The sequence below is a fragment of the Ctenopharyngodon idella genome, chromosome 6, assembly GCF_019924925.1.
Source record: "Ctenopharyngodon idella isolate HZGC_01 chromosome 6, HZGC01, whole genome shotgun sequence".
NCBI lineage: Eukaryota > Metazoa > Chordata > Actinopteri > Cypriniformes > Xenocyprididae > Ctenopharyngodon > Ctenopharyngodon idella.
The window spans coordinates 16,310,100-16,371,047 of NC_067225.1; the positions used below are offsets into that span (position 1 = coordinate 16,310,100).

A 60,948-nucleotide genomic window follows, 5' to 3' on the forward strand; every position below is an offset into this window, starting at 1 on the left:
ACAGCGGCAAGGAACCCAAACTCCAGCAGGTGACATCAGGTGGCAAACAGGTGTTAAAATGGAGAAAAAAACCTAGGGAGAAACCAGGCTCAGTCGGGGGCCAGTTCTCCTCTGGCCAACAGCGAACAGTGCATGATTATGATTCAGGCAGCTATCGACTACTACTAGAGAACTAGTCATTCACTATTCGTCTGAAGGGAATGTCCAGCAAGCAGCCCTGAAGCATGGCAAGGAGACGCAGTGTCTCGTTCCCTGTACTCAGGGAAACAGGTTTACAGTTGTAACCCAAGACTTTCTCTTTCGAAAGGGAACTTGCACTCTATCCTGAGACACTTTTGGGGAATGATATACCCACGCCACAATGCTGAAGGGAGTGCATGCCAAAAATGGCTGTGACAAATTGAATTTCAACTGAAATGCCAGAACCACTAGCCCTACAGGTCAAGAATTAGGATGTCAGTGACAGTATTCTCTACGGCCACTGCCCAAGCTATGAGCCTCAAAGAGGCCTCCACCACAATGAATGAAGGCCTACCAAGGTCACTCAAAGGCTTGGAACTAACAACTTCACATAGAAGGGGTATGGCAAGGGGGCCGAAAGGAGCCCCAGCCAGTCACTTCTGACTTCTGACTACCTGATAGCAAGTCTTTTACTGGCTGACACGTACTCAAATTGTTGGGGACTCGCCCTCAGAGAGGCCTGCTAAGGCCAGCTAACTGATAGAAATTCTTTTACTGGCTGACACGTATCCAAATTTTTGGGGACTCACCCTCAGGGAGGCCTGCTAAGGCCTGCTACCTGATAGAAAGTCTTTTACTGGCTGACACGTACCCAAATTGTTGGGAACTCGCCCTCAGGGAGGTCTGCTAAGGCCAGCTACCTGATAGCAAGTCTTTTACTGGCTGACACGTACCCAAATGACTCGCCCTCAGGGAGGCCTGCTAAGGCCAGCTACCTGATAGCAAGTCTTTTACTGGCTGACACATACCCAAATTGTTGGGGACTTGCCCTCAGGGAGTCCTGCTACCTGATAGCAAGTATTTTACTCAAAGGCTTGGAACTAACAACTTCACATAGAAGGGGTATGGCAAGGGGGCCGAAAGGAGCCCCAGCCAGTCACTTCTGACTTCTGACTACCTGATAGCAAGTCTTTTACTGGCTGACACGTACTCAAATTGTTGGGGACTCACCCTCAGGGAGGCCTGCTAAGGCCTGCTACCTGATAGAAAGTCTTTTACTGGCTGACACATACCCAAATTGTTGGGGATTTGCCCTCAGGGAGGCCTGCTAAGGCCAGCTACCTGATAGCAAGTCTTTTCCTGGCTGATACGTACTTAAATTGTTGGGGACTTGCCCTCAGGGAGCCCTGCTAAGGCCAGCTACCTGATAGCAAGTCTTTGCTAGCTGACAAGTACCCAAATTGTTGGGGACTCACCCTCAAGGAGGCCTGCTAAGGCCAGCTACCTGATAGCAAGTCTTTTAATGGCTGACACATACCTAAATTGTCTGGGACTCGCCCTCAGGGAGGCCTGCTAAGGCCAGCTACCTGATAGAAAGTCTTTTACTGGCTGACACATACCCAAATTGTTGGGGACTCACCCTCAGGGAGGCCTGCTAAGGCCAGCTACCTGATAGCAAATCTTTGCTAGCCACCAAGTACCCAAATTGCTGGGGACTTACCCTCAAGGATCCCTGCTAAGGCCAGCTACCTGATAGCAAGTCTTTTACTGGCTGACCAGTACCCAAATTATTGGGGACTCACCCTCAAGGAGGCCTGCTAAGGCCAGCTACCTGACAGCAAGTCTTTGCTGGCTGTCAAATACCCAAAAATGTTGGGGGACTCGCCCTCAGGGAGGCCTGCTAAGGCTAACTACCTGATAGCAAGTCTTTACTAGCAGAAACAGACTGTTTACACAGCGCCTACAGGGCCTGGAATACCTTATCACATCGCCAATAAGCAGTGAACTCAGTAAAAACACTTTTTACCCTTTAAGCAAGGGGAGTACAATCTTACACCACCGTGCGCTCTTGGAGAAGGACCAACCCAGGGCTTACTACTCAATACGATCAAGCCTACAAGATGGGACTCTCAACTTAGAACAGAAATGCTGTCCTAGCTAAGCTCTAGGGGAATAGAGGCCTTAATTAAAAGGCCAACAACACTCAACACATAACTTGAATGTTATTTCAAGGAGCTTAGAGGAGAGCACTACACTAGAGGCACACTGCTTCCTATTCACAACGTAAAAGGAGGCCTGACACTGCCCAGGGGACAACAGCACTGGGGAGGCCTGGTCTTATGGATAGCCTGCAACCCTAGCTGCTACCTACTCTGCACCTACACCAAAAGCATTAAAGCCTAATGCAGAAAAGCGGACCTTAGCCGGACAACTCTTGTAATAAGAGGAGGCTATAACCAGGGATACTAGATGTCAGCTTGGTTGTACTAAACCAGTGGCTCTAGTCAGAAGGCCTACACTCAAATAGTGAGGGGCTAGGGGCAAAAAAACTTAGCAGATTGCCTCCAGATATCCCTGGTCTTAGCCTAGGCCAGCTATTGAGGTGGCCCTCATGAGGGCCAACACGCAAGCATAGATCTACCTGGGGCTCCTAAATAGCGGCAGCCTCTGAAGAATGACTCTCAATTTTGAGAGGAGGCCGACTCACTTACTTTGTAACAACAACTAAGGTGGCCTTCAATCTTTTCGAGGGCCAGCACTCTGCTGCTATATAGGAGCTCAAAGGAGAGATGGCTCAACCCAGGCAAACAATGTCAGGTGGCCCCGGGGGCCAACACATCTGATCTATCTGAAGTTCAGAAGTGCTAGTCTCTCAGTATCTGCTCTGCCTCAGCATGAGCAGGACCCGAACCACTGGGCCCAGAGGCATGTCCCTCTTCCCAAACAAGAAGAGGGCCAAACAAGAGCAGAGCTTCTTCAAAGGGAAAAGCTAACTATCTGTCTGTGTTAACACACAGTTAACACTGCTGCACGTCCATGTGCCAGGTCTGTTCTTAGTCAAGTTTTGTTCATGGTTTGTTTCATGTTTTGGATTTTGTTTATACTTTATGTTTCATGTTTTGGATCTTCACTATTATAAATAAACTGAACTTAGGTTCTTTTCACCATCGTATTTGTCTGCTTCATGTCAGTTACGTTACAGAATACTCAAAAAGCTAATCCTGAACCCAGCAGTTGCCCTACTTCATTTTAATGTTGTGGAAATTAAGGGCATTTTCTGAAATGGTTTAAAGCAGTGGTTCCCAACCACATTAGGCCAACGTCAAGCCAAGTCAGAAGCCTCTGTTAGCCCGCTGGTTAGAAGCCTCGGGGGTGTCTTTTATCATGATTTTTACCATTCTGAAGGCCCGGTCTCTCTCACTTCCATTCTGCCCAAAAACCTTGTGGTTTCAATGGTGACTTGGGAGATCGAATCGAAGGTCTGCGCGGCCTTAAAAGGGGTACGGCCTCCATCGAGTTGCCCAATGGATTGTTTGTTTGTGCCTGAGAGTTTACAGTCCAACGTCATCAGGTGGGATCATTGTTCCAAGGTAGCTTGCCATTTAGGGCACTTGTTGGTCATATAGTTTTTCCTCATTAAACAGCGATTCTGGTGGCAATCCATGGCCTGTGTTGTGCGTCAGTTTGTCTTGGCCTGCTCTGTTTTTGCTAATTGTAAGTCCTCCAATCGATGCCAGGCTGGGCTCCTTTAACCACTGTAACTTCTTTTAAGACCCTGGGGGTGTATTACAGAAAATTTCTATCTTATGTCTTAACCTAAAATATGATAATTTAATTTAGGAGTTTTCACAAATTCGTATTACAGAAGCAAATCTTAACTTGATTTTGGACTCTTATCCTATCTTACAAAATCTCATCTGTAGTTAGGAAATCTTAAACCACTCCATCGAGTTCTGTAATCAACTGTCAGGTCTGTTACCAAGCAACCAACCAATGTGAGGTAAACCTAACATCAAAATGGAGAAACCACGGCATGCTTTTAATCTCAGTGCGGCAGATATTGAAAGTTCAGTTGAAAAGGTCTGTTTTATTCGGCAAGTTTTCATCTTCGCTCACTCACGAAGATAAGGAAATATTTTATCATCAAAGCGCAGCACATCCTCTGGGTCCTCCAAAAGTCCTCCCCACCATCAAACATCGCTGCTCTTTGTCTTGTATAATTAATTATACAAGACATGTATAATGTAACGGCATTCTCGAAAGGGCTTTTGTACTGTGATTTTTACCGTTGGATTTCCAAAAGGTTTGAAGTTAGGACACCAGTGGGGTTGTCCTAAAGTTAAGACAGCTTTTAGGATTTTTTGTCCAGTTAGGATGCTTCTGTAATACCCGTTTCCTATCCATAGTTAAGATAAGATTATTCACTTAAGAAATGTCATTCTGTAATAGCGTTTGTCCTAAATTAGGTCCTAACTGAAATTGCCATGGTTACCAAACAGATAAGATAGGGTTCTAAAGTTAAGATCTTTCTGTAATACGCCCCCTGGTCCCATGTCGTGCTAGACTTTCTCACTGCCCTCCCACCCTTCCAGGGCAACAGTTGTTTTGGCTGTGGTGGACCAGTCCTCGAAGGCTACTCACTTTATTCCTCTGTCCAATTTACCTTCTGCAGAGAGACAGCGGTTGCCATCATTGACCACATCTTTCACATTCATGACCTCAGTTTGTGTCCAAAGTTTGGAGAGAGAAGTTTGCGTTCTCACTTTGTGAAGAGCCAGACAGACTCTTCTTGAAGTGGGTTTGTGCACCAAGGCCCAGGCCGATTGTCACCGGTCCAAGTCTCCCGTATACTTTGTTGGTCAAAAAGTGTGGCTTTTTTTCCAAAGACATTCCACTCTGCTCCGTTTGTAGTAAGCTTGCTCCCAAATTCATTGGCCCATTTCCTGTCACCAAAATCCTTAGTCCAGTAGCAGTCCACCTAAAACTCCCTCTGGGGTACAGGAGAATTCATCCAGTTTTCCATGTGTCCAAATTCACGAGTTCACACTTACATATAATTAGATAGAGTAAAGGTTGTGCTTATTTGGCGTGCTGTCCGGGGGCAGGGCTCCGAATTTTGCCCGAACCCAGAGTACTCCCCCAAAAAGCAAACAAGCAAATTAAAGCTGCCAGACTAAAGACAAAAAAAAAAAAAAAATGAGCGCCGAGATTTTGGAGGCTGACGTTTCAAAAAGAAGCCTGGTTGTTTGACCAGGAGGGCCCACGCAACCTCCAAAGTGAACAGCTCGTGGCATCAGGTGGGTGGCAAATACTGGCTACCCATTATTGGAAATGACCGACCGAGAGGGCACGTTGCCTCTAACAGCTCAAGGCGTTGAGTGAGTGGGTCCTTTGAAACGCCCAGCCAGGGGCTCGTCCTGGAGGGCTCTTGCAGCGTCTGATGGGAGATCAAGACTCACGGCATTGGACGGGTAAGCCTCGCCTTGATGTGGGACCAGTTGGTCTTGATGTAGCTTTGGAAAGCGTCTAAAGACCATCTTCCGAGAGCTTGAATCTGCTGCTGGGAGAGGCCTTTTTGGGCTGCTGAGGTTACTGCCCCGATGCGGAAAGTGTAACTGGAGATTTTTTTTTTTTTTTTTTTTTTTGGCTGGGATGCCTGATTGTCGGAGAACAGATCTGAGGTGTTTTTGGAACCAAAAGCGTGTAACGGGTTTGTTGGAGTCATCTATGAATAGAGGTTCAAAAGGGGATTTAACCTGAGAGCTTCTAAATTGGTGGTATGCAAGAACGGATTGGTGTGATCGGGAGAGCTCACGCTGCTTTTTGATGGGAGCAGCTCGTCGGCACCTGATGGGTGAGCCCTACTGGCCAATGGACAGGGTACAGCATGATTTGAAATGACCAACCGGGAGAGCCCACATAGCCTCCAACGGGAGCAGCTCACGGCGTCGGGCAACTGGGCCCTATCAGCCGACGGCGGGGTGAACAAAATTTGAAGCGCTCGGGGCGAGAGAGCTCTCGCAGCATTCAACAGGAGTTCAGTACTCACAGCGTCAGATGGATAAGCATCACCGGTAGTTGACTGTTGCACTTGGGCACACTGAGCGGAGGAGATAGCGAGGATACACAAAGAAATGGAGCTCCTCCGGGAGAGGAGGTAATAAGACTGCTGTGGCTGTGAAAGCCAGCTAGACGGAGCTCCTGTGGTAGAGCTTCTGTGGGAGCGGAGGAAATAACACTGCTATGGCAGTGAAGGTAAGACAAAGAACTGAGCTCCTGCAGGAGCAGAGAGGACATCACTGCTGCGGCAGTGAAAGAATGAAGTGGGCTCCTGTGGGAGCGGGTGGTTGCTGCACCTATGTAAAACGAAAGACTGGAAAAGTTATCTGGTGGGATGCCGAGCTGGGGTGGAAGATAGGCAGTCTGGGCCTGTGCCTTTGATACTGTAATCATTGTTGATTTTGAATGATCATCAAACAGCAAAGTACCGTCTGATTTAGATGATTTTCCTTTATCTGATGCTGGTTTGAGTGGCACATGCACATTCATTTAGTGAAGTTCGAAAGAGACTCACTTATGGTAAAAGTAAAAGAGCTTTGCATAATAAAAATGTGCACCTTGAATTTATTCAATTGTGCTCGACAATCACTAAAGGATCACTAAACTTGCCATGAAACACTGCTTGTACACTGTAAACCCGAACAGTACTACTAACTTATAAAGATTGAGTACGCTGCAATTAAAGTCTGTTAAATCATTGATGCAACCTAAAACAATTACGTTTTATTACGTTTTATGTTTAGTTTTATTTTTGGGTAGCTCAACATTTTTGAGTAAACCCTTATACTTAAATTATTAGGGCCCAAGCCACTAAGGCGCAGGGCCTTATTGTTTTTCTAAGGAGAATTATTTTTTTTCCACCATCCTGGGCTTTTTGGTGGCCTTAACATGCTCAAAAACTCTTGAAAATTGGCACACACATTGGAATCTGCGGCCATTAGGATGCAGCAGAGGCTGGGACCCGGGCGTGGAACAGGGGCTCTACGGCGCCTCCTTGAATGGGGTCCGAAAACTTTGTCCGTATATCAAACATGCTTGCATGTATTAGTATGAAACTCGGTACACGTAGAGACCTCATCGGGCCAAAAAACTTTCGTGCTCTAAGTTATGCGCCATCCCAACAGGAAGTCAGCTATTATAGGTTGTTTGAAAAATCCCAGCATGCTTTGCGTCACACTCTGTAAGGGAGAATAAATGTTGAAATTGAGTGTTATTTTGTGTTTTTGCACAAGATTGATACAGGGGAAGATGTGTTCTTGTTTAATGTTCTGTTATTTTGGTATTAAAATGAGTTTCTGTGATGTTGAAGTTTTGTAGGGTTACCATCGTGGTGAAGAGTAGTGTCTGTGGTTAGGTTGAAAATGAGCTGTTAAACTTCAAGGCTATATATACTGCATGCTGATTAACAGTTCATGTAAGTAAATGGTGATAGTCTCTTTAATGGTCACATTAGTGCATGCTGGTGTGCTTTCGCTAACTAACACTTAACCGTAAAGATTAGGTGTTAGTTTATTCAATATTTCAATTAAATTGTAACTACCAAATTTGTGTAGTATAAAATAATATTTTTTACATTCTACTAAAATAATCTTTGAGTTGTTTACTTAAATGTTTTGAGTAGTCTGAACTTATTGGGTTTTACAAACACTGTATCAAAATAATTGAAAAATAAGAAACATTATGTATGGTAAACAATAGTTTTAAGTACAGTGGACTTAAACATTAATTTTTTTTAGTTTGATTTAATTGTTATTTATAATTATTATTTACTTTAAAAATTTAAGTTGCTTTACTTAAATTTTTTGAGGTAATCGGTGTCTACAATAATTTTGAGTATTCTGAACTTATTATTTGTAGGGGGTTTTTTTTATTTTTTTTATTTTTTTTTTACATTTTAGTTCTCTTTTTCCATACTTATCTAGACCTGTAAATTACTCGAATCAGATTCCATACTTTTCCAAACTGTGTCGGAACCCTCAACGGTTTATTTTCATCAGTTATCCGTCTGTGGGTCGTTACATTATTTACGGATTTCTGTTTGTTGTAATAGATGCAGATAAAGTGAAACTTTATAATTACATTTATTTTAATGCTTTAGTGAGAGAACGATTGTGTGTCAATTGTTCTACCAATTTGTGCGACATCTCTTTACCATTAATGAAGCTGTGGGTTTAAGTTACATCAAACAGAAATACATATATGCTATAACTTTCTAAGCGACTTTGTTGATAAAACGCAGGACGGTGATGACAGTAAGTTCTGCACTTCTTAATGATTCTGTGTGCAACTGTGCTTGTGAGCTATACGTGGTGTGCTGTACTTGTAGCTAAAATAAACTGTTTGTTTGTTTAAGCTACAAGGAAGCAGCGTGTTAGTTTAGAATGGTATATTACTTGTACACAGTATAAAATGGTTTAAAATGTGTATTCCCCCGATCAATATTGATCCCGATAGCATAAACTGTGAAGAAAAAAATCAACCAGGGACAGAAGACGAGAAGGATTTGAACTGTGCTCTTACGAGGTTGAGCCGACGTAGGTGGAGAGTGGGAGCTGGCCGGGACTGAATCTGGTGTTGTAATTAGAAAATTACATTTAAAAAAAATATTAAATTACTCATAATGAAATAAGATTTTGGTCATGTCACCCATCCCTATCCCAACCTGTTCAGAAAAAGTGATCTGGCTTCAGGGTTCACGCTTTGTCAGAGACGCCCCGGCTCGGCTCTCTGTATATCACTTGAATGTTCAAACTGGCAAGCTTTAAACACATTCAATTGACAAACTTTCATGAAGACGTAAGCGAAAGTGATCTCACTTCAGGGCTTGAGCGCTGTCTGTGTGTTTTGAGTCAGCATTTGAGGGTAAAGACTAGAAGGGATACAGCTACAGCCACTGGGCATGTGAACATCAATATTGCATCATTTAATTACTGTATTTGCATTATTGTATAGGTTTTGGGTTGGGGTAGGTGTAGACATTAATAAAACAATCTGATAAGCAGCAAATTAATTTATTGTTCTTTTATCATGATATTTCGCCTCACTTCTGGCCATTGCTGTGTCCCTCCGTGTTGCTCCGTCCTGCCTCCGATCGATTTTCTAATCACGATTATTATTACAGATGCCACAATTTTGTGAATGTGTTTAGAGCATGTGACGTTGTAAGAGGCGAATCACAACTACTTCTGAGTGTGAAAGGTCTAACCCAGGACAAAAGGAACTACCAGTGACGTAAATGTAAGCTGGTTGGTCGAACGCATGTGACACACCAGCACCCGCCATTTTTTAAAAAAGCCTATATATCTGCTCCACGAACTAATTATACAATAATGGAAAACAGTGATAGATGGACCTCTCAACCTTACACTAAGGAGAAAATCCAGCGCGACTTTGAGCGGACCAAGCGAAACATGATTATTTATTTCTGCTCAGCTAGCGAAATTGGGCATCAACCACACGGCAAAAGCTAATACTTTTTCACGTACTGTCTTTCTTTGTATAACAGTCCTATCTAATAATGTTTTAGACAGGACTGTTAAACAGACTGTAAACTAATGAAGACGGAGAATGCAAGCACTGTGTGCTCAGGATCTGGCTGAGCTGTTCATCAAAATAAAAGTCCGCTGCGCCGTCAAAATAAAACAACAACAAGCGCAGTTTACGTCACTACAGAGTTCCTACTTCCGGTGCGAATGCAACCAGGAAAATGGCCCTAGGGGAATATTAGTTCTCCGGGAATGACCCTGGTGGCTAGTTCCTAGAACAACATGGTGCGAAAGCCCCTATTATTATTACATGCATATGTTTACTTTTTAAAAAATTTAAAGAAGAAACCAAACCAATGTATAGTTGACATTTGATGCTTAAAGCTATAGAAAAGCAATAATATAATAAATAAAGAAATAATAAATAAAAAATAAAAAAAAATCAGGAAGAGTGTTTTCAGCTTGTTTTTTATTTTTACATAAAAAATCATGTGCGTTTTGAACCGTGGTGTATAAAGACCTTACACAATGAATGTTTTTATTACCTTAGAATGAGCCATTTCTATCTACATACCACGGGTCCCCTTACATGTTAAGTCGCTGTTTTGCGGCGGCATGTTTCTACAGCAAGGCTAAATGGACAAACTGCTCTACAGAGTGTGTTTCATCACTATGTTGTTCTTCTTCTTCTTTGTTGGTGTTTTTAGAGGCAGCTTGTATTGTCACTACATTGAATACACACAAAGAAGCAGTAGTAGTAGTAGTCGTCTGGTTTATTAGAAGCAGAGATGTCAGGCACTGTAGCTTCTCTATGTGCTTCGAAAGGGAGTGTTGGTCGTCGTTGGTTGCAATTCGCAACCTAGCCGCTATATGCCGCTATAATGTACACACTGCACCTTTAAGAAATGTTAACTATTTAAAAAATTAACAATAAAAAGTACAAATATTTTTAAAAAAAATAAAATAACTGATAAAATTTTCATTTTGGGGTTAACTACAATTTAAATCTAAAAAAAAAAGTTAAAGTACATTGGATTTACTATTCAGGCAGATAAACTTGTTAACTTCAAAGTGATTTGAGAATATGTGTGTCCAAAAGGAATGAATCTACTGCAGCATTCAGTAATGAACACAGAAGTCAGGCTGCTCTCCTACAGCTCACAATCAGGAGTCAATCGAGGCTTGATGAAGCAAGAGCTTTATACTTCATGCATGGCCATCAGTCAGTCAGAGATAACACTAACCAGAACACTCCTTCTTCTTTCCCTCTCTTCCTATCCTTCACCTCTTTGCTCTCTCTCATGTTCTGTCTGGCACTCAATCTTTTCACATCAGCAACACTTAGCTTCCAGGCCTCACTAAGGCATGAGACTCCTCGTATACTTGACTGATAATAAATTTATGAACCAAACCTTGGAGGGAGGAGTATTAAACGAGCGAACGAATCGCCGCAGTTCACTTTGCCAAGCCGGCATATCCTTTTCATCAACAAAAATAACTCTTCAAAGGCAGTAAAAGCATGCTTAGAAAGTAAAGGGCCATTTGAGTGAGTATAGAGAGAATTGTAGAGGTAGGGGTGGGACAGATATGATCCAGTATGAAACACCCCCACTCTCATCTAAAAGCTAAACCCAGCCTTTGAAAAACATACAGGGCCTTTAATAATTCAGTCTTTAGAGAGATTGAGTAGCTTCTTTAGCGTAAAAATCTGCAATCTCCTGACATAAGATCAGCCCCCACGGGGGCTTCTTGCTGAGTCTCATGCAGTCTCCTTGAGTTCTCACATCACAACTGAGCACTGCGTTCCAAGACAGAATTCTGTACTTACAGCATTCCCAATATCACCTTCCAGATCAATAATTATTGTTATAAACATTGACACATTTCACAAATAAATGAGTAACAATTAATTCAGTGAAAAAGTTTAATTTATTGACAATTATTGAAGTTGACTGCCAACTTAATTGCTGTGCCCCACCAATACTAGGCTGTAAATATTTTACAAATTTGCACCCTAAACACATTCATATTTTATCAGGTTTTTCAAGCAGTTTATTCTCAAAGCAAAGTGTTGGACTGCATAATTATTTCAGTTTAGCATGTTTTTCTTTTTTCTTTTTTTGACCTATTACTTACATAAATACAAGAATTTGAGTTATTGCTCCTCGGAGGGCTAATTTGAGCTAAGGCATGCATTAATTAATATAACCTAGATGGAAAAAGGATATCCCTAAATAAGCTCTTGGTGAAAATCCAGGATGATTGCCTTCTTCAAAGGAAATTGGGACAATTATTGCACAGAAAGGTTCATATTTTATGCTCTAGGAATCACTCCCTTCAATTTGGCAGGTAGCCTGCCTCCACACGAATCTCAGGAGAACATGTTTCACATCTATCAGTAACCACAAATAATTACATTTCATTGGTGAAGAAGGTCAGAAGATGCATGCAAAACACAGAAGACCACATTAAGTCAGATATCAATTCAAGGACACACTACAAACACACCATTTGTTATTGAAAAAGTCAAACATACAGTATGCTGATTAGGACACAAATATATTTGCAAATGAGATATATGAAATCTTAAATACCAATATAAAAATATTCAGTCTTTATTTTTAACCCTTTCTTTCCCATCATAGTCTTACATATTTTAATGCTAACTGCCAAGGTTTTTCTGCCAGACCTTGTTTTCTCCTTCTTTCTGTTTCTCTTTCTTTCTGTAACAAATGCATTGTCTGCTCATGCTAACCCAATCCATCACTCCTATTCTGGCCATGAAAAAAGCACTTTCCTGGGGTGTGTTTTTTATTTTTGCCAGCACTGCTGTTCCTACAGCACTCGAGAGACCATACTGATGGACACTCTGGTCAACGTAGGCAAGGTGCTGAGGGATGGAGGAATACACTACCTACGTGCATCTCCTCCAAACCCCCACACCAACACTCCCTCCCCCAGCCCATAGCTCTCTCTGTAGACCACTTCCATGTCCCTTGTGTCTCAGTAGACTGACTCATCCTTATGATAACCTGTGCACTATTAAATCCCCCAAAGGACCACAAGTCTGTCAATGTGCTGCTGTGACAAACAAGACAGATGCTTTCAAGAGAACAGAGGTGTTGAGGTGTTTATGAGTGAGCAATCAAGAAGCAAACAAAAAACACATTCTAACTGACCAGAATTTACCATGACAGCTTGGAATACAACTAAGGTCAATGACGTTAGAGTGTCCATGATCAAGAAAAAAAAAAAAAAAAAAAAATCTTGTTCACATGTGTAATGTAACCAAAACACGTATTCCTTATGCTTTGAACATGTGATCGTAATGGTTATTTATAATATATATACAGTGCTCAGCGTAAATGAGTACACCCCCTTTGAAAAGTAACATTTTAAACAATCTCAATGAACACAAAAACAATTTTCAAAATGTTGACAAGACTAAGTTTAATACAACATCTGTTTAACTTATAACATGAAATTAAGGTTAATAATATAACTTAGATTACACATTTTTCAGTTTTACTCAAATATTAGGGTGATGCAAAAATGAGTACACCCCACAACAAAAACTACTACATCTAGTACTCTGTATGGCCTCCATGATTTTTAATGACGGCACCAAGTCTTCTAGGCATGAAATAAACAAGTTGGCGACATTTTGCAACATCTATCTTTTTCCATTCTTCAAGAATGACCTCTTTTAGAGACTGGATGCTGGATGGAGAGTGATGCTTGTCTCTTCAGAATTCCCCATAGGTGTTCGATTAGGTTCAGATCAGGAGACATACTTGGTCACTGAATCACTTTCACCCTGTTCTTCTTCAGAAATGTGTTTAGGATCATTGGAAAAGTGCACGACGACCAAGGGCACAGAGTGATGGTAGCATCTTCTCTTTCAGTATAGAGCAGTACATCTGTGAATTCATGATGCCATCAATGAAATGCAGCTCCCCGACACCAGCAGCACTCATGCAGCCCCACATAAGGACACTGCCACCACCATGTTTCACTGTAGGCACCATGCATTTTTCTTTGTATTTCTCACCTTTGCGACGCCATACAGTTTTGAAGCCATCAGTTCCAAAAACATTTATCTTGGTCTCATCACTCCAGAGTATAGAGTCCAAGTAGTCTTCATCTTTGTCAGCATGGGCCCTGGCAAACTCTAGGCGGGCTTTTTTTTGTGCCTGAGCTTTAGGAAAGGCTTCTTTCATGGACAGCATCCATGCATGCCATACCTCTGCACTGTATGCCATATTGTGTCACAGGAAATAGTCACCCCACTTTGGCTTTCTACTTCTTTAGATAACTGCAGTGAACTTGCATGCCGATTTTCTTCAACCCTTCTCATCAGAAGACGCTCCTGTCGAGGTGTTAACTTCCGTGGACAACCTGGACGTCTCTGTGAGATGGCTGCAGTTCCATCTTTTTTAAATTTTTGTACCACTTTTGCTACAGTTTTATGACTGATAAGTAAAGCTTTGCTGACCTTCTTGTAGCTTTCACCTTTCTGGTGTAAAGAAATTATTTTCTTTCTCAGGTCTTGTGACATTTCTCTTCCATGTGGTGCCATTGCTGACAGCATGAAATGGGAAGGGGTTTTAACACCCTTTGATAGTCAACTGTCTGCTGGACACCTGTGTAATGAATAATTAGACTCACCTGTGGTTGAATTCTTGTTAAATTAGACATTTGTAGTCTAAAATTTAGCTTACTTTAACCTTACTTTCATGTTATAAGATAAAACTTAGTCTTGTCAACATTTTGGAAATTGTTTTTGTGTTCATTGAGATATTGTTTAAAATGTTACTTTTCAAAGGGGGTGTACTCATTTACGCTGAACATTGTGTATATATATATATATATATATATATATATATATATATATATATATAATATTTTTTTCTAAGAAATATTACTTAAAGACTAATAATAATTTTATTAATTATTAATTGATAAAGTTTTCTTTTCCAGATGAATGAGTTTTCCCCTTCATTATCATATCAATTGTGTCCCCCTCACATTTTAATTAAAATGCTCAATTGTATTAGTCACTATATATACAAACTGAATTTTTTTAAATAAAAATTATGAAAAAAAAAAAATGTCATTCAATGACCGCTGGGGATATGACTAGAGTAAATGGAGGCATGATCATAGGAGTAAAACCTATGATTTCTTCACATTTATGTAGGAAATTGCTAATAATTCTACAAAACACTATAATTCAAAACAATTGGAATTGTTTTAACAGATGCCATTTAGACGTTTTAAAGCTTGCTTTTGTGCAAGCTTTCAGTGATGTGGAGAGATGTGTGACTATGTATTTGCAGCAATTATGCTCTATTAAATCTATTCAAATTAGAGTCTGTTCCAGGTTCTCCCTGACAAAGTGAAATTTGATTTCTAAAACGTTCTCTCGTCTTTGCTGCACAAAGAAGCCATTGGGGATAGAGGGAGTGATCGCTGGAGAGGGAAGTGGGCTGGAAGGCAAATCTAGGTGATGTGTATGTTCTTAGAGTGCCCCTGGGTCTATCTTGGGTAGGCAGGATCTGACAAAAAGATCTGTAAGGAGGAAAAAAATCCTCCACTCTGCTCAAGCATGGGAAATTAAGCCCAGATAAAGATTCTTACTTAAAACACACCCTCAAATCTTTCTCTCCTCTCTTTTTCTACATCTTTTCTCCCAACAGTCGCAGGAGAAATTACCAATTGTTTCATTAGATAAACTCCCAGAAGTACCTGCCGTTAAGACCTGTAGGTTTTGGCGCTGTCCCAGGCTGGCCTCCCTCGGGTATTTGTTCAAAGGGAAACTCCACTGAGCCTCCCGGGGATGTTTAACTGATTGCAACAATGAGTATTTAGAGTATTAACTTCTGTGGGAATTCAACAAGTTTGGTTCTGTCAGAAGCTGAATTTAACTGTCAGGTAGCTTTACTTTCAAAGGGTCCTGACAGGAAGTAATGACTATTGGCAGGTGTTTTTTATTTCTTCTAACAAACATGCCATTGGTGTGGTGAGACAGAATTTTAAGTCAGGAATTCTCAGTTTATCTCAATCAATTTAGATGATAAAGCAATGATTGTCAGAGATTCCAGCAATGGAAATTTAATGCCTTGTTTGACTCAAAACCTAGATCGTAAGAAGGATGAGGGCTTTTTTTATGAGAGGGAGAATGAATTATTAAATGTTTTCAGGTGTGAAATACTAAGTTGAGGTACAGGGTTTCACATACAGATGCAATTCATATTGTACCTGGGGTTCAACGTCGTTAAATATAGCAATCTGAAAATGAAATAGATTAAATTGAATTGATTAAAAACACACTTTGTGATAGTTTGATGATTAGATTTAGTGATCATGTGGGTAAATGGAAAGAATTCCCTCCTGCTATGACAATGACATATGATGGAATATAACAAGAGCTTTACAAAAGAGAACAGTTATGTGTCAGTTGACATCAAATGACAAAAACCTGACTGACACTGAAATAAATCTTTGAATATGTTCAAAAACTCTTCTGCTGAATACTGCAAAGCTATACTATAGCGCCCTCTGTCTTTTGAAACTAGTACACAATATTTCCAGCTAATAGACCAAAGTATATTACAAGTCACATTTTTGAGACTAATAAAAATATTCTCTTTATAGCTACTCCAACTTTCTGACCTCACACAATCATCAAAGGATAGCAAACTCACCACTTTGTATCCTTGAGAGTGGAGCGCTGCATGCATGAAAACTGTTATTAGTTTGGAAGTTCCATAATTCAATAAGTTTACACTTTAAATAATTTATGATGAATAATGTAAAAGTTTAAGAAGCCATACTGCACAAATAAAAGTTATTGCTGGGAAAAAAGGCATGTCTGCATGGTGCCCTGCTGGTGTGTAATTTGTGGTGAGCTGTTCTGGCCTTTTCCAGCCCTGTTTGGGCCAATGATTTTCTCTTGTCTCTGTGTAGCACTGACCTTCTGAAAGGCAGCTGTGTGGTTAAAGCAGTCAATTTTCAAGGCCCTTGTAGCTTGAATCAAAACTCCATTATAGATTTTACCTCCAGGGGAACCGGAGGCCTTGCAAGGTTTTTCACAATTTTACCTGTGGAAAAAACCTAAAAGGACGGGCCACTCTCCAGAGGGCTGCTTAAGGTTTGATGGGGGATTGTGAGGGACTGAGAGTGCCAGGTGTGTACCCCAGGACACCAGCCTCATCTTCATGTGACAAGAAGGGGGGGCAGCGCAGAGCGAAAATGGAGCTTTAAAAACATTCGGATGGCACTGAACCCTTGACATGACAAGGCCAGCACCTGTGGGAGAGAACGAGAACAGAGCTCAGAATCTGAGAGCAGCTACGTGGAGTTTAAAACACCTCCTAGCAGGAGAAAAAGAAGAGAGAGACGGGAGAGAGAGAGAGACGGAAATGGATATATGGCGAAGAATGAGCAAGTAACAGAGGGTGGGAAAGATGGAGGCCTCCGAAGAATACAAGTAACAGTTATTAAAAAAACCAACAGTTCTCTTCCCTTGAACCATGTGTACTAACAAGCCAGGCGGGGGCCAAAGACTCAGCCAGATCCTATCAGGACATCTGTCACTTTGTGGTGACAACCTCCTTTAATAAGTGACAGGGCCTTAGTGCTCGTGGGTGTATGCTGGGGGAGGGTTCCTCCACTCTGAGCAATAGCGAGGCCACTGCATCCATCAAAGTCATGCAGAGGATGCCCTTTTTAAAACAACTTGTCCCAATTACAGCCAATAAGCACCAAATGGTGCCCGGAACACCCAGGCAGGGGCATCTGACATCAAAGATGCCAAGTGAAAATGCCCGCGTGAGGTTTGTGTGGCAATTAGAGGACGTAAGCTGCATTTCATCACCAAATGTTTTTGAAATAAGTCTTAATTTAGAGGTAGTGAGTAAGAAGAAAGACACTGAGAGAGAGTTAGTAAGGGAGGGAGGGGGAGATGCCCTAAAGAAATCATTAAAGCATAATTACTGCTCATCATCTGTGCAAGTGCTTACAAAGTGCCAGTTCTGGATTTGTGCTCTTTTCCCTTGGGCAACACACACACACATAAACATACACACAGACACAAATAAATTCAAGGCCATACCCTAGATAAAAGTTTCACAATCAATCTCTCACTGGGTTTAATGCCCAATTAAAATTGGAGCTTCGGCATCTAGAACAGACTTGCCCTCGTCTCAAAAGCAACACTTAACATCTTTATATACCAGAAGTAGTTCTTTTTGGTCTTTTCTAATTGAATATCAACATGCATTTATTGCACAGTCTGTCACTTGTCTGTATACAGTTAAAGCATGTGCTAATGTTAGCATAGTGATAGTTGTATTGTCATTTTATGTCTTTAAACACTTTATGTCTTTATTCTATAAAGATGACATCTATCTCCAGGAGACACACTGCATTTTAAACAGAGTTTTGCAGCATGATGCAAAGAAACAAATTATTCTTCTTATATAAAGTAACCTGTGAACTGAATATGATGGGATTGCCATAACAGGCGTCTGTCAGATCTGATAAGCGTCAGGCAAAGGCCCCTTAAAACAGTAGAGCAGACGAACAGATTTCAGACAACTAGTATCATGGCTTTCACAGTCAGACTATTACAAGTAGGGTCGTCAAGACTAAACTAGGCAATTTTAAACCAAGTGTACTGCAAAAGTAGCCCAAGAAACGGGCTAATTTTAAACTGCTGTCACAGGTTGATTTGTTGCTGCAGGTTAAAGTCTTTATATATTGCATTAATTATATTTGACTGAAATGCTTGTATTTAAATATTTACATTACCTGATTTACATTCAACAAATGATAAAACTGTAAAAGAGGATGAGATACTGTAGAGTAAGGAGATTTTTGTGAGGGAGGGGCACTGGTAAGGAGCCTCTGTGCAGATATACAGTATATGACAAGGACTCCAAGAAGGAGAAGAGTAGCATCAGAAAAAGCTACATTCATTGTCCCCTCTCCCTAAAATCCAGGCCCCTTCATCCCCCTTTGTCAACCCTCTGGAAACCAGGTTGACAGCAGAGGCAACACTGTTAAAGGGGCAGATGAGACTACCCTTAGGAATTCGACTACCACCACCTTTCAACTGAACTGTGGAATGGACTTCCCCTCGCACAGGAGCTTGGCAAATGCATAGATACCATTGGCGCCCCTCAGAGGTCAACACTGAGAGGATAGCAGCTTTCTCAACTAGAACAGTGGTATGGTCATCTGAGAAGGACTCGGTTCTAATCAGGCATGCCAACAACCACTGGAAACACAGCATGTGGAAGGAGGAGCACCTTTTATTGCAGTTGTTTATTGTCCGAATCGGTCAACAGAGTCACTCAAAAAGCGCCTGCAACATCTAAAATGGATACCTCCTTCTACAACTAAAGAAATGCCAGGGTCAGCACTTCTTCACCTGCATCCCCAACTGCACCCACTAGAGGATATTCCTCTCCAAATACATAGGGCTGGACGGTATATCAAATTTGTACAATATATCAATATATTTTTATAAACAATATAGGATGAGGCAATACCGTTTATATTGATATACAGTAATTTGCTTCTGAAAAATAGTGCAATATATAACTAAATATATAGCAAGCTTTATATTTAGGGCTTCAAAAATAACTTGTTACAGTTGTAAGATGTAGTTAATGCATATAGTTTAAAGCAGCTTGCCCAATCAGATGCTCTGACAGATACCTGTGCTGTTAAATGAGTATGTGTTTTCCTCAGTGCAAAATATACATTTTGCTAAAATATTTGTTGGACATTAAATGTGCCATATGTAGAATTTTAAACCTACAAGTAAGTGTATTTTTAAGATAGCAGCAAAGTTACTATTGTAATTGGGTAATCAAATATAGGCTAATTTAATTGCTAAGCTCAGATGAGTGAATATGTGTTTCTCTTACCAGTTAACATTTAGTCTGTGCTTTTGTTTTTAATTATTTGCATTTTTAGTGAATTTAAGTTCTGCTTTAAAAAGCATAAGTTTGTGATCGGTTCATTTTCTCTATAGCCCATTTTCACTAAAATCCACAAAATAACATCTACCACCCCCGGTTTCACAGACAAGGCTTAAGCTATAGTCCCAGACTAAAATGCATGTTTGAGCTGTTGTAACTGAAAGCAACTTGCACTGAAGTATCTTAACATATGTCAATGTCATTGTTTTGTCTCAAGATGCACACCAATAATGTGTTTTTTGTTTGTTTGTTTGTTTTTCTAGAGTATGTTAAAAGCTACTTAAATGCCCTAATTGAACTAAGGCCTAATCCTGGCTTAGTCTAAGATCTGTCTGTCAAACCAGGCCATAATAACATAGCAAATACTTCATAATGATTTATTGAATTAGAGGCTGGGAATAATGAGTGCAAGATTGGTATGACCACTTGGTATGTTTCATTGCATCATGACAAATGATACATTTGGAACGTAGAATGCGTACATTAGTTTTACACTCCAGGCAGAACTTCACAACATGCATACAAAATATCTAATAAATATTTAAAAAAATAATTGGGATGGGGTATGGGGACCTATGGTCTTGTGGACCCTGCCATGATTCTTAAGTTCACATCCAATAGACACTTAACTATCCATATGCCATGTAAGGCTGGGCAAAAAAAACAACAACAGATTTTTCGATTAATCGTTTTTTTAAAATGTGGTCGATTCGATATCAATTCTCAAAAGCCACGAATCAAATTTTCCATATATAGCTCTTCAAACACTGAACATAATATCTGATTGACGTTAATCTTATTACTAGTCTTCTCCACTAGATGTCAGCTTATTTTCCTTGCTTGATGTTACAGTGGGGACAGTGTCATTCATTACATGCTAAACATGGCGGATGCACGTGCGCCTTTCAGCGTGAAAGACTTTCCCATGGGAGAGGATTCATGAATGGCAGGGAGATTACACAACTCACTCTATAGCTCACATGATAAAGCTAACATGGTGGCGGATCTAATACATTCAGACTGCATTCATACTACACACATTCCTGCTTGACAATACTTATACTTTTCTTTAACCATAGAATGCATGAACCAAAAGTTACAAAAGTATGCATTCTAGGGTTAAAGAAAAGGCGAAGGAAGCCATAAAAATAATAAGGATTTTGGTATCTGCTAGTGTGCAGAAAAAAAGAAGAAGAAAAAAAAAAAAAAAAGACTTTAGTGGACTGAGCAATATAATTAAATAATAATAATCCTGTCATTTACTTACTCTCCAAACCGTAGGCTATGATGTTTTCTTCCGTAAAACAAAGAGGGTGATGACTGACTCCGTTCAGCACGCACTCCATAAGCATACAAATAGCAAAAAAGTAGCGATTCGTGCGTTATTCTTCATTCGAGAAAAAAATAGACCAAAATTCAAGTCGTTATTTACTTGAAATCTTTTCCTCCCGTTATGGTGCTCATCAGAATGTCCGTTTGTTGTTTACATAAGCGCAGTTCAAAAAGTGTCCTCGACACCATATAAGGAGAAAACGGCGGAAAACTGTTCATAAATCTCATTGGTTATTTCTCCATAGATTTGGATATGTGAAAGGAGGAGATTTGCTTTTGTGTACACACCATCTACACACTTTCCACTTCATTAGGCTATGGTACGTGAATATGTAGGCTACCAGTAATACAGAATAAAATAAGCTTGTGCATTTATGAACTTGGAGATACAAAGGATGAAAACTATTGAACTATTGCCCGGTATTGGTTTCTTCCCTGTAAATAGAACGCGGTCAAAAAGAGCTTGTCATAGCCTGCAACTAAAATAAACTTTTGTGTCTACAATATGTGGATACTGTACAATGATATGTTGTGCATTTTCGTTTATGTAGGAAAAAATATTTAAAAAATAAGAATTGAATTTTAATCAAATGGAATTGCTAATAATCTTATTTTGTCACTGCACGCACCACTTCTAAAAGTAAGCTTTAAAAAAAAAAAAAAAAAGCAGTTTCTCATTTGTCCTACTGATCCGTCTTCGCATTGCTAAGAGCTGTCATTACTTTTTTCCTCCAGTAGAGGGACCTTCAGTATAAGCAGTTGTAATGCTCCGCAAAAGTCTTGTGCTTGTAGCTGGTGCTATAGTATTCTTCCTATAGAACGGTAAAGTGTGTAATTACAGCTGTTAAATTATTTTCACAGCAAGTACATCTGGTGTAAAGTGAAAATTTAATGGTCAACAGATCATCTCAGAACAAACAGTGAAAAGGCAAAATTCCAATACCAAATATTATAGGAAGTAACAAAATGTAACACCTTCATTCATATTTAATACTGTAAAGTTTAATTGCATTCGGAACAGTGGCAAAATATTTTTACTACAAACATGCACATACTACAGAGACAGTTCAACTTGACTCAAGTAGACAGAATTAATCTCAGACTGCACTGTGAAGAGTACAATTTGAGAAAAAAAAAAAAAAAAAAAAGGAAAAGAAAAGAAAATGCCTACACTTTAAGAGGAAAACTAGCCTACACTTATAAGTGTGGATCAATGTAAACTGAATTATGAACTCAAAATTATGAAATTAATCTCAGGCATTTTACATTATAAGGTCATCTGAGCATTTGAAGTTATAGAACAAGAAACTACCGTAGAAAGAGCCTGGCCCTCTTTTCTCTTTTTCTCCATTCAATACTCCTTATATCCATTCTTATGAGTCACTGTTCTCTTCTTCATCTTCCTCCGCCTCATCAGATCTTTCGGGGTCCTGAGAATCAGAACTTGTGTCTTTGGCATCCGATGCAAATGGGTCTTCTCCCTGTCATATTAAAAGAGAAACATCTTTAAACATTCTTTTAAAAAATTAAAACCTTATTTTGTGTTTCAACATGCCACACATGTACCTTCATGTACTTCTCATAGCGCACTTTCACATTATCATTATTTATTATGGCTTTGGCTGTGACCACGCTGTCTCTTTTTAACTGCTCCTTGTAAGCCTTTTGAGAGGGAAAGAAAAAAAAAAAACATGATATACATTATATACATATACATCAGTGGCATTAGTAAATCTGCCAGTTACTGAGACTTCTGGCTAAGCTGATCTTCAGCAGCTTTTGTGCCTTCGCACTTTTGTTATGGAACGTCATCATTGGCGTGTTCTCATTGGTTTGCCTGTCTATGGAGGATTTGATAGGCAGGATAAGCTGAGAACAGATCGCTCGCCCAAGAGGAAAAATTAGCTTTGCTGACAGATCTCGATCACTGAAAGTCACATTGTATTTGATACAAAACTAGACTAAATCAAATGGGGAAAATAATCACGACAAACTATTTTCATAGTATTTCATTTTCATTTTCAAATCAAGGATTTTTTTTTTTTTTTTCTAAAACTTATAAAATTTTTAGGACTGTTTAAGACAGTCCTATACTGTAACTATCATAGGATGTTAATCGATAGTCTGTGTGTTTGGTAAAGTCATCAGTTTGCATAATATGGAAGTAAATTAATGCCATATGTTTTTGAAATAAAAAGCTTGTTGAATTGCACTAATTGAAAAAAAATATATATGCATTACATTAACTGTGCTTGCATTTTGATGCATTGTATTTTTAGGCAACATGGTCGTATATTTAAGCTGTGAATATTTCAATTCAAAATATTTCACACACATTTTCATTATTAAAAATCAATAATTTATATTCACCTTTCAGATTTCACTTCCAAAATATTCATTCTGTTTAAAAATACAACATATAAAATTCAACTAGCAATTTTCGGTCCATATTATTTCGCTATAACGCTAAATGTTTTTTGTCTCTTCATATTCAGTTATGAATTACATTAATCATACCATAATAATCAAATAATAGCATGTTTTCAATTCATACAAATGTTGTGAAATAGGCTGCTAATACTATATTATACTTACTTTTTAATTATTAATTTAAAAAGATCTTCTGGCATACATTTAAACTGACGCCATGGTGTTTCTTTTTTGTTGTGTTTGATTTAGATCTGTGTCCTAAACTGATGCGTTTAAAGGTGAAGTATGTGAAGTTTCTGCGACACTAGCGGCACCTGGCAGACTTACACAAATACAGAATATTTTGAAAACGCAACTTTCACATGTTGCGCCACTGTCAACTCAAACATCACAAAAGCTCTTACGGTTGCTTGTGAAGGCACGTCTCAACAGGTAACTGTAGGCCACTCTCAATAAAAGGTCCAACATATTAGAAATACTTTTCGCTGTGTTGCTGTTTCATAAGTAAGCAACTGAGTAAACTAACACTGTCTAGAGAGAACGTGAGCGTGTCGCTTATTACCTATAAAGGCCAATTCACACCGCACAGACAAACAGTGTGTTATCCCTGTTGGCGTCTGTTGGTGTTGGTCGGAGTTTGTTTTCACCTGGCTGACCATAGTCAATCAGTGTTTGTTGGTGTCTGTTGGGGCAGTGTGAACATGGCAGTTATTGCCATGTTCACAACTGTCAACTTGTTTGTTGGTGTTCGTTGGCATTTGTCTGTGAGGTGTGAATTGGCCTTAAACCCATTCAACATAACTGCATCGGCCACATTTACATGAACCACCACCCAGCATACCCCGTTAAAAAACATACATAATATATATAATATATAAGTGCTACACAATTCATCATTAAAAGATGACAATCTCGATTCAAACACCTATGCAATCTTATTCCTAACTGACAACAATTCAGCTATGTCTATTAAAGGGTGCAGTAAGTGATTTTTGAGAAAGACTGTTGATATTTCAAAAATCAATTCAAACACACCCCTCACTTCATTGCTCCGCCCTAAAATGCACTAGCATGCAATGCAAGAATGGATGTCTCTTTATCATAGCTGAAGCAAAGCAAAATAATGCTTTGCAAAACAAAGCGAAGACGACGAACGAACAACAAGGAGCACAAAAAAAGAACATAGTACACAAGAGTACATACAAGCAAAAGTTCATTGTTAGTCACCAGCAGAACACCAGCTCCAGACAAACAATGACACTGTCCTGTTACTACAGCTAACACTAAAACAACAGTATATCTTGGTTCTGTTAAACATAGCAAAACCAATTTTACTCGCATATGGAGCAGAAACAATACACCTTTAAACCTTTGGCAAGCCTTCAAACATTCAAATCTGCATTGGCACTGCTGCTTCACAAACTTCAAGCTTCACAAACAGTCTTTTCAACCACACAGGATCATTATTTCTGTTACAATAATTCAAATTATCACAGACGTACTGGGATAAAAGTTTATAGTATGTAGTTCCAAACGTAGGTTCGGGAGGAGCCTAAACATTCAGTCCTGTCAATCATCATTACGAGCGTTTATAAGCAGCAGTCACTGCGTCATCCCAGCGACAGTTCTTCCAGCATCCCTCCTCCTTCTCATCTCCTCCTCTATTTCTCTTATTCTCCCTCTACGCAGTACTGTCATAGGGGGGTTTAACTCGGAGCTCAAGCCGAGCCTCGGGTTCGAGCCTCCTTCGAGGACAGCAAGCCAAGTTTGTTTTACCATTAACCATTCAGACTGAATGGGCAGGCGAACTTCTGAATTGGGTATAAACACTGATGTCTACGGTAGCGATCAAAATAGAGTAAATCACCTTTTGAAAATAACTTGATGCTTCAAATAAAGACTATCAATTATATCGTTACACCAGTAGGTGGCGACAAGTTACAGTTAAATTTTTTTTGTCATTTTACTGATTGATTCAGTAATATATGTGCGAGTCATTGAATCATTCATTCAAATGATTATTTTTAAAAAATATTTTCTAAATAGACTGCAGCGATTACCATTTTGTCAGAACCTTTAGTAAATTTAGTATACATATGAGAATGAATGAATGAACATGAATGTTCAGGATATTTAGAGGAGACAGAACAGAGACGCTTTACCATTTTGCTCTTGAGGTGAGTGAGTGAATGAAGATGTTGCTGTACAGAGCTGAAAACCACAGGAATGTAACTGTCACACGCAACACAGTAAACCACCTCCATCCTTCTCATGTAATCATCTTCTGTCACCCCTGTAAGATGAAGTTTGAATAAAGTGTTAATAATCATCTTTGTAGTATGTAGGCTGATAAAGCCTATTTTCATCAAGTGGCAAAAAAAAAAAAAAAAAAAAAAAAATGTATGCATTACAATATATCAATTTATTTATTCATTTCATTATACGAACATGATTTCATACCTTCCATTATTTTAGCCCACTCATCTTTGCTTCGTCCACAGGAAAACTTTAGTTTGTGTAGAGTAGAGACAGTTTTACGAAATTTGTGAACCATGCAATCCTGTGCAATATTAGAACAGGATAAAAGTACATCAACAACTATAATACAAATCCATACAAAAACATCAAATAATTAAAAAAAAAAAAAAATCTAAAGTCTTACATGCAAAAAACTGATGACCTTGTCATCAAATTTGGCTTGCCGTCTTATATAGTCAAGAGTCTCTCTGTGATATGTGCTTCCAAAGTGTTTCTCAATGTCTTTGTCTTCAAACGTGTGGAATTTACAAAAAGCACATGTAAAAGCCCACCTAAAAAGACACATTGTGAATACCAAGGTGACATAAATTTACCTTGACATTTAATGATAAATGTGTGTATCTAATGTAAATGTATAATTTTAAATATTATGTAGTAGCAAGTGAATTTAAATTCTTTAGCCTTTCTACAGATGTCACAATTCAACATTTCACTGCCTCTAAAAAGGAATACAGAATAATTCCTCAAGTTCTACCTCATAATACATTTTTATAATATATATATATATATATATATATATATATATATATATATATATATATATATATATATATATATATATATATATATATATATATATATATTTTTTTTTTTTTTTTTTAATATTAATATTAATATCCAGCCAATGAATGTAGTTGTGGTTTAAAAACACAAGTGAAATGTCAGTGTTTACCTGTGCTTATCTCCATATTTTTCATGATTCTTCTCTCGTCGTCTTCTGCGCTTCTCTCGGGCTCCAACTTTTTTTTTAAGCTCTGCACTCAAATATTAAACCATGCTTGCATCAAATTATGGTCCGAGACCTTTTTTTCCAATATAATAAACAATGAAAATATAAACGCTGTTACATACCATGCTCTCCATTTGATTCCTTGGTATTGGAATAAATACAACTGTCCTGTGGAAAATAAAAACTGTACAATCACAGGACTGATTCTATGAGGCAGCTTTGATTGAGGATTCTTACCTTTGAAATGTGTGGTCCTAAGAGAAGTAAACAAAGTAAAGCATCATAAGCATCAATGCAAAGCATCATTTTTGAAAATTACAGTAAAAAAAGGGCAACAATTAAGCAGTGGAAACTTAGTATTGCCACTGTTAAACCATGTTTGGTCTATCAAAGCAGCGCACCACATACCCACAATGCTGCTTATATTGGGAGCTGCTTTGACGATCCTCTTTTTTTTAACCAACTTGCGAGGAGGTACTGGTTCCATCATCTTCCTCTTGGTCCCTCGAAACACTAGAGCAGCTGATGTTGAGTAGTATCTCTCTATGCGAATAGATGGGTTCTGACTTGAGCACTGCAGAAGAGAAGAGACTGAGAAAATTCAACACTAAAAGTCATTGCTTTTGTTCATAAGATAAACTACACAGACGTACCCTTACACCTTGTCCTTCGGCCTCAGCTCCTCTTCCCCGGTAGTTTCTGTGCACGTATGGGTGCATGTTTCTGCCCCGTGAGCCAATCGGCACAGGCCGAGAGTGTGAAGAAGAATACAAGCTGGAGGAATCAGAGAGATTAGATGCTGAGTATTGACTCTCTCTGCCACTGTCTGAAAATGGAGACCTGGACCTCTGAGAAGACATGACGTAGGACCTGTCCCAGTTTGACAAGATGTCTGCAGCCCAGGTGGATGAACAGGAGTCACTGAACCCTTCATTAGAATGATCAAAAACACTATCTGCATCTTCAGTGCTCAAGGCCCCATGTCCAAAAGATTCAAAGGCACCATATCTGAGGACAAAATAAATGGTAGCACTTTACAATAAGACTCTTTTTTATATATATACTTTAATTATATATTTAAATAAATGTAATACATTTAAAATGTTTAATTTACATTTTCAACTTCAATTGAATTTGTTTAAGTTTTTTTCCAAACCTTAAATAAATTGTAAATACATTTTTTAAAATAAAAAAAAAAAATTACAGATCTTCAACAGTTTATATAAGAAAGCCATTTCTATTGCCTTCTAAGAAAAGCACAAGGCAGATCTTCTAACGATATTTACCTGTCAGAGCCATTGGTCTCAAAAGACTCGGAGGATGCAAACGATCCAAATAATGGCTGACTGTAGCATTTCCCTGGACATTTGACAAGTGAAAGTGGTTATTCAGGGAGTGCTGTGGGAATTTACCTCATTCAGAAACAATAAATACAAGACTGCTGTATATAACATTATAGCAAAATAAAAGTGAGAGATTTATGTAATTACCTGAATTTTCAGCTGATGATGGGAACATTTCATCTTTATTGTTAGTCCTTTAAAACAGGTTGTACAATGTCATAATTAAAGCCCTGATTAAATATAGATTATTACCAGCAGGAAGACACAAGATGTAGCTGACTGCTATAATCAATTAAGCAGGGGAGTGTGTTACCTCCAAAATGTAAGCTTTTCTATAGTGCTTTACAGAGAATTGAATTTAGGAGTCATTCAATATGCGCTTTTTCTACGGGCCATAAATAATGATTGAACAGGGTAAACTTCTATAAAAAGGTAAATGAGACACCTTTTTAAATTATTTAATGCCAGGATAATACAAAAAAAAAAAAAAAAAAAAAAACACACATACATAAGAGAAGAAAAATAAAACACTTTGCAAGATTTACAATGTTAACTGTTCCGGAAATGGATTATCACAATCTGTGAAAAAAAGGTCCATGTTGTTGTTTGTGGTCACAAAGCAATTAAAATCTGTTTAATTATGATACTGTTTATGTAAGAAAATACAAAATAATATGTGTGAGCATTTATGCCTAAAACACATTTGGTGGAAGCTGTTCAGGTTTGTCATAAACAAAGCTATATAGACCACACAAGCAATGCCACATACAAGCTACTCCAGACATGTTGTCATTTGAAACTTTTTGAATAATTGCTTCTTTGGCAAAACTTTCTCAAACATGTAAGTATTAATGCATACTTATGGAAACCATAGGCATCATATTTAGTAATTAAAAATACAAATACCACAGTTAAAGGTCTAAATACCTTTGCAAGGCACCATAAATACTGAACCCGGCTACAATTTTAAAACGTACGAATCCATTCAATTATTTTTATTTATTTTTAAACAAAAGCAACGTTATTTCCAAATGCAATATAAAGGCCGCGCCACTTACCACAAACGAGAGTCAGTCAGTCCTACCGCGCTAAATTAAAGCAGGTGTCACTGAAATCATTTCCCCCTGGAAACAATCTAAACAAGTGTCAGGCAAGTTTTTTTTTTTTTGCTACAAAGCGGCTACTTCATAGCCATATCCTATTGAAAGTTGTCTTCCTCTAGAGGGCGCTTTTTCGAAACTGAGACGGCCCCATTCATTCAAATCGTTCATGCTTTTGGTCTCATTGAAGACATTTGTACTATAAAACATATACTTATTTTAACCTACCAAATGCACAGACTGATACAGACCTACAATGTAATTAATGTAAAACCGCCAGAGAAATCTCTATAAAATGATTAAATACAAGACTTTTTCAGTAATAACACCAGATCAGCGCTGTGAAAGGTTACTGGTACCACGTGACAAGATTGTGTCCTTTTTAGAGCATCAGCAGCTTCAGCTGGACAATAATTTACACCTATCACAGTGTAACAAACGCCATTCAGTACACTGCACAGATCAATATGAGAATTACTAGGTTAATAGGTATATAACCAATAAGATACAACTTCAGGCCCACCAAATTGTTAGGCTATTAGTCTTTGCTTCATTAGTTATAGGCCTATCATTGTAAAATATTATTCAACTTATCAAATTGTTTATTTTTTCATAATATTCGTAACAATTCGTTATTGTTCTTCACCACTAGAGGGAGCTAAACGACTGTGCAAGATTTCGGCTGAACGGATGTGTGTGCAAAACTACCAGCCAGGACCTTTCATCCTGTGTGTTTCTGTATGTCTTGATAGCGAGGTCCTGTATTTATTTATTTTTTTTAGAAAGTTTTAATTTTACCTTGACTTTGGGTCTTGGCTTTACCTCCTAATGGGGTTTTGCTTTCCTTATGCTGTAATTTAAATTTAAACGATTTAAACAGCACAGACACCAAGGTATTTATTTTCAATGTATTTATTGTATTAAAAATAGCAAGTTGCAAATTGAACGTCCTTTCAAACAAAACATATCTGATTAGAAGCAAAGCAGACTAACTTCATTCTCCTTTCCATCAAAAACAGAAAGGCTAAACCATGAAGGGATGCAGTATCAGGCTACATTCAAGGCTGAAGAGCAATACACCTTAAAGTAGTTGCTGAAAAGTAAAACACAAAATTGCCTTCATTCTGAAAATAAGTACTCAGTTGGAATGAACAGTAAGTGTTTTGTGTACCTGAATGGACACAATGTATATTTCTGGTGGAATCATTTGAAATTGTGTATTTCAAAGTCAAACTTTTAGTAGGCTATAAAAATGGAACACATTAATAAATCTCTACATAAATGAAAACAAATTTTCATTCATAACATCAAACAGAACCATTTTAGGAGTGCAACATAAAAGTTACATTTACAAAACCTACATAGTAATCTAATTTCAATTCACGCAAAACATTGAAACTCTAGATTCACATGTGGTTATGATTATAGTTAGTCACACATGTATCAAAAATGATTTTCAAGCCTCATCTGGCAAGACACCAATTACAGATCAGACCCTGCAGCATTTCAGAGGGACAAATATAACACAGTGTGGGAAGAATAATTTCATAAAATTAGACTTCACAAGTCTTCTTTCAAATATGAATAGGACAAAAATAAAACCGTGAAGTTTGTGTCCTCTCGAACTGCTTTTGGTTTGGTTTGAAATGTCATTAGTTTTAAAATAATGAAAAAGCAATGGACGTTATCCAAATTATTCGATTACTATTATACCACTGCAGTCCATGTATGTTAAAGTTAAAATGTTAATGTTAAAATCAACTGAAATCTTTCATAAACAACTGAATGGTTTGAAGCAAATACCACTTCATAAGAATGACACATCCTCTTCATACAAATCAATGTCTTAAAAATAGAAAATGATTAAGGAATATTGGGGTGCAATAGTGAAACCATTATTATAGCTTGTGAAAAAAAAAAAGTTCCTTTCATCATTTACTCACCCTCATGTCGGTTCAAACCTGTCCAAACAACTCAAAAGGGTCCAAACAACTTTCAACTACTTTTGTGTTCCACAGAATAAATAGTCATATAGGTTGTCTGAAATGACATTAAGGTGAATAAATGATGACCATATTTATTTTTGATTGGACTATCCCTTTATATCTTGACCATGTTATAATCATTTCTATTTGTCAAGAAAAATAAAACAACAGAGGCTCAGGTTGGGATTATCAAACACATAATCCAATTATTTGACTGAATATCGGAACCTAACATCTGGCAAGTCACCTTTTTGTGCATTTGCCTCAAAAGCTGACTGCATGGGCATGCACAGCGCAGAGTATGTCAATAACAAGGTAACATAAAACACTGATTCACACAATGCAAGCATTTCCATTACTTTTACTAGCCAGTAAAGTCTAACAGTTAAGCAGATGGTAGTCATACACATTTACAGACTAAGATATGACATTAGAATATATATCAGGGCAAGTTTACAATACATGTCTATTGGAGATTTTGAGCAGCAAGGACCATGCAGTGTATACAGGTCTGTCCCATCATAATATGGTGTTATATACAAAACGTGCACAAGTCAAATGAGGTCACCCTAACTTATGCATTACTTCTGTAAGCCACATAAAAAGATTATGTTAGAAGGAAAAGACTATTTTATTGCCAAGACTTGCAGTGCAATGCACATTATTACCTTTAGTTTGTGCATTATCAAATCCAAATTACACTTGCTGCAAAAGCATTGGTATATTTTCAATGCAGAACATTGTTATTCCAGTTCAAAATATTTTGTTTAATAGAAAGTGAATAGGTGGACACGATCTTAAACAGAGAGATGGAACAGACTGTAAATGAAGTATAAAATATACAGCTTGATTGAGCCAGATGGATATGGTTAGTCTGTATCAACGCAAACATTCAGTTCTCATCTTAAATTACTTTAACGCACTCTTCCCTAAACCCAAATGAGAATTCCTTTTTGAGGAATTCCAGGTACTCTTTTACCACTTATAGTCAAATACAGTAGTTGTGATTAACTTTGTAATAAATGTCAGTTGTTCTGGGTTCTTTCAAACAATGAATACAATCATTAATGGCACCACACTGCACAATGCATGTGATGCAGACTGTGCGGATAACAGCAGGTGAAAACAATTAACAGAAATGCTACTGGAAAGTAACAGAAAAAAATTATGAATTATATCTACACTGTAACATGGGCAAATAAAAATAAAAAAGAACAAAACCCATGCAAACAGGCAAATAATCTCAAACATTTGAATAATTCTAAAGAATTCTATGCACTAAGCATAGTTGAAGTCCACAAAGTTTTATATTGGCTTAATGGCAACTTGTTTTGGCCTGCGCAGAAAATGATATAGGATGTTAACATAAGCTTTGATACTGGACTCATTCTTTACACCTGGAACATCCATTCATGCCAGCAGTCCTGGATAAAATTTAGTTTAAAAAAAAAAAAAAAAACAGAATTATTGAAACACTGGAGCTCTCTAATTCTGTTCTGCTTATAAAACTATGACTGGGCTTTAGATTTAACCATTCTTCCCTGATTCATAATCACACTCCATTAGCAAAAGTAGCAGTGATTTCCTGACTTATGCTCTCTTTAACATCTAGAGGCAGTGAATCAAAAAGGTGGTCCTCCACAATGAGACCATTTCGGCGCAAGAGTCGGCACTGGCCAAGCTGTGCGGGTAGGCGATCCAGGCAGTTCCCCTTCAGCTCAAGATGAGTCAGCTGCAGCAACTGCCCAATTTTCTCTGGCAGCGACGAGATGCAGTTGTGTCCAAGGAATAGGGTACGCAACTTTGTGCATTTGAACAGCTGCTTGGGCACCACTTCCACCTTGTTTCCTGTGATGGCAAAGTGCTGTAGATTTTGGAGAAACCTCACCTCTGGAGGAATCACTATGATGGAGTTGTTACTAACATCCAGGTATCTCAGTTTAAGAAGGTTGAATAGAGTGGTAGGCAAGGTCTCAAGTTTGTTATGTGACAGATAGAGGAACTCTAGGTTTTTTACGTGACTTATGGATAATGGAATGGAAATTATTTTATTGTGCCACAGTTTGAGGCAGTTAAGCCTTTTGAGGTGCTGGAAGCTGATGACCTCTTCAATGGTACGGATATTGTTCGATTTCAAGTCCAACTCCTGCAGGTTGGTCAAACTAAAAATTGCATGAGGAATCCTCTCCAGCTCACAATTGTGCAGCTCCAACTCAGCAAGGTTCATCATCTTTTTCAAGCTATTTAACACCAAGAGTTTAGTACCATCATTGTGAACCACAAGTTTAATCAGGTGGGGTGATAAGTCTGTAATGTTAGTTGGGATCTTGGTAAGGTTGCTCTTCAGATGTAGGATCTTCAGATGCCTCAAGTCCCTGAGGGACTCTAATCCTATCATTTTGTTATTCTCTGAGTTCAAGTTTCCCACCAAGTAGAGCTCTCTCAGGTTCTTCAGCATGTAAACCCAAGTGGGAATCTCTGCTACGTCCGTAAACTTGACGTGAAGGCACCGGAGGTGATCGCGGAGGAAACTGAATGCAGTCTGTTCGACTTTGGCGGGGCAGTGGTAAAAGTGCAACTCGTGGAGGTTGATCATCTGGGAAATTTTTGCTGTGATACGTGCCTCTGGGATGAGTTCTAGTTTCAGGACCTCTAAATCAGTGAGGTCAAAGACCGCATCAGGAACACCTGAGAGCATGAAAAGATGCAGCTCAAGCTTATCCTGTGCATTCCGAGTCACATGTTGCCGTAGTTTCTCAAAGGTCCACTCATGGTTTAGGCTTATTTCCCGCAGTTTGTTCTCGCTTACCTCTGAGAGAAAGACACCAAAACGTTTTGAGTACAACTGGTCATACTGGTCCACCATGTGAAGGAGGAAAGCAAAGTCATTCTTTACGTCTGGGATATCACTAAAACTGCTTTCTTCTCGAACTTTTTCAAAGGAATACTCCTTAAGAGGCCGTCTAAACAGCCAAAAAAGAGTGTAAATGCAAACCAAGCCATAAACAAAAATGAGAACAATGTAGCTAACGAGAAGCTTTTTCAACATGAAAGCCATGTTGTGGGTGCACTTAAATTTGGCGTATCCAGTTAAATGCTTAATTTCTGGCTCACAATCATGATCGAATTTAATGGAGGTGACAAATGTCATGGTGTAACACAGAATCAGAATGAATTTGACAGTTTTTATTATTGTCTGAGCTACATAAAGTTTGTAGATCAAGTCGCTGTCTTCGACATGTGTGCGGAACTTCCTTACTTTCTCAAAAAGAGCTTTAGCTTGCTCTCCATCTTTCTTATCAAGTATAGTCATGCTTGGAACTTCAATGACTGGCTTCTCTGCAGAAAACTTAATGCCTGATTTTGCAAGCATGGGTGTGGACTGATTTGGACTTCCCTCTTCACTGCTGGTTGAAAGATGCTTTGGTAATGTGGAGGCTCCAGTCAATCTCTGCTTATTCTCTTCTGAGTCTTCACAGGCTGTCTCAGACAATGCCTTGGTTGTCCAAGGGGACTCAAAACACTTACCCAAAATAGACACAAAATGCTCAATTTTGGAACTGGTCTTTGGATACTTGAACCAAAAGTTACTGCTAACCATAAGAACAATAGTGTGAATGAGAGCTAGATATGGAAAGTACTTTGAATACCATGGGAGGGCAACATGGTAGCACATCTGATTAACAAAGACATACTGCTGAAAATCCAGATTTGTTCGTAAACCTGTAGGCTGAGGTTGCCTGACAGCAGACGACTGTGGGAAGTGTTGGACAACACTGTCGGTTTGTTCTTTGCTTGTGAAAGGTGCAGCTGCCGATGTCACATGGCCTCCTCCTGTCCCTGAGCCAAGAGCTTTCTCTGGTGGCCTTTCCGTGGGCACAGGGGTTCGGTCCTCCAACGATTCCAGAACAGGAAGGCAAACCACCTGATCTTTGGTTAACTGCATGGTCCCAGCAAATATGGCCAGCATAAGCATGACCACACCCAGGTAATCCATAAAGACGTCCCACCATGGTTTCAGTATCCGATAAGTTGGCTGGATATCATTTAGAGAGGCAACTTCTGTGAGGGTAAACATTCCTACAAGAAGACATACAAACAAGTATTTAGTATACAGTATTATCAATGACCATTGTCATTCATGAAAATAAAAAATGTCCATGAATGACAAATCTTTAAAAAAAAAAAAAAAAAAAAACCTAGTTGAAAATACATTTACCAGTTAGAGTTGTCAAAAGTACCGAGTTCGGTACCAAGTCGGTACTGAAATTTTAAAAATGTGACACTTTGAGCGCTGTTGAGTTCACACTCTTATCGGATATGTCTGTGATTGGCTTCAATGATCAACACTTGAAAAACATATTGTAAATAGTCATCAATGACGCTCTTCACCGAGCGCTTCCGCAAGGTGAAGGTGCGTGCATCGCTAGTGAACCAAACCCAGCTCACAAGACGATAGAATTATTCCGCTTCCACGGTATACAGAGCTGAAGTGTGGACTCATTTTGGCTTCAGCTATACAGAAGCCACTAAGGAAATTGACAAGAGTCATTTTGTTTGCATAAAAGGCCATGCTAAAATCTAAATACTCGGGAAACGCATTGAATCTGAGAGCTCGCTTAACATCCCGACGTCATCCGCGCTACTGAGAAGCGTTTCGATAGAATATGTGATATGTACTGCACGTTTTCCTCTCAGTAACAAAATAAACACACAACAAAATTGACAGCGGTGGCAGCAGAAAGAAAGCATCTGATCATGGCGATGTGGATATGGTTGCACCAGCTCTGCAGTTCAGTACTTTAAAATAGCACTTTATACAATAGACTGCTTTAAAGCAAACAGCTTCACAGTATTAAATATAAAACAAACAGTCATTCAGTCATGAAATGGACTATGCACTTTCTGTTGTTAAATAGTTTAGAAATTAAAAACTGCTATACTGTTAACCTTTTAAACATATACACAAAGAATCCTGCAGTCACTTTACTATTTTCCCTTTACTTAGATTGCACAAAATAGTAATTAGTGATATAAATGCAAAAGATACTGTATTGATTAAATAAAATAAAGTTGCTTGTCAGGTTTTATGCATATGGTTGTGTGTTCTTTATGACCGTTTCTTCTAAAATTAGATCTTTCTAAAAATAAAAAAATAAAAAATAAAAATAAAAAAAACAAGAAATATCGCAATATATCACAATATATCGTATCGTAACCCCTGTATCGTGATACATATTTTATCGCCAGATTCTTGGCAATACACAGCCCTACTTGACGCAACATAAGTCTCACTCTCAAATTCTATTAAATCAATGTACAAATGCAAGGAGTGGCCTAATACAACACTAAAGATAACAAATGGTTCCACTGCTTGGGGAGACACCCTAGTGTCTCTGGCCTGTATCACTTTCCACAGCACAGAGCTTGATCAGTGCTCAGGCACTAAAGCACTGCATTAGACTTCCTTATTAGATTATTAGCCTTAGTGGGACCATACTGTACTGCATAAAAACAATAGTACTGCAGTGGTGAGTCTAGCCAAAGACAATGTTGTCTTTAATATCATGTTGCAAGACTATGCTCTAATATTCAGGCATTTTGCAGGGGTAGTATTGATGTGTGGAGCTCGACTTTCACATTGCTAAGACTTAACCATAAACATCCAATAGGCAAAACTGAGTGACCTTCTCACTGTCAAGGAACAATTGACTGAATGTCATAATGATTAATTAACTAGCATTTCACTTGGCTAATCAAGCTGTTATTTATATAAATCATAAATGTCAATGTTTTGAGAAAGATTAATTCATTGCTGGATGATTGAGTTATTCTCTGCTTGAAACAGTGTGTTATCAGATTATATGTAGTATTACTTAATGCTTTTAATTTTTCTACCATGAGGCCTCAAGCACATCATTTACAGCCTCTATGGTCTACTAATAAAACAAAGTCTAGACTTGCTTCACAAGACAATCACATTCCTTCTATTCATCACACCAACTATTCAAGTCACAAGCACTTTGTTCTTGTGCTTTGCCTGTCCTACAGATCTTTCGTTCAAGCCTTACACTGGCTTTGATGTCAACATGCCAACTGTAAGGAAGATGTAAGAATCTAAGAAGGATAAGCAAACAGTTTAAGTTTAAAATACATTATATTTTGTATTTCAGTTAATAAACATAAAAGTACAGTGTATGTGTCACAGATGAACATCTTTAAAGGGGTGCAATCCAATCCAGCTGTAGTAGCTGTGAATGCTTAAGTCCTAACCATGTGTTTTCCTCTGGATTAATTAGTCTCTAATTTAGTGCAATTACACAATAGCTTATTTTGTCAAGTCAGATTGCCGTAAACAATTATTACTTTCTTTCGCATGTTGCCTTGGGTTAAAAAAGCATTCGTGATTTCTCAAAAAGGCACAAAATAATTATGTACTGATGCATATTACATGACAGCATAGAGATGCATTCAAATCAAAACCCCAAGTTCTGGCTGGATATTCCAACATGTTGATCTATTTTGGCAGATCTGTCATTTTATAAGTGTAAACATCTGTAGAGTCAATCCATATAAGTCTATCAAATAAAGTAGAAATTGAGAGCAGAGCCACCAGCGAGACTGTGGATAATGTTAAGTCACCTAATAAATGTAATGCTCAAAGACTGGCAAAGCAGGGCTCAAGAAGACTTCAGAGAACATCTGAGAATTGCTTTTCCCACTGCTTACTCAAAATAATTTGTTATACATCAGTTCCCAAGATCTACAGCTGGAAGGTTACACACACTAACTCTATGAGCTGAGAAGTGTTTGCGATTTTTTTTTATTAATAGGCCTATTTTGTTCCACAGCAGAAATGCAGTAATATATTATATATAGCCTCTCAGACTAATGTAGCCACTATACATGCATTCATACAGGAAACAAAAATTGACATGTTTGTCAATTTCCTTAACTACTCTCATCATTCACGCTCCACACACCAGTGAACTTTACCAAAGAATATACACTGACAAGAAGCGAAACTCAATAGAACGTTCCATTGCAACACCGGCGCCCAGCAGCAGCCCTACGCTTCCGCCATTTTGGGGTGAAAGCGACTCGCAGTCCACTAGTTTCTATGGCAAGATCAGCTGCTTTGTTAAAAAAAAAAAAAAAAAAAAAGTACATTAAAGCTGACATCCAACCTGAATGATGACAACACAGAATAAAATACTATTACTGGTGATCATCAAATCCTTTTTTTTTTAACAGTTTATTTTACAGACTTTGTGTTTAAGTCTTTCATTTTTTTCACAAAGCATTTGCTCTCTAAAAAAATTTAACCTCTAGGGTTAAAATTCTTTTAAGTTCCAAGTATTAGCATTATAAACACTGAATTAATACCAACATATGAAATTAAATTAAGGACATGCAAAAATTGGGAATGTAGGACAATAAATAACAGAATATAACAGCTTGACAGTAAACTGTTTTTGCAGTGTTGTCCTATATTAATGTCCGTTAAAGCAAGACTATGTAAACAAAAAAAACACAGCCACTGTGTCCAAAAGTGGGAATTATGGGATAACAGACACAGCAATGCATCATGTTCTATAAGATCATGTTTGTAGCTTAATCCAGGGGATTAAAATGTATATATTTCAGACCTAGTGGACTTTAATCCCCTGGATCACGCTACAAACATCATGATCTTAACTTTATTAATTATTAATTTACTATTAATAGTAAAAATGTAAAGTTGCATAAAATGGAAATACTCAAAGTAGGCTAACTACGTTACCTCAGATGTGTAATGGTTGGATTCCACAACTGATAATAATAAAACATATATAGGCTAAGACAATACAACATTTACTGTAGGTGTCATAAAATTTACTGAATTTGAGACATTTTCTATTGCGTTCCTGATTTGGCTGTGAGATTCGCCGATTTTGAGTGCGTAAGATGTGATGGATTCTATTGTCCAGTTGGCATTTTCACCCCAAAATGGCTGCCGCACTACCGAAGCAACACCTAGTGGCTGTTACCCAAAAAGCATCAGAGTTTCGCCTACTGGGTTCTATGCTCTTTGACTTTACACCCTAACCCCTACAATTAAATAGAAATTACCTATTATAAGTTGAATTCCCAAAGACTTAAAGGGATAGTTCGCCCAAAAATGAAAATTCTGCCATAATTATTTACTAAACCTAATGTTGTTCCAAAACCATAAGACTTTTGTTTATCTTCAGAACACAAATTAAGATCTTTTTAATGAAATCTGAGAGATTTCGGTCCCTCCATTGACAGCTACTCAACTACTACTTTGACGCTTCAAAAGTAAGTCCATAAACAGATCGTAAAACTAATCCATATGAATTGAGCGGTTTAGTCCAAATTTTCTGAAGAGGCAGGATCACTTTATATGATGAATAAATTGAATTTAGACTTTTATTCACATATAAACATTGATCAACAAACATAAACAAAAGCTCAACCGAACCTGCTTGATGCGCGAGAACAAACCTCTTGCGGAAGCTCAAACGTACTGCGTAACACACAAGAATGAACCTCATTGGTTCTTGCACGTCAAGCGAACATGCTTTAGCTTTTGTTTACCATAACTCATGTGTGCGTTGATGAATGTTTATGACAGAATTTTCATTTTCTGGTGAACTAACCCTTTAAGGTTAAAGGCTTTATGGCACTTACAATACGTAGCTGTGACTGCATTGTTTTAGTAGTCTGATATAATCACCAGTATTCTGAGTTCAGGATGAGACAACCTGTTTGTCCAAACAATGATGTGTTGGAGTGTTTAGAAAACCTATTTGAATGATTTGCCATTTCGCTTCGTGCTGATAGTTACACAGAAATTTCCTTTTTAAAGACAAATTTAAGATAAACGTTTTCGTCTGAATGAATTTTTTCCTAACGCCAAAAAATATTTAATTTGCTAATTTGAAAATACAGCAGGTAGTCTTAATAATTCCTTATTTCAGAACATTTTTTTGAAAATAATACATTACTCTTTAATTCAATCAGTATGGATCAGTTTGGATGAGCAAATAGATTCGGACTAATAAATCATAAATGCATAATTAATTGTGGGCTTTCACTAATTTTTACCAGTCTATTGTGATAAAAAGCCTCAGTTTTAACCTCACCTGCGTAACACAACCCTAACCCACCAAAAACACTATTACCATCACGGCTAGCCTTATTTAACCTCAGTCTGAGCATTTATCCCGTAACTAGGTCATGGCTGCAGCTGTTATTCTCATTTGCTGTGTCTTGAACAGAAATTTTAAATGACAATGCTACTAACCAATCATGTCTCTTCATGTTATCCTGCAGATTTCAGTGTTGGGGAAACCATTTTTGACCCATATGTGCAGGATGCTGTAGGTCAATGAGTTAAAAATTGTGTTGTGGATATTTAGTGTTAAATACATACACTATTATTGCACACCAAAAAGGTTTATGTGGCAAATAAATAGAAGCAAACATAGTTTCTATGTGTAGAAAAAAAGGATGAAAGGCTGAAACTTAAATTGAACATCTGTTCATATCTGCCAAGAAATTAAAATCAAGAAGTCGAATCTTGAATCTTGAATATCAAATCTAGAATAGTATTAAAGTCAGCCAAAAATGTTGAATATCTTCTGCCCATAATCCGATATCAACAAATCTGTCTCAAAAACACAGCAAAAGAAACTGGTAAATCTAAACCAAACTGGATAAATTCACACTTTTTTTTTTTTTTTTTTTTTAATTAATTAACACTTTGACTTTTCCACATTTGTTGTGTCAAGTACTAACTATAGTACTGTTGGATAAACTTTTGGCAATTAACATCAGTAAGTGTTCAGCATAATAAAACAAATTATGTAATATGTATTATGTAGAATTTGTAACTTATCAGAGACCTGAAATTCATGTAATGTGTTATATATTAGCCTGTGCAACTGTTTGTATAGTCAATACAATTTGTCCAGTCTCATTCAAAAACTGGCCAAAATATCTTGCTTTGTGCTCTGAACTACTCTGACCACCTTCACTAACATAACCTTAAGACACGATACTCGACTAATTGTAAAATTTCAGAAATGTATGCTTAACATAACGTATATACTTACTGTCTCATATAAACGTCATCAAACGTCATCCATGCCCACTTTAATTCCTGAGAATCTGAGACACATTTCATCCACTTGTCCTTGCAGTAATGGGGACACTGTTGTAGACAAATATACTGTCCGTTCGCGTAGGAGACGTCATTTTGAGCACATTTACGCCATTGTGTTTCTATGCCGGGTCACGATATGTAAACGACAAAGATTTATTTTCCAATGACAGGTAAACTGCGAGCAGAACGCGATTTACAGGAATGGACTGGAATATTCCCTATGAACGCAATCCGGTGTCTTGTCATGTCTTCGTGGTTCTGTGCAGATTAAAGCGGCTCAGGCAGGAAACCATTGGAGGTCTGATGATACCGTTGTGTAAAAGCGGCAAAAGTATCGGTACAAAAGGACAACTTACTAATCATTTACCCGAGAGGGCTTAATGCACATGTAAGGGTCCCCGCTCATCTCATTATTATGGTACATTCAGTGCCGCGCGCACAGCAGCAGAGTCAACCAGTCTGCACCAGTTCCCTACACTGCATATCCGCCACATTTAAACCCCACACAAACAAACATTTACAGGCTGATACATACCTCAAACCGAAGCTGTCATTTTAAAAATGTCAAAGCTTCCACTATGTCCATGCGTGTTATGTGAATAATGAGAAATGTCTGTAATAAACAGAAATGTACTGACAAATAGAGGAAGTGTGTGGAGGCGGAGCTAAAGTTTACGGGAGGATTTACGCGCGAAACACCTGACCGGTATTCTGAAGTTACTAGGCAACCAAACCCCGTTTGTTACACTTGAACTGTTACAAGGTTGAAGTCACTTACCATGAATAGAGTACAAAATTGGGTCTAAACCATCAGAACAATGTACAGTTCTGTGAATTATATTATGTAGGTTTTATTATAAGCTTGTATTTTTTCATGTATCTTCAAGGCTTTTATAGGTTATAAAATAAGTAGAGACTTTATTAAATTAAAAAAAAAAAGTGTCAAAATTGGTACCATGGTTGCATATTTATTCTAAAATAAGCTGTCATTCAGAAAGGCTTACTTCAAATGTTGGTTTGTAATTAATTATAGCCTATTTATTATTTGGTAAAGTGGCATGGGTAATGGGTTTGAACAATTGAGACTGATGAATGCAGTCAGTAGCCTACTAAAATGTGTAAAAAAAAAAAAAAAGATAATACAATTATTCTCTTTTCTCCCTTAATAATTTTGTTTATTATTAAGGGGAATCTATCTTTGTGTGTGTGTGTGTGTGTGTGTGTGTGTGTGTGTGTGTGTGTGTGTGTGTGTGCCAAATTCAAAACGTTTACACTTTAAAAAAAATAAATAAATAAAATTAGCATAAGAGATTGTTACAGATTAAGCATTGTTTTAAAATAAAGGTGGCTGAAAATGTTTATGGTATATCAGCTAAATGTTTAACTCTGTACTTGTCACCTTATGCATGCATAGAACTATAGGTGAATAATTTTTAAAATATACAATTATATTTTTATAAAAATGTAAACAAGAGGCAAATACCTGAATAGAATAATAGGGGGAAAACTCACCCTATATGTCAGGTAAATACAGTACATGCCTTTGCATGCATTCTGTCTTGTTTATATGTAAATGAAATCCTTTATGTTTTACAAGTGAACCATATGGTTCCAAATAAGATTAAGGAGACTTTGCCTTCCCCACCCCACTGGGCAGCCAGATCCTGTGGGGTTGTATTTAATTGCCACATGAACCTTTTGGTGTGGGTCATATTTAGCCTTAAAGTGCAGGTGGTTTTAGATGTTTTGTTTGACTAAGCACCTGCGTATACACAGACGGAGACAAAAGACAGATATCAAAAAACCTCACAGATCTAAGTCTCAGAGTTTGATTGAAACAGAGGGTGACAAGGTGAATCCCACATTCCAATTTTTGCTGCAGGCAGATTCTGGCTAAGGTTTCTTGGCACTCAAGCTCTTGCCTCTTAAGCTCTAATAGATTGTTCTAAAGAAAATACTGTGAAAGACTGACTTAGCTTTAACTTTGATGACTCATCTTTAAAATGACATTTTAATGCCCGGGTTCACAGACAAGGCTTAAGCCTAGTCCCAGACAAAAATGCATGTTTGAGCCATCTTTACTGAAAGCAACTTGCACTGTATCTTAAAATATGTCAGTGCCATTGTTTTGTCTCAAGATGCAAACCTGTAATTTTTATAAGGCACTTTTATAAAAGCTACTTAAATGTCCTAATTGAACTAAGGCCTGGGCCTGGTTTAGTCTAAGCCCTGTCTGTGAAACCAGGCCTACATTTTTATAAAGAATAAATGGGAAAGACTGTGGAACAGCAATAAATATTTTAGTTATGCTTATAGATTTTGAATCTATACCTATTTATTTTGCATCATTTATTTTTCAAATCAGTTTTCCTCTAATCACAACCTTGCAAGTGTCCTTGTGCTTCTAGCTCCACTTTGACAGCTGCTGCACCTTGCCTTTTCATGGTTGAACAGAGAGCCATCTTCTCTTCAGTGTAATTTTTCAAGATCATACTGTCCAGGGTCATCAGCAAGTTTATAAAGGCCTGAGGTCCGCTGCAGAACCTTCTCACTCTTGAATGCAACACGAATCACAGACCTGCAAAAATTCTCCACAGACAACAGATTAATGAGCTTACTCATCACTATTACAACATGCTCTATTTTGCAGTAAAACACTTGCTAATCTAAATATTAATAGTTAATAATAATAATAAAATTGATTCACTCCCTGCGGTACCGATGCGGTCCCCCCAGGGGTCACGGCCCCTGGTTGAAATCCCTTAAAGGGTTAGTTCACCCAAAAATGAAAATAATATCATTTATTACTCACCCTCATGTCGTTCCACACCCATTCATTCATCTTTGGAACACAATTTAAGATATTTTTTTCTGTAGAAATCCAATGGCTCAGTGAGGCCTGCAATGACATTTCCTCTCTCAAGATCCATAAAGGTACTAAAAACATATTTAAAACAGTTCATGCGAGTTCAGTAGTTCTACCTTAATATTATAAAGCGACGAGAATACTTTTGTGCGCCAAAAAAAACAAAATAATAATATTCAATACCTTTATGGATCTTGAGAGAGGAAATGTCATTGCTTTGAATGCAGGCCTCACTGAGCCATCGGATTTAATCAAAAATATCTTAATTTGTGTTCCGAAGATGAATGAAGGCCTTACGGGTGTAGAACGACATGAGGGTGAGTAATAAATGACATTATTTTCATTTTTGGGTGAACTAACCCTTTAAAGATCTACATTTGGGCTGCATTTGAAATAGCATACTTCCCTCTATAGTAGGCGAAGAGCAGTATGTGATAAAATAAGTATGTCTGAATTCACAGTACTCATAAAAGAGTAGACCAAAAGTACCCGGATGACCTACTTCTTCTGCCGTGATTCTTAAGTGTGCCTATGATGGACACTTAACTATCCCATGAGGCCACGCAAGAGGATTTGCAAATGGCGGTGACACAACGCAACTGATGCTGGTAAGTCACATGATAAGGGCAACATGGTGAATGTATTCATACCATGTAGAACACAATTCTTTAGTGATCGTAAAGAAATTACTTATTCAAAATAAGTACATACTCAAGAGAGTATGTGATTTCGGATGAAGCCTTGGTCCATGGAATCCTGCAGTGACAAGGGATCAGGCAAGAGTTAAACATCTCCATCTTGTTGACAACATAGTTTAGTTGTACTCTCTATTTTAGGGTGCAAGTACTTATGTGCCTGCCTTAGATCTTTACATGGTGTTGTGTTTCAGGATGGGAATTAAACAAGATATGTTACATGCCACAAAACACAGAAAGCTGTATGCTTATTGTTGTAGCTATTGTTATTAAGCTGACCTCTGCTGATGCATAAAGAACTTGGTCTAATTTGGAGAACATATTGTACAGAAAATAGAGATTTTCTCCTTCCCTGATACAAAATCTAACTTTTACCTTTAAATTTACCATTATTTGTATCAAATAACCACATGCAAAGGAGAGGTAATGCCTTTGAAAGTGGCTGAAGATATAGTATGTACCCTCTTGTGTTTTTTCACTGTATATACCAGGTCATGATACATCTATCAATAGCCATATCCATCACAGCTGATCATGTGACTGAAACATGAGATATGATCGGAGACAACACCCACATACAAATTGTTGATTTCAAGTGATTATTTAAATTATGTACTTGCATGTGAATTTGTGTCCATTTTACATTTAATTTTCAGTGTTTTAACAGAGATGGCCCAGACATATTCAAATAATTTCCTCCTCATCACACTGTCCTCTCTCCAAAAACCTAAATTCTAAAATTGCCATCTTGTTTGCAATTGTATTTTTAATGTCAGCAACTTGTCAGACTTTGTGGTGTGGGCATGCATTTAGGAGGTCAGCAAATTATCCTTAAACACTGCATAGACTCAAATCCCCGTTGCATTTACTGCACAATACTGCCACCTGGATGACAACTCTCCCTTGAGAATTACAAAACAAAACTGAACTCAACACAAGGGACAAAAAAAAAAAAATGCATTTTATTTATACTGTTTTACAAATTATAAACACTTTGGTAGAATGCAAAGATACAAAACAGAAAAAAAATAAGGCATATGGGTAGCACTACATTATGTTAGCACCTATATCTAATGGCAAGAATCAACATCCTTCATTTTATGCATAGATTTGCAATTTGGCACTCACGCCATTATAACCTTTAACATGCAGACACAAGACCAAAACAGCAACTAACCTTCCAAACCCAAGACAGGTCTTGTTTAAAAAAAATTCATATAGATAACATTACTGAAATACAACACGAAAAACACACAAAAAGGCCTGGTGATCTACATAGCTCAAGTATTCAGTCTTAACTTCTTATAGCGCCTAAAGGTGTATGAATTCCAAGACAATACACGTGAAACACTGATTCAATACTTGTTTGTTATGATAGCAATGTAACTGTCAGTCTGTAGAAAAGGCCACATGCTGATCTCAGTACATCAGATGAGTCACCTCTCTCAAGGCAAGATCAGATCAGAGACAATGTAATTACCATGTACATGACCTAAAGACACTCCTCTGAGATGTCTGAGTAGCTGAGAGAAAATACTTAGGAAACTTAAATTCTACCTGATTTGTCTTGGTGCACCTTGCGAGATTTGACTATTTTTTTATTTTTTGCATAAAGGACAATATAAAAGAATACATTTCTTAAAATGCATTTGTTTGTATATAATCCTAGAGGTTTGTTTCGGACAAATGTTTTCCTTAAGTTTGCATGAAATAGAAACAATTACAGCGTACAATACAAGATTGACAAATACTCTTTAATATTATGATTAAAATGTCTATTATAGTACATTGTTGGTTAACGAGAAAACATTTTGTACAATAAAGGGCTAATTTAATGTAAGAGAAATCCCTTCTCCATCTGGATGCTGTCTTGCACTGGAGAAGTCAAATCAGAGTAATTGTTTAAAATAAGCAAATCACAGCAGGATAAAGAACCCTTTAAAATAGCTATATGACAGTTGACACTGGTACCACTAGTTTATAAGACATATACAGCAATGCGGTTATCTTTATCTGCCCAGGATCTACTACCAACAGCTGTAAAACTTGTTTAACCTTAAAACAGTGATGCAAGGAAAAACATAAGTCTACCTGAGAAACACATGCATAAGGATTCTGCTCTCCAAAAGTTTTATAATTAGAGTAAACATGCAGGGGGGGGAGGGGGGTGGGGACACTACTAATATAAAATGATTACATGAACTGTAGGCCTTTCCTATCATATATACTTCAAATCCTTGCAAAGTCCTATATACACACATAAAAAAAAAAAAAAAAAAAAAAAGTAAAATAAAAGGAATGTTAAAGTTTCCAGTGCAAATTCTAATCTCGTTATTTCCAGTGCAAAACATGTTGGACAGTACTTGACCTGTAAAAGCTTAATGGATTATGAAAGCAAATATCAGTCATATGCAGCGAAAGCATTCATTGGAACTGCATCCTACTGTCTGTAAATGAATCCCTGTCGTAAGTTGTCTATTTTTATGACTTACAGATTTTTAAAAAAAATTATCTTAGAAAATTAAGATAAGATAAGAGTCTTATAATATACAATATAAGGCATTAGAAGGTGTTTATCCCTAGATATTTCGATTTTTTGCATTAAAAGGCCATTTAGCACAAGTCCAGCTTTAAACATGAAATTGCAGGTACTCACCCATATGGATCACAATACATACTACAGGACGGAACACCTGAAGTCTCTTAAGAAATCAGATTACAACATTTGGCATTAAAGCAAAGCAGTCACTCTGCTTGCATTTGCTCCCTGATGTCTGAAGGCAGCGTCTCAAACAGCACGTCTTCTACAACAAGTCCACTGCGCTTTAAGGCGCGACAAGAGCCAAGTTCAGCTGGTAAGAACTCAAAATGATTACCCTTTAACTCCAAGTGAGTCAGTACACCTAGGAAAGATATCTTTGGTGAAAGGACAGACAGCATGTTTCTGCCAAGCTTCAAAGTCTTGAGCTTCTTACAAAAGAAGAGCTCATCAGGAATATTTTCGATTTTGTTACAACTGACAGAGAAGTATTGAAGGCTCTGGAGAACACCTATCTCCGGTGGGATAAAACGGATGTCGTTGTTGGAAAGATCGAGGTAGCGCAGTTTGTTGCAGAGGAACAAGTGTGAAGGTAGGATCTCGATCTTGTTATGGCTAAAGTAGAGGCGCTCCAAGCTCCCGAGTTTTTTTATGTGTTCAGGTATAAAAGTGATGGCGTTGTGCCAAAGCTTCAGACTGGTCAGCTTACGTAGGTGCTGGAAGCTGAGGATCTCTTCAATGGAGCGTAGATTGTTCTCCTTCAGATCCAACGTCTGCAGATTAGTCAGGCTGAAAATAGCATGTGGTATGCGTTCGAGGTCGCAGTGCACCAACTCAAGTTCTATTAGATTCACCATCTTTTTCAGGTTGTTAAGCATGACCAGCTTGGTGCCATCATTGCAAATACAGAGGCGTTGTAGATGGCTGGCCACATCCACGATGGACTGAGGGATCTTGGTGAAGTTGCTCTTGAGTGCCAGGGTCTTCAGCGCTTTGAGCTCTCGTAAAGAGTCCAAGGTTACGTTCTTTGACGCATCAGAACTCAAAGAACCAATCAGATGGAGCTCTTCCAAGTTCCGCAACACATACAACCACTGTGGAAGTTCACGGCCATCATCAAACTTCACTCGCAACACCTTCAAGTTCTCCTTGAGGAATGAGGTGGCTGCACTGTGGATCTTGAGTGAGCACTGGTAAAGCGAAAGCTCCTGGAGATCCTCTAGTTGGGCAATGGCTGCTGGTATGGTAACATTATTAATGATCTCAAGCTTCAAAGACTGCAGCTCTGTCACCTCAAAGATGGTATCTGGGAGACCAGACAGCATGAAGAGTTGAAGTTCTAGCCTGTTATTGCTGTTGGTTTGCAGCTTCTGCCGAAGCTTGTCAGCAGTCCATTCATGGTTAAGGTTGAGCTGTTTCAGCTTGTTTTCACTCACCTCTGACAGAAACACTGCAAATCTCTTGGAATATAGGGGATCATACTGATCGATCATGTGCAACATGAAAGCAAAGTCGTTCTTTACATCTGGGATGTCATCAATTCCAGTCTCTTGCCTAACATATTCAAAGGAGTACTCCTTGAGAGAAATATAGAACAGCCAGTAGGATGTATAAAGGCATGTGAGTCCATAAATACCAACAAAACACAAATAACAGTAGGAGAGCTTAGAGAACAAGTGGGCCATAGTATGATTGCAACAGAAGTACCGGTAACCCGTCATGTCTTGCATGTTCTCAGTACAGGTAACATTAAACCTAACCTCTGACACCAGAGCACTGTTGTACGCAATTATAAGGATAAACTTGAGCACTTTTACAACAGTCTGACGGACATACATCATATATAATATATCACCCTCCTCCACATGCAGGCGGAATTTTTTGACCTTCTCAAACAAGGCCTTGGCTTGCTCTCCTTCCTTCTTGTCAAGGACACTTGCTGCTGGCTTGTCAACAACAATCTTTTCAGGAATTGATCTTAAAGACTGAGTCTTCTCCAGGTTGCCCTCTCCAACTGGAATATCAAGGTTTGACCTACTGGCACTGTTCTTCTTGTTGTCCTTCTCCTCAGGATTCTCCCCAGACACTTCTGACAGTGCTCTCGTAGTCCATGGAGAGTCAAAACACTTTCCCAGGATGGATATAAAGTGCTCAATTTTAGAGCTGGAGCCAGGAAACTTGAACCAGAAATTGCTGCACACCATGAAAATTAGGGTATGTATGAGAACCAGGTAAGGAAAGTACTTGGCATACCAATGCAGTGCCTTTTCATAGCACATTTGGTTTATGTAGTTATACTGCTGAATATCCAAGTTGGTCTTCAGTCCTTTCAACTCATGGACAGACACTAGCGCTACATGATTTGTGGAAGGAGGTGGGCACATCAGCTCTGTCTGGTTTAGTGAGAACGTCCTTTGAGGAAGGCATATGATTTTGTCTTGCATCACCTAAAAGGATAAAAGAATGCAGCTATTAGAATCAACACAATGCAATCAAGACATACTGAGACTATTGCTGAGTTTCCATCCAAATGTTTTGCATTTTTGTATAGCACATTTCTGAAATCTGACTAAAGAAAAGGCAAACATTGCCACCAAATGCATTATGCACATTATCTTGAGGGAGCCCGTCTGTATTATGTTTCATGGACCTGCTGAATGAACTTGCATCAGGGAGAATTACATTTGCCATTCTGAAGCAATAATTCATAGTGTTATTAAATGCTGCCAGGAGATATGCAGAATCACACGAGTGCATTAGCTCATATTTAATGAACACCATCAGACATCAGAATTTATGTGGATACTAAGGGTATAATGGTACACATATATTCGTACTGAACATTTTTTGTACAGGTCTTTAAGTTTAGGACGCATGTGTACCAAATAAATGCAGTGTTGTTTTAAAGGGTTAGTTCACCAAAAATGAAAATTCTGTCATTAATTACTCACCCTCATGTCGTTCCACACTCGTAAGACCTTCGTTCATCTTCGAAACACAAATTAAGATATTTTTGATAAAATCCGATGGCTCAGTGAGGCCTGCATCGCCACCAATAACACTCCCTTTTTCAATGCCCAGAAATCTACTAAAAACATATTTAAAACAGTTCATCTGACTACAGTGGTTCAACTTTAATATTATAAAGCGACGAGAATACTTTTTGAATACTACTCAATAGTTCACGTGACTTTGGCAGTTTAATTCATGCTCCAAACCACTGATTTGAAACAAAAGATTTGTTAAGCTTCGAAACGTCATTAAGCAGTGTTTTGAAATCGTCCATCACTAGATATTGTTGAATAAAGTTGCTATTTTGTTATTTTCGGCGCACAAAAAGTATTCTTGTCGCTTTATAATAATAAGGTTGAACCACTGTAGTCACATAAACTGTTTAAAATATGTTTTTAGTAGCTTTCTGGGCATTGAAAAAGGGAGTGTTATTGCTGCCGACGCAGGCCTTACTGAGCCATCGGATTTTATCAAAAATATCTTAATTTGTGTTCCGAAGATGAATGAAGGTCTTACAGGTGTAGAACAACATGAGGGTGAGTAATAAATAACACAATTTTCATTTTTGGGTGAACTAACCCTTTAACTTAACAGATTCTCCCACGATAATAACAATAAAGCCTAGTTGATGAAGTATTTCTGTTTGCGACCCATTCACAGCTCACGTGCAGAGCGAAAACGACTATGGCGGAAGGTGGACGTGAAGCTGAGGAGGATTTTATCACTAAATGAGGAGCTACCTCTACAATCTGGATCTGGTACACACAGATATATTTTCCCTCGCTGAACACTACCGAACCGCCATTATTGTGTACTGTTACACCCCTAGTGCATACCCACTTCTAATTAATGGGTTTTGTTATTCCAGTATTTTCTGTGTGTACAAATCTTAATGCTATGTCATACAATAGCATTCTGGTGAACTGTGTGCTTTTTAACGTTGCTACAGCTTGGGGAGGTGTTCAATAGGGGTTCAGGTCAGGGTTTTTTTTGTGCAGGCCAATCAAGTTGCTCCCCAACAGAGTCAGTAAACCATGTTTAAGGACCATACTTTGGGTAATCCTGAAAATCCACCTTTGAGAGTTTACACACAGATTAAGTGCTTGCTTCACATAAAAGTAGCGTTCATCCATACTGTCATTCTAATTATACTAATATGCCAAAGTCATTTTCCCTGAATGTAAAAAATAAAGATGAAAGCTAATGAACCTCAAACACACCAGTGAACAAACAGATAAACCTCAAGTGTATAACAGTAGATGAGGATCATTTGATGTATTGAATTTCCAATAACACACCACCTTTAGATTGCCGGGAATTATGTAACAGTATCTGATGAGACGCATTTCTTTTAAGATAACTATTTTGGTCTCTGACATCAGTGTTGTGACTCAGACAGGAACTGAGAAATCATTATACTGGCCACTTGAATTCTAAAGGGAGGTGAAATACCTTTGGGTTAGCAGGAAAAGGTGACCAACAACTACTCAATTTTGCATTAAATATTTTTAAAGGACACACCAGGCAGAAAAAAAACAACAACATTTCACTAGAAGTGAAAAGCAGTAAACAAAAGAATTCTGTATTCGTTTCAAGATGTGTGCCCTTCCCCCTTTTTCCTGCAAAATAGTTTAGCTCGTCTGGTAATTACCATGTGGTTTCTGCCTGCAAAGGTAATGAGAAACAAGAAAAATCAGCTACAAAGAAAGGAAAAGAGAATTAGCTCTAAACAGCACCATAGTGTTTACAGCACAAAAGGCAGACTGCAGAGTAAAGCCTGCTAATGAAGCATCAGCAGCTCTGAACATGGCATCTCTGCAGTAAAATGGATGTGAGGCGCAGCAGCCCCAAGTGGCTAATAAAAAGCGCATTATGCACTACAGGCCTCTCAAAGTGCCTCCAGTCAAACATGGTCATTTAGTAAAAAAAAGAGGCTGTTTATTCCCCCTTCAGAACCATGGGATTATGCAATGGCATTAGTAAAATAATTAATTAGGACAATTATTACTACCTTCACTGGGATCATCATTAAAATCCAGTTACAATTTACAAATTGCAATACATCAAACAGCTGTGCCATTCTTTGATGCACACCTCCAGGGGCAGTGGGGATATCCCCACCCTAACAATGGGTTCCTGTTAATGTTGTTTGTTGAAACTAAAAATAATTTAGGATCATCTAAAGGAATTGAAACTGAAGGGCAATCTTGCTGCTTGAAGCTCCACCCACTAGTTTATGAGGCCGGGCAGTTAGACTACAGGAGTCATTTTGTGTTTATAGAGGGGCCACCATGAGGGGAAGGAGGGGTAATCTTTTCGTGTGTGGTGACTGGAATTTAGCTATTTTCCATTAGCAAGCTCCCACTTCTTTATGCAGTATGCACTGCCCAACAGTGGGCTGTTCATGCACAGAGGAAATCCATTTATGGTGTGAAGTCATTTATTATTCCATTGCTGTTAATCAAGGAAGACTGTATGTTTCAGTACTGCTTAAAGTGGAAATTACGCAGTCAGTCAAGTTAACATTATTTAGTAAATGGATTTCCACTCTAATCAAAAATTATATAACAAACACAATAAATGTAACTAAACGGAAAAAAAAAAAACAATGTTTTGTAATAGCTTTTGTAGCAAGGGTATGGCCATCTTGCAGTACTACAACCTGTGACGTCACAGGGTTGGTTGTCTCTGTTGAATTAATAATGATTATTATAGTTTCGATTCTTTGATGTTTTTGCTTAATTGCTGCAATCGTTACTAGTGATAAATAAATTCATAATATCTGTCTCCAAGAAGATGACCAATAGAGGGCTCCAGTGCTATTTGCAAGGCCATTTTTAGGGCTGATGATTGGAGAGAAAAAAAAAAATAGGCAAACAAAAATAAGTCAGGACTCCAGCAGTGAAGGAAAAGTTGGTTAAAACTTTATTGTACGGAATGCAAAAGGATCAAGAACAAGACGATGGCGGGAGTAGGGATAACGTTTGGAGATTATCCAACGTATGGGGTCCTGATTGGTAAACGCAGAGTCAAGGTAAGAAATCATTATTTTGCGTCAGCTTGTTGTGGAATGACAGAGGGGCATTTATAATGGTTGTCGTTCATTTTAATTTCTGACAATCATTTTGGCAACATATTGTATATCCAAGTACAACAAAGGAAATCTTGAGGTGGTGGGGGGTGTCTGAATGTGTATCGGGAAGCGAAGCAACTGTTCTCCCTTTCTCCCTTTTTTTATGAAAATGTACTCTTTTGTCCTTTGCTTTAACACTGTAAAACTCATTTTTACATCCAGGAGCAATGCAATAGTGGTCCAGTTTCCATCTTTCACTGTCTCTGTCTTTATCTTTCACTATCTGTCCTCCACTGTCTGCCTCTCTACTGTTGTATGTTGAACTGAGGTAAGACAACCAACCCTGTGACATCACAGCAAGTGTAGTACTGCATGATGGTGGCGCCCTCATTAGAAAAACTATAACAAAACTAAGAATGTGCAAGACTAGCCGACTAGTCGATTAAGCGTTAGTGCTGCTGCTAGTTGACTTGGAAAATATTAGTCATTTAAAAAAAATAAAAATAAAAAAAAGAATTCACATTTATTGTTTTGCTTTATATCTTTACAAAGGCTACATTTAAATTACTGTCATTTTAATGTTACATCTTGAAATTAATATATTATTTTGAAAAGTGTATATCTGCAGCAAAACAAAATCATTTAATTTAACCTCAGGTTTTGTCTCGGAAGATGAGCAACGTGAGGGAGGATTTTGAAGGCTTACACAAGACGTTTCCATTTTCTTCTATGTCATGTCAAACTAGTATAACAATTAAGCTTGCTTGAGGGACAATACGTTATGAAATTTTATATCGGATTAAAAACATTATGAATGAAACTTACTTTACACTTGAACAGTTGCTATATCAACATCCTAACAATAAGAAAATATGGTCAAATAACGTATAATTGTCAGTATACGTCAAGCTTTTCTTGCGATTTTGCCGCCTGTCATGTGTACAGATACTTTCCATACATGAGAAGCATGTTCATGACTTACATGGACAAACATTTATTTGAGGAAATCTGTTTATAATAGGTTATTAGGTTTGAACTTAGTCCTACACTGCCTATTGACTCGTTGATTTGAATAAATGGCTACTGTTGCTTAAGTGAACGTTCAAGTTTAATATAATGATCATTATGCAAGGCAAGCACGTCGCATGTATCTGACCTATTTTTAGTGGCATTCAGTGTGGGATTTGACTATTCATAGTTTAAATGTTCTTTCAAATGGATCGCATATACAGACTGTCTCCGGGAGGCGCAGTTGCAAAATTTCCATTTAAATGTTAAGAAATTAGTCGTTGCATACATCCCTAAACAAAACATCTTTTTTTTTTCTTTTAAATGGTTACATTTATTTCGTTTGTTATATCATTTGATTAGAGTGGAAATCCATTTACTAAATAATGTTAACTTGACTGCCTTTACAAGAGGTTTCCACTTTAAAATGTTTAGCTTTTCAGCAGTAAAAATAAAATAGTAGCGCTCTTTTGGTATTTGGCTTAAGGAGAAAATTTTTTATATTTACCTGCAGAGTGCATCCAAACACACCTATCATGAGCATGACCACAGAAAGATAGTCTGTGAACACATCCCACCATGGCTTCAGAACCCGGAAAGCCGGTTGCTGTTCCGTGAACTGCCGGAATTCGGTCACTGGAATCATCCTCCTGTAAAGGCACAAAGAAGAATTATGAATTATGAACTGTCTATGAATGTTTTGAATAGCATGATAAACTGTAGGAGGTTTTGTTTAATGACTTCAATGATCAGCTGAAATTTATCAAAATACAGTACAATACATCCATATACATAATTTAATATATATATATATATATATATATATATATATATATATATATATATATATATATATATATATATATATATAATAATATAATAATATATATATATATATATATAATATAATAATATATATTTGTTTCAGTTTTGCATTTAAATATGGTTGTCACTATGAAGTGACAACTTTGCAGTGTGTAGTTAGGAGTATGAAAAATAAAACTTTTATTCATATTGTAAATGTCGATCACTTCTTGTTAAAACTTTAAACAAAACCTCTGATTTGCCACTATGTTAATGAGCTCAAAAGTCATGTCTGTGATTGGCTACCATGCCAAACACTTCAGAACACACACACTGTAAATAGAAACCTTTGACACTCTTCACACAGCATGCATGCAAACAGCTTCTGACTTTTGACAAGACTACACTAGACTTACAGGGTTACTTCACCCAAGAATGAAAATTATGTCATTTATTACTCACCCTCATGTCGTTCTACACCCGTAAGAACTTTGCTCATCTTCGGAACACAAATTAAGATATTTTTGATGAAATCTGATGGCTCAGTGAGGCCTCTATTGCCAGCAAGTTAATTTACACTTTCAGTGCCTAGAAAGGTACTAAAAACATATTTAAAACAGTTCATGTGACTACGGTGGTTCTACTCTAATATTATAAAGTGACGAGAATACTTTTTGTGTCCAAAAAAAAAAAAAATCAAAATAACGACTTTTCAACAATATCTAGTGATGGCCGATTTCAAAACACTGCTTCGAATCTTTTGTTCTGAATCAGTGGTTCGGAGCGCCAAAGTCACGTGATTTCAGCAGTTTGACACGCGATCCGAACCACTGTCATCAGATTTCATCAAAAATATCTTAATTTGTGTTCCAGTGATGAACGAAGGTCTTACGGGTGTGGAACGACATGAGGGTGAGTAATGACAGAATTTTCATTTTTGGGTGAACTAGACCTTTAATAATAAATTGATGGAAGATAAACAGTAATAAATTATCAATTTAAACTATTTGCAAATAATATTTTATTTTAAAATATGCACACATTCACTCCTATTTGTATGTCTAATATGTAAAAAAACGCAAAACATTTCTTGTCTTGTCACATTCAGCGCAAACCTTTCACTGCTAAAACTAAGGCATAGTCCACACGTACATGAGTATTTTTATAAACAGATTTTTTCCTCCATTTTAAAAAACAAATCATGTCAACATGAAAACGCAGAACACGCTTTGAAGCACTGTTAAGAGCATACCAAACCAACAAGTGGTGATATAACCCGATCCGTAAAGCCATGTTGGCCAATCAGAAGCCTGGAAAAAGATTATTACCGGTTCAGGTTCTAACGTCACAAGCCAAAATCTCTGGTCTCATCGTCTACACGACAACACAGCAACCAGAGTTTCTGAAAATCTTCACCCTGGTAGAAGTTTGCAAAAAGGTTTGGTTTCAGTGACCGGATACTACGTTTACATGTGGACGAACAGCCAAACCACATAGAAAATGCTGCGGTTTTAAAAATACCCGTGTTCGTGTGGACAGGGCCTAAATTCGCACTCGTCTTCTGTGAACTGTAAGTCATGCCTTCTTTGATTTGATTGGACATCTCAATCATTTTGACATTGACAAGTGCTGTTACACCACTGAGTCAGACCAGCCAAATAAAAAAGCAACTTTTAAAACATTTTGTCACCCTAACAACAAACATAGCAGTGCGTAATGAAGTGCAGCAGAGCAGCATCAACAATATCAAAAATTGAAAGGGACAATTTAGTTATTTCTAATTATTTCAATGTCTATTTCAAAATGTCTACCCCCTCAATGTCATTGTTACGGCCCTGCTAGTATGTATCATGGTAATTATTTATTATTGCATGGCTCTCTGGATGATTCTTAATTCAATTACTACATTCAGCAATCAAATAGTTCTGAAAAAAGGACTGTTGTCCAGATCAACACCTTATAACTGGCTGCTCATCCATTAGCGAGACTTTATACCCTTTCCCTCAATGGTCTCTCCTAGTAAACTAATTTAAATTCAAATCCATGAATTTATTTATTTGGCAAATTTCCAGGTAATATGCAAAATAAAATTGCACAAAGCAAATATCTCTTTAGTCTGTGAATTAAATCTGGAATATTAATACCTTGTTTTATTGCAAATAAATAAATAAAATCTCCTGAGTTGCAATAAAAAATGTCCTATGAATACTGAAAGACAATGGATAAGGATCAAACTCATCTTAAGTATTCAAGACACCTCATCTTAAAGACTAGCATAATATGCTGCTCTTACACTCTAATGATTCATAATGAAGGCAGTCTAGCAGACTTCGTCTAATCTCTTTTGATGCACTCCTTGCATCATATGATACAAAATGCATATTCCATTGGTCTTATTAATTATTGACATTAGTGCTGCATTGGCTTCACTTTGCAGCAGTCAGCCAGTCAAAAAAAATCGGTTTATATTATGTACCTATAAAAGGCGTGCACAGATGGAGAGCATTGATAACAAACAAAGTAGTGAAACATAGAATGCAACGAGGAAAAAGAGTAGTACTAGAACTAGTGTACATCTATTTCACCACCATTAAGGAGTAGACTTACTAAGGAACCTTTCACAAAATGCAGAAAAGTACTCAGTTGTAGTCCTTCCCCTGATGTAACACAACTGAAATCCATTTGAAGTCAGGCAATCTAAATTATGCTTTCTGATCAAAATGTCAGATAAGCTAAAACATCCCTCATATAATTTACATGCAAGACCAAACCAAAAAAAACAACACTTCACGGTCTGTAAAAGGCATCAGAGTCAAAATGTGATTGCACCAAAATAAAATAAACACTAAAAATACACTAGTATTCCATATAATGGACAATGTAATACACTCTTAGGCACAACTTAGGCACTTAATTATACAGATGATGATCTTTGCTAAACCCTAAACCTCCAACAATCCTACTGATGTCAGTCAAATTTAATATTTAAAGTTAAACATGATTTGACTGATTTATGAGTCTATTTAAAAAGTGTCCTCTCAAGCCAGTTGTCAACATGCTTCACTGTATTTGTAAGGAATTTTACACACAAAAAAGTCCTTCACAAGTTTAGCCAAACGTGTACACGAACAATTGAAGGAAAGTGTACAACACTAGTAACTTAATCATCACAAACCAGTCAGCAAATGAATTATACAAACCCAACCTCAGCTGACCACAAATCCTCAAGTTGTGTACTTGCTGAAAATGTTAACCATTCAATGGTGCTTACATCAGAGTAAACACAATCAGTCTTCTACAGGTTAAAACATAAGTATCCACATACTGTTTGTCCTTTTATAAATATTTCTCAAGAAAAAAGATGCAATCTGCTTGTGTACTGTGCACAGAATGACTATATCCTAACCACAACCATTATAAAAAAAGAAACCTAGGGGTACAAGAACGTCGCTGTATATGCAACATGCTTCAACGGGCAGCCTTCTTCAGGCAGGGAAAAATATTTGGACATTTGTGAACAGCTGCAGCAGTTCAAGTATCTGGAACTCCTGATTCCTACTAGCTGATTTGTTACAAGATATATTCCTCACACGTGTTTGAAACTTGTGTAAAAAGTACACAAAAAATCCTCACACTCCCATGAGCAAGACATAATGATTAATAATATGAATAAATGTTAAAAGATAAAATAACATGACTTATATTATAGATAAACGCTAAACAATGTCCAATGTTAACACGCTACAAGACGGAAAATAATAAAATGTTGGCAAACTGAATGGAAAAATCCAACGCGTTCTGATAGACAAGAAATAGACAAGAAATAAGCAGTGCAGAAATGGATGAGAGTCTATGCATGTTCCTGCAGACCTGTTATTTAATCTAATAGCTTTAAGTATCCTACTAAACTCAGATCTGACCATCTTCTGGAGCAGCTCTTCCTGCCAGGAAATGGGGCGATTCTCAAATATAGTCGTGGAAAAAAACAGTATACGACTGAATCACATCCAGTCAGCAGGACGAAGAGCTCACTTTCAGATAGCTCAGTCATAGCATGCGCACGGAAGAAAGATGTTTGATAATGATACGTTGGGCTGATTTCCTCTACCGCTAATTACGGAAAGCGAAATAAACAACATTAATTCACTCTCACAGGACAAAACAAAAACAATGCACGTTCACTCATGAGATTTTAATTTCATTTTAAATCCGCACATTTGATTTGAATCTCTCAGGAGACATTAAGTTATTTTGAGTATTTTAAATGGATGCCTGTATCTAATGACTATGGGTATATATTAGGCTAGTAAATGTAAAATAAAATACAAACTAAACAAAGATTCATTCAAGAATCACTGATGCAAAAATTGGAAAGTTATTCTATGAATCTATATCGACACTTTCCCTGCGGTCCTCAATTTTCTTTCGTCTCAAGTGTCTGTAATTTCAACAAATTCGCTCCACCAACACGTATTTGGAACAATAACTGTACCACGTTTCCTCACTGAGGGGGTTTGAAAAGTTAAACGCTGTCCCGGGCGCGTTTCACTATTTCAACGATTATCCCACAATTACGTCATGAAGATAGAATAATTTAACATAAACATTTACAATCCTAATGTTTGGTCGCAAAACGCCGATACGTGAAGCAAACGGTCCCAGTTTTCACTCACCTTTAACTGAATTGAAGGTACGTTCTCCGTCTACAGCTGAAGATTCTAGCGGGGGCTATAGCATGTCCTTGTGGCTGCGGTTCTCAGTCTCTCCTGTTCTCCAACTGCCATAGGCTGAGCTGCCTGGGCGGGACTTCAGTACACGGGTAAATGAGAGACACAATAGCGCTCCCAGAACAGCCTTTCTCACTTTCCGTTTAGATATTGCGTGTGTTGTGTCGTGCTACATCTGTCCATGACCCGTAAGCACCTCATTGTTACAGGAATTCTCAAGGGCAAGAGCATATCCTCCACCGTCCCACCATTTTAACTAACTAAATAAAACCATTTCCTATGCGTCACCCTAAAGTTAATTATGGTTTTAAGATTTTATGGTCATTATTTAAGAAAAAAAGCTGTGAGAATGTGCTGTAGAGATAATATAACAAGGCAAGGCAGTGGTTTATTGTAAAACACTGTAATTCACACAGGGTTTCTGACCATAGGCTATTATCATTGAATGACCCATACATTACATAGAGAGTGGAACTGCTAAACAACTTTTCATGAAATGTAGGCCTAATAAAAATTTAAAAATAGAGTAAAGGAACTTTTAAGGGTATTATATATGGAAATGGAAACTAACGGCAATGAGCTATGAAAGTGTCCACAAACTATTCATTACTGCCAGACTCCTCCACACCAGCCATAGCAGACATTAACTTTGTCATCTGTCTCCCTGTCTCATAGCCTCTGTACTAGATCATATGTTTACAGCGTGTCTGATTGGCTGCACCATCTGCCTCAGGCTTGCATGCATGCTCCCTCTTTGTTCTAAGGAAACCCTCTTTGACATTGGGTGCCAGAGACTTTAAAAGGTCTTCCTCAACTAAAAGTCTATTCACTGTAAGGCTGGTGTTTTTTTCAACTCTGCTGTATCTTGGAAATGCAGTAGGTTAGAAAACTTACTGATATGTGGTGGAACTCTGTACAAGCTTTTGATATCAAATATTTCAGAATTTTTATATGCGTTTTAAAATAATATATATATAAAACTTATATTTACTTATATTTATTTATTTTTATTTATTTTAAAAGGCATATGCTCAGACAACATTTCAAAGAAGAGTGTCATGTCAAGGACAGAATTCCTGGCCAAATAGTTGTTTCAA

At 37.8% G+C, this 60,948-nt stretch overlaps 3 protein-coding genes across 6 annotated transcripts; all 3 read right to left on the reverse strand.

The window, feature by feature from the left end:
- Positions 1 to 21,699: 21,699 nt before the first annotated feature.
- Positions 21,700 to 29,442, reverse strand: znf326 (zinc finger protein 326). Of its 3 annotated transcripts, XM_051897605.1 has the most exons (14): positions 28,930 to 29,442; positions 28,019 to 28,065; positions 27,815 to 27,887; positions 27,399 to 27,536; positions 27,182 to 27,302; positions 26,937 to 27,102; positions 26,766 to 26,782; positions 26,651 to 26,696; positions 26,472 to 26,553; positions 25,923 to 26,070; positions 25,721 to 25,820; positions 25,423 to 25,553; positions 22,397 to 22,492; positions 21,700 to 22,311 (listed from the first exon to the last, which is right to left on the reverse strand). In XM_051897605.1, exons 2-14 carry the CDS (start codon positions 28,044 to 28,046, stop codon positions 22,204 to 22,206), a joined length of 1,254 nt encoding a protein of 417 aa, XP_051753565.1. In that variant the 5' UTR covers positions 28,047 to 28,065; positions 28,930 to 29,442; the 3' UTR covers positions 21,700 to 22,203. The 3 variants fall into 3 exon arrangements, with proteins under 3 accessions (XP_051753565.1, XP_051753564.1, XP_051753563.1); XM_051897604.1 differs by having other exon boundaries at positions 27,182 to 27,536; positions 28,799 to 29,441; XM_051897603.1 differs by having other exon boundaries at positions 27,182 to 27,536; positions 28,930 to 29,440.
- A 425-nt stretch (positions 29,443 to 29,867) lies between these two features.
- On the reverse strand, positions 29,868 to 41,819 carry lrrc8db (leucine rich repeat containing 8 VRAC subunit Db). Of its 2 annotated transcripts, none has more exons than XM_051897601.1 (2): positions 41,663 to 41,819; positions 29,868 to 35,036 (listed from the first exon to the last, which is right to left on the reverse strand). In XM_051897601.1, exon 2 carries the CDS (start codon positions 35,032 to 35,034, stop codon positions 32,509 to 32,511), a length of 2,526 nt encoding a protein of 841 aa, XP_051753561.1. In that variant the 5' UTR covers positions 35,035 to 35,036; positions 41,663 to 41,819; the 3' UTR covers positions 29,868 to 32,508. The 2 variants fall into 2 exon arrangements, with proteins under 2 accessions (XP_051753561.1, XP_051753562.1); XM_051897602.1 differs by lacking the exon at positions 41,663 to 41,819 and adding an exon at positions 41,078 to 41,601.
- A 3,811-nt stretch (positions 41,820 to 45,630) lies between these two features.
- Positions 45,631 to 60,036, reverse strand: lrrc8c (leucine rich repeat containing 8 VRAC subunit C). The gene is made up of 3 exons (XM_051897496.1): positions 59,798 to 60,036; positions 54,829 to 54,970; positions 45,631 to 49,674 (listed from the first exon to the last, which is right to left on the reverse strand). Exons 2-3 carry the CDS (start codon positions 54,964 to 54,966, stop codon positions 47,434 to 47,436), a joined length of 2,379 nt encoding a protein of 792 aa, XP_051753456.1. The 5' UTR covers positions 54,967 to 54,970; positions 59,798 to 60,036; the 3' UTR covers positions 45,631 to 47,433.
- Positions 60,037 to 60,948: the final 912 nt, after the last annotated feature.

Coding starts and splice junctions, on each gene's coding strand:
- znf326 (XM_051897604.1), bottom strand. CDS start 28,046: ATGTTCCCATCATCAGCTGAAAATTCAG. Junction 27,103..27,181: donor CCGAAGGACAAGGTGTAAGG/GTACGTCTGTGT, acceptor TCTCTTCTGCAG/TGCTCAAGTCAGAACCCATC. Junction 22,493..25,422: donor CTCACCTCAAGAGCAAAATG/GTAAAGCGTCTC, acceptor CCCTCTCAAAAG/GCTTACAAGGAGCAGTTAAA.
- lrrc8db (XM_051897601.1), bottom strand. CDS start 35,034: ATGTTTACCCTCACAGAAGTTGCCTCTCTAAATGATATCCAGCCAACT.
- lrrc8c (XM_051897496.1), bottom strand. CDS start 54,966: ATGATTCCAGTGACCGAATTCCGGCAGTTCACGGAACAGCAACCGGCT. Junction 49,675..54,828: donor TGTTTGGATGCACTCTGCAG/GTAAATATAAAA, acceptor TTATCCTTTTAG/GTGATGCAAGACAAAATCAT.